The following is a 72,089-nucleotide window of genomic DNA, read 5'->3' on the forward strand; positions in this document are numbered from 1 at the left end:
CACAAAATAATCCAAATAACTATATAAATGCTATGCTAAATAGATGCTAAAATACTCTTTCCTGATCATTTTCAATACTCGCAATTCCAACTCATGACTCACTACAGTGATTTTGATGGAACAAGATGGTTTGATACTGCCAAGGGCGTGGTAGCTCGTACCAAGGGCGTGGTGAGCTGGTAACTGCTTACGTCACGTACCACTGCAAACATCCAATAGGAAAAATCAAAAAATTAAGGCGCAAATTAATCAGCCGCAAACAAAGTTGACGGTCGCGTTGAGCCTTTTGACAAGAGAAAAGGCTTCAATAGTTAACCAAAGCTAACTGTGGTTACATACATCTTCCTAAACTCTATTTTAAACGTTTAAGAGCTATAAAAGTGAAGCAGAACAAAAAACGATGAGGTGACTAGGCTGTAATAGGCGGAAATTAGCCTAATCTGTGTGCAAACCTTACCTTCATGGTTCACAGGCTTCCTTCTGCACCGAAGCATTAGCTATGGATTTTTAACAAAACAAGCCTACTCAAATGTACCTAACTATTAAAATCAGGTAAAATCTAACCTAACTATTTTAATTCGTTATTGTAAAAAAAAAAAAAAAAGTTATGCAAAGATAGGCTTACTTGGCGCCAGTAGACAGACCTTTTTTCTCCCATAAATAAAACCTGTTAGCCCACTTGGGGTATTTCAACTTTGAGTCAGTAAAATAATAATAAAAACAATTTAATGCTGGTATCCAAAACATTTAATTCAGTACAAGTAGAATTATAAATTGGATACAGTTTAAAACTTCAATGCACATGTATAATAAGCCTAGTAATAATAACTCTAGTACTATCGATCATAACATACTTCTACAGAGACTGGAAAACTGGGTCGGGCTTTCTGGGATGGTACTCAAATGGTTCAGGTCATACTTACAAGGGAGAGGCTATTATGTGAGTCTTGGAGAGTATAAGGGTGCTTTCACACCTGCCTAATTTAGTTCGGTTGAATCGTACCAGAGTTCGTTTCCCCGTTTAGCTGCGGTTCAATTGGGCTGGTGAGAAAGCAGTAATCACACTCGGGTGCACACCAAAAGAGGACCAAACAAGCGTACCTAGACCTGCTTGAAGAGGTGGTCTCGGTACGCTTTCAAACGAACTCTGGTGCGGTTCACTTGTGGTGAGAATGTAATCCGACCTCGAACAGAACCAACTGCAAAAAGTACTGATCATTTTTGGACTAAACCAGTGTTTTCTAGCTTTTCCTATTATGTTGGAATTTTCCCGCACGTAAATTCTGACCAATCGAAGAGCAGTTTAGGAAATACGTCATGGCCAATGAGTGATGTAGATGTTGTCATGTGACTGTATTTTGGTTCGTTTCAACTGGTACGGACCAAAGCAATCAGTGTGGTGTGAAAAGGAACCAAAAGAGCTCAAAATGCTACAATGTATAATTGTTTGCCCTTGGTTCGGACCAAATGAATTGAACTAGAGATGTGAAAGCACCCTAAGTCTAAGTGGACGTCCATGACATGTGGAGTCCCACAAGGGTTAATTCTTGCAGCGCTCTTTTTTAGCCTGTATATGCTTCCACTAAGTCAAATAATGAGAAAGAACCAAATTGCCTATCACAGCTATGCTGATGATACCCAGATTTACCTAGCATTATCTCCAAATTACTACAGCCAAATTGACTCCCTCTGCCAATGCATTGATAAAATTAATAGTTGGACGTGCCAGAGCTTTCTTCAGTTAAACAAGGAATAAACTGAAGTCATTGCATTTGGAAACAAACATGAAGTTTTCAAGGTGAATGCCTACCTTGACTCTAGGGGTCAAACAACTAAAAATCAAGGTAATCTTGGTGTGATTCTGGCAACCTGGTCTCACAGAATTCCGTGAAATGTCCACGGGTCCTTAACTCAAAATCCGTGAAGCCATCACGGAATTGCCCCAAATTCCGTGACCCGGCCACGGATATTTCTCCAACGCAAGTCAATGACACTGACCTCCCGTGATCCACACACGGATACCCGTTTCAATGAAGGAGTACAGAACTCGCTGAACGGACGTGCTTTCTCATTTGGAAACGCAACATTTGACGTATTTGTTTCTTTTCCAATATCAAATGCCATAATGACATTAACCAGACAGCTGTTGTAGTTATTGCATTGTCCTGTCATCATAAAAATTACGTTTGTTTCAGTTACAAAAGTCCCGTGATGGCACGGACCTCCACAACCTGACCTCACTCACTTGTTTAGGAACTTACAAGCTTTTCGTCGACACTGTTGCAATGGAATGTAATTAACTTGGCATTTTTTCTCGTCCTGTCATCATAAAATCCAGTTTGATGGCGTTTTACACACATTTTGGCTATAGTCAGAACTAAAATCTGTGATAGGAGCACGGAGTGAGTCTGTGCTTAGATCACGGATAACTCTAACGCAAGTCAATGACACTCATCTTCCGTGGTCCGTACACGGATCGTTTCAGTGATGGAGTACAGACCTCACTCAATGGACGTGCTATCTCATCTGGAAACGCAACATTTGAAGTATTTATTTTTTTCAACACCAAATACCATGACCAACCTGACTGTTATTGTAACTATTGCATTGTCCTGCCATCATACAGATTCACTTTGATTCTGTTAGCCTAACTAAAATCTGTGATACGAGCACGGAGTGAGTCTGTGCTGAGATCACGGATAACTCTAACGCAAGTCAATGACACTCATCTTCCGTGGTCCACACACGGAAACCCAGTCTCACGGCAGTTCGTGATTTTGTCACGTAATTTAATCTATTTATTCGTGGCAGGCACACGTTTATTTCCTTATTTTCATGATTGCAGCACGTTTTTTTAAACTAATGCATTTCAACTGGAGGCATCTTTCGTGCATCAGCACAATATTTTCTGATTAATTATTATTATTATTATTAAATTTTTCACAGGACAACAGAAGAAACTCACTGAAACTTGAAAAAAAATCGGAGCTTAACTTACTGTACAAAACTGAGCAACATACTGTATTGCTGGTGACAAAAACACATTAAAACTTTTTTAGCTGTAAAATGCGCAATGGTTCTTTTTTTTACTTTTCATTGATTTTTATTTTTTTCATAGGCCTAGATTTATTTATTTTTTATTACAGAATTCAATATCAAGTCCTTGACACATAACTGTAACACATTTTCACATTAAGAAACAATTTAGTTTAAAAAAAAAGAACAAAAAATATCTAAAAATAAATAAATTATTTATTAGCGATAGGCCTACAGATTTTTTTTTTTTTTTTATTTTTTTTTTTTTTACTTTAGACTCTAAAGTTAAAAGTTTTTATTAAGGCTATTGTAAAGGCTTCTTAAAATGATGTCACTGATGAGCCTCTGATCGCTGTCAGATTCTGTGATATGAATGTCCGCTAATGGGTTTAGAATGAGCCCCGCTCGGCCCGTGTTCTGGCTTACTGTAATATTTCACCTGTAATAAGACCGAAATAATATAATTAAAATAAAGAAACATGATAATATGATAACATCTAAATAAATGTTGATAGATTTAGCGTTATAGTTTTAAAAATATTAATAAACAGCAAATCAACACAGAAAGACCTAAATAATAATAATACATAATTAATAAACAGCGCCGCCCCTCCCACTACGCGCATCACGCGCTGTGCGTCAACCCCAAAGCGTCAAAAACTGATTTGTGGTCAAGCGCCTCTAGCGTCACTGACATGAGATGTTTATTATGGAAAGCCAAATGGGTCAGAATACGCGTGCTTTTCAACGCCGTATTCATTTTAAAACGCCGTTTTCATAACGCCGCCAGGCGTTAAATAAGCGCCGTTACGCCTTAAGTTAACGCAAGACGCCACCACGCGTTAAAATAACGCCACACGCCGATAGACGTTAAGTTAACGCGACACGCCACTTAAGATGCAGATTTATTTACTCATCTACATGGACACACCTCTCATGGCTACAAGGACTCTACGGCAAGTCAGAGCATCCAGTTTGCAAGAGCGCGAAGATGGCTAGCCCTTACAATTCTACATATAGCTTTTGTCTCATAAAGTTATCACCCCAGGCATGAATAAGTGCAAATTTGGAAAAGATTTTATTCAACAGTTAAATTAATAAGAAAGTAATATTATTATTGTATTATTATATTATATTTTGAGTAGGCTATCATTTCAATTTAATAAATAGTTGGCGATAGTTTCACAAAAATAGAAAATCTGTTTATTTACATTTACATTTACTCAACCTAATGTTGTTTCAAACCTTATGCCTGTATTGCGTTTGAGGAAGATATTTTGAAGAATGCTGATAACCAAACTGTTTTAGTCTGTAAATATATTACGATTCCGATGCAGCTTCTGAAACAAAAGTAGAGCATATGTAATTCTAAATTAAATATCATTTTTCTTATATATATATATATATATATATATATATATATATATATATATATATATATATATATATATATATATATATATATTTATAAACATAAACTGAAATGATAATCATAGCTGAATTTAAGCAGAACTGCAGAGCTGACCCCCACTAAAAATAGACTTATGGGAGTCCCCCCTGATATTTTGTATTAGCATCAACAACAAAGGCAAATCTGAATAATAATAATAATAATAATAATAATGCAATTAGGATAGTAAATAAGATTAAACAGATGGAGTATGGGGATTGAATGAAGGCAGTAAATGTTTATTGGTTCACCTCAGATCGTGAAAGCAGACTGCAGTATTGTCATTCATCATAACAAACAGTGTAGAGATGACTCCCTCGGAAGAAATCCTGCAGGCGCCCCTGAACATATGGACTTAAATTTCAGGAACACTTAATTTGCTCTATTTCTTAAAAACAAATTCAAACAAAGTCACAGCTGATCGCGGTGCATCTCCAAACAAACACACAGCTGTTTCTGAACAACGATTATGAATGAATCTGCATTTTAGAACAAATCTAGCGAGTCAATGATTTACCCATCACCCATTCATAAAGAGAGTCATTTGCTTTGTGATTCATTGGTAAGGCAGTGACATGCTGCCACCTACTGTCGGTTTCAGTTTCATTTGAAAGTATAAATGAGTCATTTAAATCGTTTAATATTTCCATTTTCAAAACTTTATATTTTAAACATTAATTTCATTACATCGTTCTTATGAAATACATTAACGCCACCTCCAAGTCTTCTCAAAAAGTCTGCATAATCCTTAATGCAACAGCAGAGTTCTGTGTCTTGCAAAGCTGAAATGTTGATGCTGATTTCATTTGACTGGTAACTTATTCTTCTGGATTGTATTTTACTAATTTAATAAAAATTAGATGGAAAATGGGATCAAAAAGCTAAAAAAAAAAAAAAAATCAAATATTGCCCTATTAATTTATGTTCTTAAACAAAGAAATATCAAAAAAAGAAAAGCATAGAGGCCTTGATACTGTAACGTTACCTTTTAAAAAACTAATTGCAAACGTTTATGCAAAGTGTATTATGTACAAATAATGCAATACTGTACCACTAAATAAGAAAGGTTTTGAGGGCAAAGCTAATCAGGCCAATGGGAGACAATTAATAATCAGTCTCATTTTATATTAAATCATTCTTTCATTTCACTAATCAATCTTTTTTATTTTTTTTATTAAACACAAAGGGGTCATTAATGATGCTTACATTATAGCATGTGCAAATTCACAAACAAAGTATATATAATTTGGCCAAAATTACAGGTACCTATATTAATATTCAAGAATGAACAAATGTACTGTTATTATAGATTACAAAGGTATTTATAATTAAATACATCCAAAAGGTCAGGACTTGCCATACATTTTCTCATTTATTTAACCATTGTAATAATTTCCAAATTTGGACTTATTTGTGTCATTCGATAACTATATTCCCTATATCCATATTTGTAATTGCTTTATTGTAAAATAAATCAGGTAACTACTTTTGAGTATGATTTCAGTTTATCATATGTTATTATGTTTTTAAAAAGGAAGAAAAAGTACCCTCAGAAGATATTTTAGAGCCTAATTGAGTTAAATCTGAAAAAGAAAACAAAATGTAGCTTTAAATATTAATATTTAATTTAGAATTACACATGCTATACTTTTGTTACAGAAACTGCATCTGAATCATTGGGTTGAGTAAATGTAAATAAACAGAATTTCTACTTTTGTGAAACTATCACCAACTATTTATTAAATTGAAATGATAGCCTACTCAAAATATAATATAATAATAAAATAATAATATTACTTTCGTATTAATTTAACTGTTGAATAAAATATTTTCCAAATTTGCACTCATTCGTGTTTTAACTTTATGAGACAAAAGCTATATGTATAATTGTAAGGGCTATCCTTGCCATCTTCGCGCTCTTGCAAACTGGATGCTCTGACTTGCCGTAGAGTCCTTGTAGCCATGAGAGGTGTATCCATGTAGATGAGTAAATAAATCTGCATCTTAAGTGGCCTGTCGCGTTAACTTAACGTCTGTCGGCGTGTGGCGTTATTTTAACGCGTGGTGGCGTCTGGCGTTTACTTATCGCGTAACGGCGCTTATTTAACACCTGGCGGCGTTATGAAAACGGCGTTTTAAAATTAATACGGCGTTGAAAAGCACACGTTTTCTGGTCCACTTGGCTTTCCATAGTTTATCGCTTTGAAATCACGTTCAAGAAGTCTCATTCAGCACACATCGCGATACTTTCCATCAGTTTGCAAGAGCCGCAGGTTGGGTGAGTTATACAGTCTATGGTGAGTAGTGGTAAATATGCTCTTTTAATGCCTGTCCTAAAACGTATTCTGTCTTCTTTATTAATCAGATGAGCGCCTTATGTTTACTCTCTGTATTACATCGGTCATCCGAGGCTGTCTTTGAGTTTCATTGTGTTTAACTAAATGAACACTGCTGCTAACTGGTTAAACTCTATCGGTCACGTGACGTGACGTGACGTGCCACAGACCTGGGATCCGTTTTATATTAATTTCAGGTTCAAAGATGTAAGTTGTATTTGTAGTAAAATCATGGTAACCATGACACCTACAAAAGTAGGTAAAACCCAGTAAACAAGACAATTACCATGTTTTTTTTTTTTTTTTTTTTTTTACCACAGTAACTGTAGCTTTACTGTAGTATAGTAATGGCACATTAATCACCAAATTAACTATAGTTGTACCACTGTAATGGTAGTGTTTTAATGTGCTTTTATATGACTTATTTCACAGTAATCACATTTACTGTACCATGCTTGTAATACCTTTTTAATGTAAAAAAAAAAAAAAAAAAACATTTTTCCCATCTTGCAGTTCAATTCATATTTGTTTATATCTTAAATATTTTGCTCACAGATCACTATTAACATTCTGTATATAATTCTGTTTTATTTTCTTTCCCCTTGTATTAATCTTTTAGCTGAAAAGACGTAAAGTAAGCAGTCACCCCAGTGGTGTTTGTGGAGAGGTATTCCTTCAGAAATGGAGAAGACAGAAAGCTGCAGAGGCAGGTTGGTCTGTGATAGTTTGTCCCTTTTATCAAACATTCCTGTTGTTATCATTTGCACAGCATTTTGTTGTTTCTTAAACTGTTGTACGGTCCAAATACCCACACTTGCCATCTTTGCACATTTCCTTTATTTGGCCCAAGTGAGCATGAAGATCACAATGTGTGTCGATCTTAACATGACAAAGTTCGTTTCAACTTTGTATTTTAAAAGAAACTTCTAAATGTCTTTTCAATAGTCCCTAATAATACATTTTAATGCGCTTTTCTAGAACCCAAAGCGCTAAAATTAGCGCCCTATTAACCCTATTAAAGATGACAATTTATTTTGTGGTGCTTCTAATTAAGTGATAAAAAGAAGTTACAAATGATGTACAAAATAAATATACTTTTCTGTGCACCAAGAAAACATGCAACACTTTGTTTTACTACTAAATTAGTCTCAATTTCTAATTATTATAATTAATATTTCACAAACATTGGAAAGTTGCGTGACCTCTTGTTAAACCCCTGCAAAAAGTCTCACATTAATTCCAAAACATGATGCATGATGGGATACACTAAGCGTTGTATAGCGCTCCGGAGCAGTATTGGAGAGGTTTAGTGTGTGTTAAGGACACCGTGCTTTGGCATTATTAAGACCGGGGACAGTCTCATAGTCACGTACACACACTCTCAAGTGAATAAGACCTCAAGTGTGGGTATCTGGAAAGGGGAAAAGTCTTTAAAATGATCCCTAAATACAGTCCCACATCAAAGTCTTAATAATTCACTAATGCTTTCATGGTCTAAAAAATAATGTATGTAAGTAATGTATAAGTTAAAGTATATAGTAATGTATAAGTTGCATGTAATGAAATAATATTTCCTTTCTTTCTGTCTTACAGGATTGTTTGCAGATAATGCTGTTCTTCTTTTTCAGAAGTTTTTGGGGAGCCAACCCTCACAAACCTTCCTAAAAACTAAAAGAGCTATTACTGAGTCTCAGCGACTCTTGCCACGATCAGCTCTTCCCAGGTACATTTGTTTACTCATCAAATGCTCTGGTCTGAATCTTACTTTAAATTAACTTAATTATATGTTTAATGAGAAATATTGCTCATTGCACACAGAGTAAGATTATCTTGTTTCACAGAAGAGAAGGAAGACCAAGGAAATGATTTGCTCAGGATGAGAAATGAAGATGGTCATCTTGTGCTCAAGCAAACAGAAGTCCTCTGGTATGTGTGTGTTGAAGCAATGCTGTGTTACAGGACTTTATGATGATCTCTCACAGGACTGGTCATGTCAGCCGTAATTATTCTTTCCAATGTTTTTATATTTATTTTATTTTATTTGATACAGCTATAATAATTATAGCATGTTAGCAAAGTTTGACTGGAACATTTTTAATCTAAAGTTTTAAAAAAAACACCACCTGTTATTCTTAAAAGCATACAAGTGTCATAAAAGTGGTTTAATTGATATAAACACCAATTGACATTATCTCACTGTTTTGTGAATGTTGTGTTATAAATTGTGAATTGATAGTTGATTGGTTTGAGCAAAGCCTTACACTGCACAGACTAAAACACATTTGTGAGAGAAGTCATTAGCTCTGGAGAAAGACTCTAGAGGAAGAAAACACATTTACTGCAACAAAAGATGAATTCTAGAGTCTCTGAGAAGTACACATGCTAATGGAGTCTCATGGGCAAGTCCTTTGCCTCTGTAACTTTTTCTAAATTCTTGCATAATGAAATTGTTTATTGCAGTATTTTAACAATTTTACTTTGTACAGATGATCTCATCAACCAAATGAGGGGTTTTGACCAAGTGATGCTCTTGAAAGGAGTGAAAGAAGAGGATGTGGTAAATTGTCTTCAGAGAAAAAGCTTCTCAAAAGATCTTAAAACAGCTTGAAGAATGGTAAGTGTACAGTACTACAAGGGTCATAGTTACTCATAAGATGAGCTCTATGTCCAGTAAACAACTTCATCTGGATTGTTTGTTTCACTTTGACCAGGTCTGGGATCTTAGGACTGGGAGATCTCACTTGCACCCAGTTAACCTCCATAGAGAACATTTATCAGAAGCGCTGTCTGGGTAGGGCAAGAAACATCATCAAGGATGCCTCTCACCCTAACCATGGACTTTTCACCCTCCTTCCATCCGGCAGGCGTTACAGGAGCCTACGCTCTCGAACTAGTACCTGCTCTTTTACTGCACTGGTCACAGTACTTTACATACATGTATTGCACTACTCATATTTTGCACAGACTGCACATGGTTAAATCCATTACACTATAAACTGTCTAAAGCTGTTACTGTACAAGCACAGTAAACTATTTCTACAATAAATATAATTGCACTACTATTATTTTGCATATAATAAAAAAGTTAAACTATACTTTTGCACACTCATTCAACTGTATTTATTACCACTGTTCTCAAGTTCCTGCTATTCATAATGTATATATAATTCTTCTTTGCTCTGTTCATAATGTACATACAATCCCTACATTAAATTCATATTTATATTCTGTATATACTCTGATCAATATTGTATATAGCAACTCCACTGTAAATTCTGTATATCATAGCTTTACTTACTCTGCACTTTTATGTATATAAAACACTATATTCTTGCACTTCTGGTTAGATGCTAACTGCATTTCATTAGCTCTGTACTTGTACTCTGCATAATGACAATAAAGTTGAATCTAATCTAATCTAATCTAATCTTCTGGCTGAGAACAAGCTACACCACATCAGTGTTGGATATCAACCACAAACTGTTTCCAGACACGACAGAAGATCACGATGAAACCAGTTTAGATGTGATGATGGGAATCATTATTTTCTGAAACAGTATCCAATGTCTTATATGTATCACATGATCTGTATCACAGTTGACTGAATGGGACTGTGACTTATAAGGACATTTCATCACTCATCTGTATTTTTGATGATGAATAATTATTTTCCTTGAATCTTATTTGTCTTGATGCTACTTTATCATCTTTATAGTCTATGCTTCAATAAAATGAATATGATGAATATTGTGTTCTGAAGATTCTTGGTAAATACATCATTTTACTAGGTAGGCTCATATGTGTTTATTTTAGACTTGGAAAAACTACATAATCATTATTGGGATTATTTTTTACTTAAGACATAAAAATATTTGATCAGATTAATGACATCTGGGACATCAGTACACCAGAAAGTTATTATTGTTTATATTTAGTAACAAATGCCAATTGTTTTGTGAAAGAAAGGGAGTTACGAGATTAATTATTTTGCATTACAAGATGGTGCCATGGGCTTTATAGTTACAAACACTTGAGGGATAACTGAGAATGTAGCAGGAGTGATCAACGTGGATCTTGTACTGCATTAAAACCAAGAGCACACACATTACCGATGTCCAGCACATGAGGAGCAAGAGACAGGGGTGAGAGGACATTTTTACACTGATTTTTGCTAATTAGTTATTAGTAATATATATATATATATATATATATATATATATATATATATATATAAATATATATATGAATGAATTTGTCCTTGTGTAATAGTGAAGTATCACAATGTGTATACATTGTCCTTGATTACTGCTTAACAGTGGGGAATAGATAATGGCATGTTGTTGCAGGTTCATCCATTATATTTATTGATGTTTACTTCAAAAATCAAATAAATAATCTATTATTTTTATTATCAAAACATTTCTTTATAATTTTTCCATGTTTCATCAGATGGCCTCACAATGTCCTGTCAAAAGGTATAATAGCAATGATGTAAGAATTAGAAAACAGAGGACTGTGAAAACTGTCAGATATAAATGTGACTCAGCTCAGTTTGTTGTCCATGATGAGGAGAATACATATATGACCCCCAGGGGCCCAGTAGCACCCCCCGGAAGAGCCAAAAACTGTACATTTCAAAAGGCTGTAAATCAGAGTCCAATTAACATATCAAAGCGAAAATCAGCATGATTACTACTTATGCTATGCTGATAAAATAATGTTGGGCACAGTTTTCAGAAATGAATGGAAAGGTGGCATAAAGGCATTTTACATATTGCATACTCTAAAATACTAAATTTCACCATGCCTCTCAAATATATCATAGTGGTTTACACAGTGAACATATTTATATGTCTAGTTTACCATTCAATATATTATTTATTTCATTTCGTTAATAAAACTTTTTAAACTACATTAACCATAAGCCTCCATCGTTCTATCTATGGAAAGGGAATACTAGGCGCTGTTTTTTGTAGTTCATTGAAGTTATTCTTAGGGTTAGTGTTAGGATCTCGGTAAAAAGGTGATTTTTCTCAACATAGAAACACCCAATGTTGACTTAATATATTTACTAATGTGATAATAGCAGCAAAACATACTTTTGTAACATGATCCGCTGTTTAATATGGGTTAAAAGATAATCCAACCACAGACAGTCCTGCGATGACAAGGGACATTCACAGCCAATGACATCAAAGCTGAGCAGCGTCATCACACTTCCTTAACCATTTATTGTCATTCATGAACGCTGTTTTCCGTTTTTCGGCTAAAGGGATAGATTGGTTAACAATAAATTAAATTTGCCACCTATTAGATAGTGTTTTATTAACGTCAACACCTTCTTCCAACAATAATGCAAATACAGAAATTATTGTTATTCAGCTTGACAACAATTTGGCAATATCGATGTGTACATGTGTGTGTACAACACGTGATGTGAACTGCACAGTCACAGTTGTATCTTATCTAACCAATAGATTCATTTCATTCAATTTAAAAGATAAATTTTTTCCTGACCAAAGACAAGAGCATTTACTAATAAAAAGTAAAGAGTGAAATTATTAAGTTATTAAATTATTTAAATTTGTTTCTGTGATTTGCCTTGCTTTACCAATTAATCTCTAGGAATAAAAACTGAAATAAAGCATAATGAACATACATAATTTTGTAAGAGTTTTCCAGTATTTATAGATATGTAAAACTCATTTAAAGACAAAGTGCGCATATTACTGCACTGTCACCAAGCTCGTTTTAAAGAATAAAACTATGAAGAAAAAAAAGGCAGTTATGTTGTAAACGTTAACATTTTTCAGTGTGCAAATTCTTTTATTAAAAAAACAAAACATTATAAATATGGTATATATCTTTCAGAGAACACCGTAAAACTATACATTTTCTTAAAAGATTCTATTGACCAAAAAGTGATACAACACTTAATGTTTCAAACTCACAAAATAACATCATGAAGACATGCATGTCAAGTGTGCAATATCATCTATAAAATTCAATCAGCAGAGCATCACGTAAACACTGATTGTCCGAACAATGGAAGAAAGATAAAGTGTTCAGGAAAACAAACACCTGCTACATAAAAATGCAGAAATATAACTTTAACAATAACATCATTCACTTCATGACTGGAACTAGGGGATTGCTGTGCATGAATATGTCCTTTACTAAAACTCCTGATGAGAACTGAAGCTTTTTTATGATAAAAGCACCAGAAGTAAAGTTTACTGTATGAAGCTTGACAAAGAGAACACAATGCTTTATCAATATTATAAATGCTATTTTTTAACTATTGTTGTCATCACTGGTTCTGTATACAGTACAGTATATGGGTTGCTGGAAGGTCACAATGTATTCATTATAAGGTTAATTAAAACAAAGTTACATCTTCTGCAGAAATCAAACCACTGCAAAGTCTTGAGTCACTGATCCAGGAACCATTTCTCTGTGTGTGTGTGTGTGTGTGTGTGTGTGGGTGGGTGGGGGGGGGGGGGAGTTAAAGAGGTGAGTCCTTGTGCATGACGGAGAACTACAGTGTTATCTGGAAACAATCCTGTAAGACAGAAAGGATAGAAATATTATGTAATTAAATGCAACATTACTGTGTTTTTTTTAGACCATGAAAGCATAATCTGCAAAGATGCTGTATAATTAAATGTTAAATGCATCCATTATTAAAAGCAAGTCATTAATAGCAATATCTAGTCATGGAGATCACGTATAGTGGGAACATGAACTGATGGGGCTTATTTGAAGTAATTTAATGAGAAGCCAATGAACAATATAAACTTTCTGACTGTGTGGGGCAACTGATTTTCCAATATTGTGATAGTGTCAGATTAGATTGTCCAGGGGCTTGTACAATATCATACAAGTGTTAAATTGAATTAGTGAATTATTAAGACTTTGACGTGTGACTGTATTTAGGGATCATTTTAAAGACTTTTCCCCTTTCCAGTTACCCACACTTGAGGTCTTATTCACTTGAGAGTGTGTGTACGTGACTATGAGACTGTCCCCGGTCTTAATAATGCCAAAGCACGGTGTCCTTAACACACACTAAACCTCTCCAATACTGCTCCGGAGCGCTATACAACGCTTAGTGTATCCCATCATGCATCATGTTTTGGAATTAATGTGAGACTTTTTGCAGGGGTTTAACAAGAGGTCACGCAACTTTCCAATGTTTGTGAAATATTAATTATAATAATTAGAAATTGAGACTAATTTAGTAGTAAAACAAAGTGTTGCATGTTTCTTGGTGCACAGAAAAGTATATTTATTTTGTACATCATTTGTAACTTCTTTTTATCACTTAATTAGAAGCACCACAAAATAAATTGTCATCTTTAATAGGGTTAATAGGGCGCTAATTTTAGCGCTTTGGGTTCTAGAAAAGCGCATTAAAATGTATTATTAGGGACTATTGAAAAGACATTTAGAAGTTTCTTTTAAAATACAAAGTTGAAACGAACTTTGTCATGTTAAGATCGACACACATTGTGATCTTCATGCTCACTTGGGCCAAATAAAGGAAATGTGCAAAGATGGCAAGTGTGGGTATTTGGACCGTACAACAGTTTAAGAAACAACAAAATGCTGTGCAAATGATAACAACAGGAATGTTTGATAAAAGGGACAAACTATCACAGACCAACCTGCCTCTGCAGCTTTCTGTCTTCTCCATTTCTGAAGGAATACCTCTCCACAAACACCACTGGGGTGACTGCTTACTTTACGTCTTTTCAGCTAAAAGATTAATACAAGGGGAAAGAAAATAAAACAGAATTATATACAGAATGTTAATAGTGATCTGTGAGCAAAATATTTAAGATATAAACAAATATGAATTGAACTGCAAGATGGGAAAAATGTTTTTTTTTTTTTTTTTTTTTTTTTTACATTAAAAAGGTATTACAAGCATGGTACAGTAAATGTGATTACTGTGAAATAAGTCATATAAAAGCACATTAAAACACTACCATTACAGTGGTACAACTATAGTTAATTTGGTGATTAATGTGCTATTACTATACTACAGTAAAGCTACAGTTACTGTGGTAAAAAAACAAAACAAAAAAAAAAACATGGTAAATGTCTTGTTTACTGGGTTTTACCTACTTTTGTAGGTGTCATGGTTACCATGATTTTACTACAAATACAACTTACATCTTTGAACCTGAAATGAATATAAAACGGATCCCAGGTCTGTGGCACGTCACGTCACGTCACGTGACCGATAGAGTTTAACCAGTTAGCAGCTGTGTTCATTTAGATAAACTCAATGAAACTCAAAGACAGCCTCGGATGACCAATGTAATACAGAGAGTAAACATAAGGCGCTCATCTGATTAATAAAGAAGACAGAATACGTTTTAGGACAGGCATTAAAAGAGCATATTTACTACTACTCACCATAGACTGTATAACTCACCCAACCTGCGGCTCTTGCAAACTGATGGAAAGTATCGCGATGTGTGCTGAATGAGACTTCTTGAACGTGATTTCAAAGCGATAAACATCTCATGTCAGTGACGCTAGAGGCGCTTGACCACGCTTCAGTTTTTGACGCTTTGGGGTTGACGCACAGCGCGTGATGCGCGTAGTGGGAGGGGCGGCGCTGTTTATTAATTATGTATTATTATTATTTAGGTCTTTCTGTGTTGATTTGCTGTTTATTAATATTTTTAAAACTATAACGCTAAATCTATCAACATTTATTTAGATGTTATCATGTATTCATTCATTTCTTTATTTTAATTATATTATTTCGGTCTTATTACAGGTGAAATATTACAGTAAGCCAGAACACGGGCCGAGCGGGGCTCATTCTAAACCCATTAGCGGACATTCATATCACAGAATCTGACAGCGATCAGAGGCTCATCAGCGACATCATTTTTAAGAAGCCTTTACAATAGCCTTAATAAAAACTTTTAACTTTAGAGTCTAAAGTAAAAAAAAAAAAAAAAAAAAAAAATCTGTAGGCCTATCGCTAATAAATAATTTATTTATTTTTAGATATCTCTTGTTCTTTTTATTTAAACTAAATTGTTTCTTAATATGAAAATGTGTTACAGTTATGTGTCAAGGACTTGATATTGAATTCTGTAATTAAAAAAAATTAAATCTAGGCCTATGAAAAAAATAAAAATCAATGAAAAAGTAAAAAAAGAACCATTGCGTATTTTACAGCTAAAAAAGTTTTAATGTGTTTTTGTCACCAGCAATACAGTATGTTGCTCAGTTTTGTACAGTAAGTTAAGCTCCGATTTTTTTTCAAGTTTCAGTGAGTTTTTTCTGTTGTCCTGTGAAAAATTAAATAATAATAATAATAATTAATCAGAAAATATTGTGCTGATGCACGAAAGATGCCTCCATTTGAAATGCATTAGTTTAAAAAAAACGTGCTGCAATCATGAAAATAAGGAAATAAACGTGTGCCTGCCACGAATAAATAGATTAAATTACGTGACAAAATCACGAACTGCCGTGAGACTGGGTTTCCGTGTGTGGACCACGGAAGATGAGTGTCATTGACTTGCGTTAGAGTTATCCGTGATCTCAGCACAGACTCACTCCGTGCTCGTATCACAGATTTTAGTTAGGCTAACAGAATCAAAGTGAATCTGTATGATGGCAGGACAATGCAATAGTTACAATAACAGTCAGGTTGGTCATGGTATTTGGTGTTGAAAAAAATAAATACTTCAAATGTTGCGTTTCCAGATGAGATAGCACGTCCATTGAGTGAGGTCTGTACTCCATCACTGAAACGATCCGTGTGTGGACCACGGAAGATGAGTGTCATTGACTTGCGTTAGAGTTATCCGTGATCTAAGCACAGACTCACTCCGTGCTCCTATCACAGATTTTAGTTCTGACTATAGCCAAAATGTGTGTAAAACGCCATCAAACTGGATTTTATGATGACAAGACGAGAAAAAATGCCAAGTTAATTACATGCCATTGCAACAGTGTCGACGAAAAGCTTGTAAGTTCCTAAACAAGTGAGTGAGGTCAGGTTGTGGAGGTCACACGGGACTTTTGTAACTGAAACAAACGTAATTTTTATGATGACAGGACAATGCAATAACTACAACAGCTGTCTGGTTAATGTCATTATGGCATTTGATATTGGAAAATAAACAAATACTTCAAATGTTGCGTTTCCAAATGAGAAAGCACGTCCGTTCAGCGAGTTCTGTACTCCGTCATTGAAACGGGTTTCCGTGTGTGGATCACGGGAGGTCAGTGTCATTGACTTGCGTTGGAGAAATATCCGTGGCCGGGTCACGGAATTTGGGGCAATTCCGTGATGGCTTCACGGATTTTGAGTTAAGGACCCGTGGACATTTCACGGAATTCTGTGAGACCAGGTTGGATTCTGGAGACTGGTCTGAGTTTCAGTAGTCATGTCAAAGCAGTAACTAAATCAGCATACTATCTTCTCAAAAACATTGCAAGAATTAGAGGTTTTGTTTCCAGCCAAGACTTGGAGAAACTTGTTCATGCCTTTATCACCAGCAGGGTGGACTATTGTAATGGGCTCCTCACCGGCCTTCCCAAAAAGACCATTAGACAGCTGCAGCTCATGCAGAACGCTGCTGCCAGGATTCTGACTAGAACCAGGATATCTGAGCATATCACACCAGTCCTCAGGTCCTTACACTGGATTCCAGTTACATTTCGGATTGATTTTAAAGTACTTTTACTCGTATATTAGTCACTAAATGACCTAGGACCGAAATATATTGCAGATACGCTCACTAAATATATACCTAACAGAGCACTCAGATCACTAGGATCGAGTCAGTTAGAAATACCAAGGGTTCACACAAAACAAGGGGAGTCCGCCTTTAGTTACTATGCTGCCCGCAGTTGGAATCAGCTTCCAGAAGAGATCAGATGTGCTAAAACACTAGTCACATTAAAATCTAGACTTAAAACTCACCTGTTTAGCTGTGCATTTTTGAATGAGCACTGTGCACTGTTTTTTTATGTAAAATCATTTTCTAACTGTTTTTAAATTAATTTTAGTTAGATTTTTTTCGTCATTTTAAAAGTTTTAAAATTGCTTGTCTTTATTTTTGTTTTTATTTTTCTTCATGATTATTTTACTTTATTTTATGTAAAGCACTTTGAATTACCATTGTGTACGAAATGTGCTATATAAATAAACTTGCCTTGCCTTGCCTTGCCTAGTAAAAGTAGACATTTAAAATACATTTTGTCCAGTGTTCTTTCATTTTGGGTCCTCATACATTGAGTGACAGAACACTACTCTTTGTCATATATTTACATATTTGGTATTGCTGGATTCAGCACAACGCCACCTTTTCAACAATCCATCATATGTGTTTCTATGATAATCCCAGGCAAAGCAAGCACAAAGTAAATGAAAACATTCTGCATAGATATTACATTTGTGCATGTCCGCTTATTTTAGATATGTGTTTACATGTCTCTATTTATTTCATACATCAGTATATTCACATCCAGTCTTTTCTAGTAGTTAAATCAACTTCCTGACTACAAACATGTCAAGTTTCAAAGCTCTCAGAGCTTGTGTGATTGATCTGCATTAGTTTATATGCCTTAACTCCCATACGGACAGGCTATATTTTAGTCCTTTATTGGTTTTGGGGTGTATAACAATATCTGTTAATTTAACAATCTTAGCTGTAAAATATTTTTAGCCAAGAATCCATTTCATATATGAGACCTTAGAGGTGAGGAAAAACATTGTTGGCTTTAGTTCTACCTCCGGTAGGCGTATCTCAAAAACTAAAGCACTTTTTGACCATTTGTCACTAGCCTATAAGGAAACATTAAAAAGCATTTAAAGAAAAGGAAATAATCCATGTCATGGGACCTTTAATGGCGAATAGTATTTTTGTAGTGTCCATACCTGGCCAGTGTTCACCTGAACAGCTGACAGTGATTGGCCTGTGTAGAGTGAAAGTCTGTGTGGTGAATTAACGGCAGTTCAAATACCAGATCATGACACTCACCGATACATGCACACAAAAATTAAATGGTTCAACTATTATATTAATACTCAATAAACATGCTAATATATACACAGAGAAAGACACACATGCACAGACATTAGGGGTTGCTCCGACAAATTGTTAAGTCAACTAGTCGACTTCAATGGTCTGCCATGACGCTTTAAGCTTGACTAGTCGGCAGTCCTACAGAGGGCGCAAATCTTTGAAGGATTTCCACATTTACGCTGCATGTTTTAAACCTGAAAAAGCCTGGTTTATTTCAGTTTTATCTTTGAACTATTGTACCTGTTTGTGCAAAATGGTTATTATATATTACAATACAGTGTTACAGTCAACAATGAAAACATTACATCTTATTGATTGATTGATTGATTGATTGTGGCAAGTCCTGTGAAAAGTTTGCCACTGGCCGTACCGCACCAGTAGAAAATGTCTTTAGCATTAAGCCCTGTTAATATGATCAAAATCAGTGTCTTAGAACTTGTACACAGATCTGTAGAACACATAGGTTACATAATGATATGTTCAAGTTAAAAACTTTAAATATGTGCTTGAAAAGAAAACAGGATGACTTTGAATAGCATAACTGTAAAATTGTGAGGAAGAGCTGAGCAGGTCTTGCACATGTATTTCCTGGTCTGAGAGTGACTTCCTGCTTAAACAGGAAATAATGGATACCAAAAAAAGGTATAAATATATATGTATGTGTAAGGAGAGTGTATGTGTGTGAGAGTAGAAATGTATGTATGTGAAAGGAGAATGTAAGTGTGTGAAAGCAAGTATATATGTATGTGTAAGGAGAGTGTATATGTGTGAGAGTAGAAATGTATGTATGTGAAAGGAGAATGTAAGTGTGTGTGTGTGAGAGTAGAAATGTATGTATGTGAAAGGAGAATGTATGTGTATGAGAGTAGAAATGTATGTATGTGAATGGAGAATGTATGTGTGTGAGAGTAGAAATGTTATGTTTGTGAATGGAGAATGTATCTGTGTGAGAGTAGAAATGTATGTATGTAAATGGAGAATGTATGTGTATGAGAGTAGAAATGTATGTATGTGAATGGATAATGTATGTGTGAGAGTAGAAATGCATGTATGTGAATGGAGAATGTATGTGTGTGAGAGTATAAATGTTATGTACGTGAATGGAGAATGTATCTGTGTGAGAGTAGAAATGTATGTATGTAAATGGAGAATGTATGTGTGTGAGAGTAGAAATGTATGTATGTGAATGGATAATGTATGTTTGAGAGTAGAAATGCATATGTGAATGGAGAATGTATGTGTGTGAGAGTGCCAGAATGATTTATGGCTTGTATGGCCCCCCATAGAAATCAGTTTGGAGAAGATCAACAGCAGTTCAAACTTTGAAAAGACAATACAGAAAAGCCAAACCGATTTATTCTCAAACCTTATAACCAATAACTTAAAAAAACACTTGTACTCTTTTTGCCACTGTTGAGTGACTGACAAACCCCCTGAGTCAGATTCCCAGTGAAATGCTCTCAGACAGCAAATGCAATGAGTTTGCTTCCTTCTTTTCTTAGAAGATCATCAGGAAGGCAATTGGCACACCCTCAAGCAATGCAGAGGTCAGACAGATTTGGCCACAATATCAAATAGATACTTTGTCTACTTTTGAAGCAACTGATAGCAAAACTTTGGAAGTAATAGAGCAGCACCTAAAATCGTGAACCTGCTATCTTGATACACTTCCCACATCTTTTTTCAAAAGTGTGCTTAACTGTTTAGAAGCAGATCTTTTAGAAGTTGTGAATGCCCCACTTCTTTCTGGGACATTTCTTAATTAGAAAGTGAGTGCTGGAGACGATTGCATACAGATTTATCTGATCCATTCCTGAATAATATGTTCATGATCATAGTGGATGCTTATTCCAAATGGTTAGAAGTTTTTCGCTTGTCACAAATTACCTCTCAAGCTACAATTACAAGACTGAAGAGATTGTTTTCAGCATATGGATTACCTGAACAAATAGTGACAGACAATGCAGCTACTTTTACTTCTGATGAATTTCAAAGATTTGTGAAGCAGAATGGCATTTTGCATACTACTGCTGCACCCAGACACCCAGCAACAAATGGGTTGGCTGAGAGATACGTCCAAACATTTAAGGTGGGCATGAAACAAACGGAGGAATGAACAAATGTGCATTGATGATAAAATATCTTTATTTGTGTTGTGCTATAGTACCACCCCAAATTGTACCACAGGTAAGTCACCGTCTGACCTATGTCCTATTTCTGAAGAGACATATTCGCACCAGGTTGGATTTCCTAAAACCAAACATTCATGAAGCTGTTTGCAGGAAACAATACTTGCAGAAAAATCTGCATGATTATCAGGCACGGGAAAGATCTTTTGCTATGGATGATTCTGTTTTATTTCAGAGTACAGAGGGAGGAGATCCAGTTACCTGGAGTGGTTGTGCAGCAGACTGGGCCTGTATCTTATAAGGTGTGTGATCCATCATCGTCCACGGTTTATAGACGATATGGTGATCAACTGAGACACGCCATTCATCCTCTGAGACTTATTATGAACAACTGAGGTCAAACAGTTCTGTAGAGACTCAAAAGCCTGAAGATGAGACATCTGAAACAAGCAGTGCAGATTTGAGGTTAGCTGAATCACCAACAGCTGTATGTGAGTCTGTGTTACCAGTTGAACCACTTGAATCCCGGCTTGCAAGCCCAGTGGGTAGTGATGGCCGATTCGTGAACGAATCGTTCAATTTAACCGGTTCTTCTTAGTGAACCGGTTGAACCAGTTCACCAAATCGAACTGAATCGTTTGAAACGGTTCACGTCTCCAATAAGCATAAATCCACAAATTACTTAAGCTGTTAACTTTTTTAACGTGACTGACACTCCCTCTGAGTCAGAATAAACCAATATCCCGGGGTAATCCATTTACTCAAACAGTACACTGACTGAAATGCTGTGAAGACCGAACTGAAGATGAACACCGAGCCGAGCCAGATAATGAACAAATACGCCCACTGCTGGAGCAGTTCTCGTTCTCGAGTCAAGAACAGGTTGCTTCGGTTTTCGGATCACCAGTACACTCAACCGAGAATCGTTTCTGTCGGACGCGTCCGATTTGAGAACCGATGAGCTGATTCTTGTTCTCGAGTCAAGAACCGGTTGCTTCGGTTTTCGGATCACCAGTACACTCAACCGAGAATCGTTTCTGTCGGACGCGTCCGAATTGAGAACCGATGAACTGATGATATTGCGCATGCGTGTAATTTTGTAAGTATTTTGTTAAACATCGGAAAGTGTGATAAAATAACTATATTTTATTTTGATTTTTTTTATTATTATTTTTTTTAGATTAATGTTTCCAATCTGTATATTGTATATAATGTATAGGCCAAATGGGTTTTCAGGGAATTTGGACAATAATTAAGACTCTAAAGACTCTTATGTTTAATAGGAATAAGGGATGATTTATGAGATATCTGTACTGTATTTATAGTTAATGATGACATTCACAAATAGAGTTTGTAGTAAACAGAACATGAATACGAGTAGAGCAGCTGATGACACTGAACTGCAGCACGTGCCGGTTAGAGCGATTCTCGAGTCAAGAACCGGTTGCATCGGTTTTTGGATCATCAGTACACTCAACCGAGAATCGTTTCTGTCGGACGCGTCCGAATTGAGAACCGATGAACTGATGATACTGCGCATGCGCGATTCAGCGTGAAGCCAACTGACTCACAGCATGTCTGAACCGAAGGGATTCTTTTGGTGATTGATTCTGATTCTGTACTAGTAATATTATGAGCGCGGGTATTTCGAGGGCTTGGATGAAGGGCAATCTGGCGAAACGTAAGTTCATTTAATAACAAATACATAGCAATGGATTATGTTTAGTAAGTGGATCATGGTTTCTGCGCTGATGACACCTAATTTATTTACTTTATATCTTGAAGACTTAAATTCTCATATGCACATTATTGCTGTTACTGTATTTAGGTGTTGTTGCAAAACTCAAACGTAAACTTTTCATGATTATGAGGTTTTAACTGACTAAAGTTATGATTACTGACTTTATATATTTGAATGTTTGATAGACGTGACGCCATTACGTCATCGCCAATGACGTCATTACGTCGAGCGTGAAATAACCGATGAACCGGTTTTTTCAACCGGTTTATTGAATCGAACCGTCCGAAAGAACCGGTTCGCGGAAAAAAATCGAACTTCCCATTACTACCAGTGGGTCTGTGACATTCTAAATGGACTATTAGTATGTAGTATGGTGACCCATATTCAGAATTTGTGCTCTGCATTTATCCCATCCAAAGTGCACACACACACACACACAGTGTGAACACACACCTGGAGCAGTGGGCAGCCATTTATGCTGCGGTGCATGGGGAGCAGTTGGGGTTTCGATGCCTTGCTCAAGGGCACTGATTGAGAGTCCGACTCTCTAACCATTAGGCCATGACTTCCCTTAAATTATTAATTATTATAAAATTATTAAATTACCACAATGATTTAGAGACCAAGTAGGAATTCATTCATGTATGGTGTTATGCTGTGTTAATGTTAAAGGGGGAGGTGATGTGGTGTATTGGGATCATGTGTATTTGTAATTACGTGGTTGATGTCTGGCATCTTATTGGTTCCCGACTTTTGGGAACAAGTATTTAAGTCATGTGATGTGTTGATGTGATGACGTATGTGTTTATCTGAGTAAAGTATGTTGATGACATTTGCTGGTGTTTTGTCTCGTTAATACATAACAAACATCCTTCACGAATACATATGTCTTGACGTTTTTGTTCTATAACCTAATGTATACAAACATCAGACGTCAATTTTATTCATGAAGAATGTCGTAATGGTACACTGCCGTATGTAAACATAATCAGACATAATATTTGTTCGTGAGGATAATGCATTGCTACGTTGTGTGCGACATCAGTCTTATGTCATGATGTGTCATACTCCTTCAGTGCATGCCTTTTTTGCTTGTTTTGCTTAACTTTAGCTAAAGCCTCCAGTTGCTAGCGGTAATCCTGTTCATAGTTATTAACGATAGAAACGTAATATTTTATAGCCCATAATCAACAAACAGAACTAACAAATATTGCTATCAGTGTGACTGCATCATATAATAATTATTAATAATATCCCAGACAGCACATGTACGTCTGGCCGACGTCGGCCCAATATCGAAACGTCGGCCTCTATACCTAAAACATCTATAAAACATCGGCCTGGCGGAGGCCGATATCATTTGGTCAGTGCTCTGTTCTCCAGCTCATCAGTCGTCGGCCCTGAGTTGGTTCACGACCGCGGGCCGATGCCGCGCTTATCTGTGTGCGCGTGCCCAGTATTCGTCTCTTTTAGCCACCCAGAGAGAGAGAAGAGGATAATCCCAGCGACATCTGTGGCTCTGAGGTAACGTTACGATTTCACTTCAGCTCAATTAGACAAAAAATACTACTTTGTTAATTCTGTGACACTGAAAAGGTACTGCGTTTATACAGTCTATGGGCAGCTAAAGAGTCTGGCTCATTTTCAGCGATTTTTTAACATTAATGTTAACGCCTTAATGCGTTTTCAGAAGTTTCTCGGAGGGAAAATGTAAAAGCGGATTATTAAAGAGAAGTCCTGACTGCTTTTTCACCGTATTTTTCACTCTTTTACAGGCTTCCAGAAATAATCCGGTGAAATAATATGGTGAGCTATTGTTGCTGTTGCTTCTGAACTACAAAATGATTTTTAAATGTATTATTGAATGAGACTGTACATTATAAATGTAATGCTTTAACTCTAGATGTTTGTTTGTGTGAATGCTGTGTGTGCGGTGAGTCCTGCGCGAGCGGGGAGCAGAGTTGCCATGGAAACGGGGCGTCAACACAAAAACCGTTAACGTTACTGGCAAACAGTAATCTCCGTCTCTCGCTGCGGTTTACACTGTTTTAGGTAAGTTTAGTGTCTAAAATCACACAAATATTACATACAAATGTTCCTGACGCGTTTCTTACTTGTTATTGACATGTTTCAATTAAATTTATTTTATAGAAACGGTTTAGTGTCTTCGGAAAAGTCCGTTATCATTTTAGCAGTTTTCAGGTAACGTTAGGCTAACTCTATAGACTGAGCTCTTGTTGATGAAACTCTGGGCTTTTAATCAAATCTTCGATTTGATTAAAACAAAATGATTTTTAAATTAATTATTGAATGATTATTGAACGAGACTGTACATTATAAATGTAATGTTTTAACTCTAGATGTTTGTTTGTGTAAATGCTGTGTGTGCGGTGAGTTCTGCGCGAGTGGGGAGCAGAGTTGCCATGGAAACGGGGCGTCAACACAAAAACCGTTACTGGCAAACAGTAATCTCCTTCTCTCGCTGCGGTTTACACTGTTTTAGGTAAGTTTAGTCGCTAAAATCACACAAATATTACTTACAAATGTTCCTGACACGTTTCTTGCTTGTTATTGACATGTTTCAATTAAATTTATTTTATAGAAACGGTTTAGCGGTTCCGTTAGCATTTTAGCAGTTTTCAGGTAGGCTAACTCTATAGATTGAGCTCTTGTTGATGAAACTCTGGGCTTTTAATCAAATCTTCGTGTGTGTATGAGATATTTTGATGGCTCTGTGAATGTTTTGCTGGTGATTTGTCAGTATGTTATTGGAAAAGGCTGATTTACTGAATCGATGACGTCACTTACAGTGAGAGTGTAATCGGCTGATATCAAGTTCACATTAGTTTTGATATTTCATGATAAACAGATATTAATACAAATTGTTCTGTGATTACAGGAGGACAGAAAGAAACTCTACAGAACAGAAGTGAAGCTCCAAGATTTCAACATTTATGAAGGGAGATACTGACTTAGAAATACAGGTGAACTGAAGAAGCTCATGAAATACATGAATATGCCTTTTTCAGAATACATTTCACCAATTTTAAGAAGTCCCTGACATCATGACGTAAGTCACACTCAAGCTAAAACTAAAAATATAGATTGTGTTATTTTAAGATTATATTTTTAGTAGTAGAATATGTATATTACATATTATTATAATTGTTATATATTATTCTGTCTTTTATCTCCATTTCACCTCTACTCTAGCTTGTTTCCTTCTAATGAACCTGGAACTGCAGAGTAAATATTGTTGACTCTGTGTCAGATTGCTTGTTTTGTTCCTGGACTCTTCAGTGATGACGATCAGAGTCTGAGTGAACCTGCTGTCAGACAGTGAGTACCGTGGGGTTTCAGTCAGGGCCTTCAGTAAACAACTGTTAGATACCTGTACACATCTTACACATCTCTGTTACAGCTAACGCAGCCATATGTGTAAAGGTGCGGTCACACTAGCCTTTGAACGTGCAAAATTATTTTGGACGCCACTGCGAATATGGGCGGGAGCAAGATATAACGGTTTCCCCTCATCACAACATGGGTTAATCTGTGCTTTTACTGTGTCTTTGGCGATAGTGTCGAAAGCGTCTTATTATATTGCACTCTGTCTCTCTCTCTCTCTATAAATATACACACTAAACAATAAAAAAATATAGAACGTGTCCTCATTCAAATGTGCCATCTGTTCCTGTTTCCATTGACACTGCGAACCATGCAGCTTCTTTTTAAATTATCTTTTAAATATGTATTATATAAAATAGGATGCTGCACTACGGCTAAAATTAGCACTTCATTTTTTAATTTCTGTACAGAGAGCTCACGCAGTGACGTATTGATCATCTACTGGTCCCACGACTTCACGTGATGCGAATTCGCAGGTCAAAGTTCACCAAACTTGAACTTTCGAACGCAGCGAAATGCGAAAATTTTCGCATGAGCCTGGGTTTCCGGTCTGACGCATTCGCATGTGTATGAATGGAAGTCAGTGGAACGAAAAGTGCAGTGTGACCGCCCCTTAATGCACATATTATGCCCCACACAGGCTCTCAACAACAATGACGGGGCTGATCAACAACTTCAGCAGTAGGCTAGATTAGTGTGGGTTAAAGGGATAGTTCACCCCAAAATGAAAATTTGCTGTTAATTTACTTTCCCTCAGGTCTTCCAAGGTGTGGGTGACTTTTTGGTAACAATTTATAATAAAGTTCAGTTGTAAGTCACTTTTAAGTGAGTAGTTAATGATGAACTAATCATTTACAAAACATTCATAAGCGCCTAATAAGTGATATACTAATAATTTGTGTACTTTTTGTAAATTCATTTTAAAAGTCATTTACAAGTAATTAGATTAAGATTAACTAATTATTTACAAAACATGACTGTGTTCATAGAAATAAATGATGTTAATATTTTTATCTATGTTCTGTAGATTAAGTTATAAATAATTTACAAGTGACATGAATATACATTCACTAATGATTAAGTAATATGCTATGATTTACACATCTTTCATAAGCAATCTTAAAAAAAATAACATCATGAAAAAAATCAAACAGATCCTTAATGGTTAATAGTTAGTAGTTAATATATTATGAATCACTTATAAATCATTGAAATGTCAACATTGTACTATTATCTCACTGAACATTATAAATCATTTACAAAGCTTTCTGCACCCCCCAATCTAAGGTGTAAACTACTCATCAGTTGTAAATGTTTTACAAACTTTGTGGTTTCCAGTTGTGTGTGCGTGTATATATATATATACATACATAAACACATATATATATATATATATACACACACACACACACACACACCAACACACACAAAATCAACCAACCTGTAACCGGAAAGTTTACATTTACAACTGATGAGTAGTTTACACTTTAGATTGTGGGTGCAGAAAGCTTTGTAAGTTATTTATAACTTAATCTACAGAACATAGATAAAAATATTAACATCACTTATTAATCATTTATGAACACATAGTCATGTTTTGTAAATGTTTAGTTTACCATTAGCTAATTACTTTTATTACATGGCTCTGTGGGTACTTGATTCTGATTGGTCAGTTGTGACATTCCGATGCATGTATCCCTGGATAAAAACCTGTAAAATGTACTAACACAGGCTCATCCGGGTAACAGTAGTTGGTGCTGTACTCTTGCTTTAACTATTTTTTTTTATTGGTGGAAGCTGTGCATTTGTTTAGCTAATAAATTATAAAAACTGTGTACAACAGTTGTGTACAATTGTTTAATTATGTCATCCTGGTTAGGGTTGGCCTGATTGACGATGCCATCGTCCATCGCCGATGGCTGATAGACATCACGATGCTGCGCCGGCAAACAGCGTCATCAGCTCCAGTATCTCGCCCGTGCATCTGTTGTCATGCGACAAAGAAGTCACGTTCTATAGAGAGTTTCTACAGACAGTTGTGAACGTGCTGACAGCTGGTTGCCCAGGCTATGGATTAAAGGTAATACTGTTGTAAGTAGTGTTCATTTTCTCCTAAATACCGATCATTTCGCTTCATTAGACCTCAATGTATCACCAGTAGCCACCGGTATTGATTTGGTCTTGTATTATCAACTACATTATTATCAACTAGAGATCAACCGATAGTGGATTTTTCCAATACTGATAGCTAGTTTGGACCACACTGGCCGATACCGATTTATAGAGGGCGTGCTGTCATTGAATGTCAAAATTTGATTGGCTGATGATTCTGTCACTAATGCTTGTAACAAATCAGATGTGACTTCTTTCATCAAAAGGGTAGAACCATCTGTAGTGCTGGCCATAGACTTTTTGTAATGTAGGATATTCCAGGTCAACCTCAACTAAAATAATCACAAGCAATGTGTGAACATTACACAAATGTAAATGATAACTAAATAGTCTGTAAAAGCATTTTTCACACAATTTTGTTTTTTATAGGGCCAGCAGAGCCCTGCTCACCCTGACGGCCCACCGCTGCTGTCAGACAACATCTCAAAGATGCTATAAACTGCAGGACTAGTAAGTACAAACTTGAACATGCACAACTGTTTCATAAGTTTGGGAAGGTATGGTTTTTTTTGTGTTTTTGAAAGTCTTTTATGGCAACCACAGTTTAATATATGAAATGAAAACAGTTCACTACAATTTAAAATAAGTTTTCTATTTGAATATATTTAGAGAAGTCATTTATTCCTGTGATGGTAAAGCTGTATTTTCAGCATCATTACTCCTGTCTTCAGTGTCACATGATCTACAGAAATCATTCTTATATTCTGATTTGCTTCTGAAGAAACATTTCTGACTATTATCAGTGTTGAAAACCGCTGTGTTCCTTCATTTTTTCAGGATTCTTTGATGAATAAAGTTTTAAAACAGTACAGTGTTTGAAACAGAAATGTCTGTTTTAACTTTTGATAATTGATAAGACAGTGATAATAATTGAAAATGTTTATTGAGCAGCAAATCAGAATGATTTCTGAAGGATCATGTGACACTGTAGACTGGAGTAATAAAAATTAGCTTAGATCACAGAAATAAATTACATTTCACAATATATTCACGTAGAAACTGTTGTGTTAAATTGTAATATTTCACAATATTACAGTTGTTTTACTTGCTTTTGATCAAATAAAGGCAGCCTTGGTGAGCAGAAGAAATTTTTCTCCAAGATGTAAAAAAAAAAAATCGTACTGACCCCAAACTTTTTAACGGTAGTATAAATTATAAATTACAAATATAATGTTCCACCTACTGAAATGTATATTCCATTCTAAAGAGATGCCTGTTCCACAAATAATACATTTACAGGGATCACGTGAAACACTTCATCAATAAACTGATTTTTGAGAGCATTAGTGGCAGTGTGTCGATTTTTGTTTATTGATTGGTGAATTGGAAGTGGATGTGTGTTTATAACCTACTTGTGATTAAATCAGATATATATATATATATATAGCAAAATAAGCTCAAATTGAGGCAGCAGCATCTATGGTGCATGGCCTGTAGTGAGGTCACTAAATTCTAATACCAAGAATTTATCAAAGTCCACTAAAGGAAGTAAAACCTATTGGTATTTTACTTTGAAAATAGCCTTCCAAATAATATTTGGGGCTCGGACACACTTTTTTTTTTTTGTTGTTTAAATTAAATTAAAATACATAGTTTAGTATTCACACAACACATCTAATAACCATGCACTCCAGTTATATGTGATTAAATAAATAATATTTTGTCTGAAATAATATGAACAGCAGCAGCTATTCTAAACTTTCTCCTTTTTATTTCCTGTTTCTATCTCAGGATCGCCATCCCAAGGTTTCTAGAGATTACAGCAGCTCCAGACTGAATCCAAACTCACTTTTGAAGACTTCAGATGACACCAACGCTCACAAAGACTACAGACGACAACTGTACATGAACACACAAAACAATTATTATCCTTATTTTGCCTATAAGGGTAAATTTGATGATTTTCAAACTGCTTTATTGTAACGTCTCTTATATCTGTAAATGAACAATATTTACTCTCTGAGTTATGTGGACCTACATGTCCCCTTTTATTTGTAAGCATCACTTTAAAAATGTTGAAAGATAATGTTAATGTTAACTGAATACAAAACTAGACTTGTTTAGTAAGATTTTATCAGAAAATATTTTTGAACTTTTATCATGCAATTTAAAACATTTTAATTGCTTAATTAGGAAACACTTTAGAATAAGGTTCCATTAGTTAATGTTAGTTAATGTATTAATTAACATGAACAAACAATGAATAATACATTTATTACTGTATTTATTCATCTTCGTTAATGTTAGTTAATGAAAATACAGTTATTCATTGTTAGTTCATGGTAATTCACAGTGCATTAACTAATGTTAACAAGCACAACTTTTGATTTAAATAATGCATTAGTAAATGTTGAAATTAACATGAACTAAGACTTATAAATGCTGTAGAAGGATTGTTCTTGCTTAGTTCATGTTAACGAAAGTAGTTAACTAACATTAACTAATGGAACCTTATTCTAAAGTGTTACCCTTAATTATTGTTAACCTGGTTTTATTTTGTGTTTATGTAACTTTTTAAAAAGTTCTTGGCATAAAGTTTGCATGCGATGCTGACAGCACTGAACACATGACTTTTTATTATGAACTAGATGGTCTTCCCAGTGAGTCTCAGTCATCTCTGGCTTTTTAAACTGTAACCTTGAAACATGCATTTCCTGTAAACCTACTTTGAAATAAGTATTGTCAAAAGGTGCTATACTCATACAACATTTAACCATGCAAGTACTGTAGTAATGGTTATTTTTGTTTTTACTATGGTTTTACTGCAAAAGCTGTAGTAAAATCATGGTTAATGTTCAAAAGACTACAAATAATCCCGAATTATCCACTTTTGATCAAAGCATCTGGTAAATGTTATTGTATTTGTACATGTAATATGAAATAAATGAAAATATTAATAAAGTTGCGTCTGTTCTTGAGAGTGGTGTGTATTGTTTTATTATAAACCAGCGGCGGTAGCCGCGGGTGGTCCGTAACGATGAGCAAAACGCCGGTGAACCGCGTCTACGCAGAGCGGCCGGGATGTATCGTCCCAGCATCGGCCGGAGAGCATTTCCGATCAGAGGCCGACGTCGCCGAGACATCTTGCCTATTAGCAAACGCTCCCTGAGCGATATCGTCCCGATGGAATTTTGTAGGTCGGCTCGACATCGGCACAACGTATGTGTGCTGTCTGGGTATTAATAATGTTCATCGTCTGGCTGACTACGTCTTGTATTAATTTTTCAAAAAATCCTGTCATACCTGCACAAACTGACAGTCACCACTTATATGCTACTACTAAATATTGTAGAAACATAATTTTCTGTAAAGTTGCTTTGTAAGGATTTGTATTATAAAAACGCTATACAAATAAAACTTGAATATTTTCAGCACAGGAACCCATGAGTTTTTGCAAATGATCGGACTACAGAGAATAAAACTCAAATTCAGATAGGTTACCCTTGCGGTGTCCACAGTTTTGGAACTGTCTCCGTTTTACAGCACGTTCAAAACAACCCGCAAATACACTGGAAAAGCCCGACCAATTTAGCCAGCTGGCTATCATTTAATTGCGACTGTTTTCACCAGCAGAGGGCACTGAGAGATTATTACTTGGTTGCAACTTGCAAGTCGCCATGCAGTGTATCTCGCAAGTCGCTATGCAGTGTATAAAAAGACATGTAGGTTGAGGGATTGTTTTGCACACAATATAGTCCTAATAATCATACCTGAAACTCCGCGTCACAACTCCGAAGTCTGTGATATGAATGATTTAAAAGTGGCTTAGCCACGGGTGTGCATCTAAAAATAGATGCAGAAATATTTTTTTTTAGTCTCAATAAAAAATCTTTACTAAACTTGGGCTAATGTTGTTAACTTAGAAAAAAATATATATTTTTTTAAATCAACCCTTTCACGCATAAATTACAAATATTTTAACTGAACCCTTTATTGTTTCCATTCCGACGCGTCATGATTGTCACGTGCCACTAACAGTGTATCGGTATTCGTTTTATTTAATTTTTCTTTTTTTATTATTAAAATATATACACAAGCTTGCTTACCATGTCAACTATCTGATATTCCGATTCTTTGTTTAAAAACCTTTATAAATTATCTTGATCTATAACGAGATGAGCGCTGCAGTTCAGAGTCCTGTCAGCCGGATTTAACGTACAGCACTTGAATTCCCCAGTTTCTCCCCAAATACATGAAAGTAAGTGGCTGTTGAACTGGACGAAGAATAGAGTAAACTTTATTGTTCTGCTATGTCTGTCTGATATATTAATAAAACACATCGGCAAATTACATTTGATTAGATAGTTTTTGCTGCTTCCATAGACATCAGTGTGTATTTTACAAACTACCAAGGTATTGTTTTACTAGTGATTATGTATATTTAAATGTATGAAACCTAAAATAAACATTATGTGGTTGAAAACACTGCATATTAATTGTGATATATGACAAGCGCTGAGCGCGTCCGTCTCTGGCTCAGTGCCAGGCAACGCGCGAAAGCTGTTTGAATCTGGCAGTTCTGTGATGCCACTGAACATTCTAAATCAAACTCTCAGGGGCACAGAAATAAGAAACCAATATATGGTGCAATAATGCTTAAAAGATAATTTACATTTTTAATCAGGGGCGTAGCCATCTTTTCAGAAGTGAGGGGGACAGAAATTATATATATATATATATATATATATATATATATATATATATATATATATAACATTTCTGCAGGCCCGTCGTCAAGGGGGGGGCATCGGGGGGCTGTCCCCCCCCCAAATTACTTTTTGTGCCCCCCTAAACGTAACGCACAGAACAATTAACCAAACTTGCATTACTGTGCATTCACACCGCCGGCGTCGAGAGCGTCAAAGTGGCCGGAAGTCATTCATTTTCAATGTAAACCAGCGTCGAGAAGCGGCGCGGCGCGACTTGGCCTTTGAGAGCGTCGAGCAGAGTTGAAATCAAGGCAACTTTATGGTAATGAGCTATGACGCGGTTGGGCAGCAACCAATCGGAACGTAGAAGTCAACCGCTTGAGAGGATTCCAGAGGACGCAGCTCCGATCAAATTAGTTCCCAAGCAAAATAGAGGACAGGTTGATTATTGCTGTTTCGCGTTTGCAGTAATCTATGATGTGTCCCTGTTTGCGTACAGGGAGATAAAAAAATAATTAAAAGTGATACGTGGACCAAGGTGTCTGAGATTATACATTTTAAGTAAAGGATCTTAATATTTAGTCCACAACAACATTTAATGAGATTAATTTATAACGTTAACCTCCCTGTGGTTAGTCTGCATAAAATCAACAAGTCTGTTTGCTTTGCGGGCACTTTAAATACATAATAAGCATTCGATCTACGTCACAGCGTTTGTGCGCTCACGAATCTTTCTGCAGCGTCGTGAGCAGCGCAGCAAGTACCGGTGTAAACGCACAGTTAGACGTTTGATATTGAATGTTATTAATTTAGATCATTGTATTAATAACGGTGTTTCAGCAGAACTTTACTCACAGGAACAGTAATCACTACAACGGTAACACTAGAAATGCATAACACCTTCAGAAATGATTCAGATTCATTATTCAACGCATTATTACACAGAACATAATTTTAAATATAATTATATTCATAAATGACTGTTAAAACATCCCAAAACAGCACCCAAACCTTGCAAAGACCTACCTCATTAATTATTCAAATACAACAGCCAATGGCAAGTCTCCAGCAGCAGACCTTTCAATATGTTATTTTTGTGTTAGTAGTTTTATTAATTCAAATTACAATATGCAGTTTGTGTGTAAGTATATGTATATATAAATCATGCAATTCATTTAGTTAAGCATACAGTATTGCATTGTTTATACGCAATTCCTTTGCGCAGCTGAGCTGCGCGTTGCATGCGATCTCAGAATAAATTTTTGGCGGTTTTGGAAATGTTAAGAGACAATAAACAGAGACGTTGAGATCAAACGGTGAAGTATTTTATTTGAATAATTGAACAAAACAAGACTATTGTGGTCTATTTTAGTTATAGCCTAATATGGGTTTATATTATGGTCTGTCTCAGATCATTAAAAAAAAGTGTGCCCCCCCCCCCATGAAAATTAAATGCCCCCCCATTTGGTTTGTTCTGGCGACGGCCCTGCATTTCTGTAATCTATATAGCCTATACCAATCAACAGTTTTTGAACTGTAAGATTTTTTTTTTAAAGAAGTCTCTTCTGCTCACGAAGCCTGCATTTATTTGATCCAAAGTACAGCAAAAACAGTAATATTGTGAAATATATTTATTTTTAAAATAATTTTTTTTCCCTATTTGAATATATTTTCAAATGTAATTTATTTGTGTGATCAAAGTTGTATTTTCTGCATTTTTACTCCAGTCTTCAGTGTCACATTTTTTTTAAACAGTTTTTTTTTTTTCAGTATTCTTTGATAAATATAAGGATCCAAAGATCAGCATTTATGTGAAATAAAAAGCTTTTGCAACATAATACACTATATCATTCAAAAGCTTAGAGTCAATATATAATTTTTGTTTTTTGGAAAAAAGTGATGATAAAGTAAAACAAATTCAAAAGATTTCTATTTCAAATTAAATACTGTTCTTCTGAACTTTCTATTGATCAAAGAAACCTGAAAAAAAAAAATCTACTCCGCTGGTTTCAACATTATCATAATGTGTTTTTTTTTTTTTTTTTTTGTTTTTGAGAAGCAAATCAGAATATCAGAATTATTTCTGAAGGATCGTGTGACTGGAGTAATGATACTAAAAATTCAGCTTTGAAATCTCAATAAATTATATTTTGAAATATATCCAAATAGAAAACAGTTAATTTAAATAGGTTAGTACAAATATTTTTGCTTTACTTTGGATCAAATAAATGCAGGCTTGGTGAACAGAAGAGACTTATTTAAAAAATATTAACAAGCTTACTGTTCAAAAACTTTTGACTGGTAGTGGATACTACACAGGCAACTTTAATTTTTCTCAAATTTCTAGCTTTTAAATGGCTTAGAAATCTATAACTGCTGGACAATAACAAATAATAATGATTTTTTTATATGCTACAAACAATGTTTTTTTTTATCACATAATAAGGCAGAATAGTTTCTATTCTGTAATAAATGCTATGTCAATTGGTACTGCATTGTTCAGCCTTTATTTATCACCTGCTGGAGATTACTTAAAAACCTTATATTATTGCAATCGTATGTTTAATGTCTTCGTGTTTGCAAAAGTTTCTGGGCTTTTTTCTGTGTCAAAACTGTTTTCATAAAGCGATAGCTGGACGCTTTTGCCCATATTTGGATCTTCCTGAAATGACTTTCTGTGCAGAGTGCCCCCCCGGCTTCGAGTATGAATGAAACACACACTACAGGAGTGTTTGCGCTCTGTGATGTCCATCTCGCTGTATTCTGGGTCCGAATTAAATATCAAACCATATGCAGACTATCCCGTCTCTTTGAGTTTAAATCTATATTTATTCACACCAGCTCTTGAAAACCTCTGAGAAAAACTTGACCGAAAAAGTGCAGGGGACGAATTTCCATGATATTAAAAGTGCGGGGGACACGTCCCCGTGTCTCCCGCGTAATCTACGCCCCTGTTTTTAATTATTTTTGTTAAAATATATCTGCCGACATTTGGATTGCTAATCAATCAGCAAACAGCAGCTGACTGTGAGTCTATGATATAAACAGAATTTTTTTGATTGCACATTTCTAGCTAGCAATTTGTCGCAGAGCTCCTTTCTTAATTTTTTTTTGCAAAAAAGCTTGGCTTGATGAACAGCCGGACACAAGGCCTAACGTTAAACCTGATGAGGATGTTTCTCCCTCCCCGGGCCCAACATCAACAGTGTTGCCAGATTGGAAATGTCCAAGTATCATACCAGAAGTTCAAAATTATCGTATTTGGAAGAAAATTATTACATTTAACAATTAACTACATTTTGATACGACCTGCAAATTACCACTAGGAGTATGGTTGGACAGAAGCAGTGCGACAAAAATACTGTCCCATAATTTTTCACAGTAATCTGACAATAAATGGGGCACACCCAGATTTCCATATGCACACCCAGAGTCTCTTTTCTGGCTACGCTACTGTAATAAACTAATCAATTACACTTACATTTGCAGAAAGCACATACTTTGTAGTCAATATGAGCCTAAAATGCAAAATAATAACCCTGATTAGGGATAGAAAAGATCCATTTCCAGAAGCATATTTTTATAAACAAAATTTGAAAAAAAAGTTGAGGTATATAGCTAGGTATATAGCCTAGCTATATAGCCTACAAACAAGTAGTAGCTAGCTATATAGCCTACACACAAGTAGTAGATAATACTTGACCTTTGGCCCCTCCCCCACACCACCTTGACATTTTGTCCTTGACCCCTCCCCCACTTGTCCTTGACCTTTTGACCATGACCCCTCCCCCACCTGACCTTGACCTGTGACCTTTTAATGGTCACAGGTGTTGCTATGCCATTTGTTTGTAATAAATCAGGGTTACACATCATCAGCAGTAAATGACACCATCCATTAATAATCCGCAGCTGTGACTTGTCATCTGTTTCGTAATATATCACGTTGTAAGGATTATCCTAATGATAAGTGTGACGGTCACCTGTTTGAAAAATAGACACCGGACCTCCGATACGTGACCATCCGGCGACACGTGTCCTTTAGGTGAAAGATAAATCCTGTGTGTGTGCGACCATCCGGTGACCGGTGAACTTAAGGCAAAAGATTTTATGGTCTGTCACATGTGGGGCGGGGTTTCCCCAGCAGCAGCATCGCATTCGAGATTATGTAAAAGCTGACTTTGGCGCCGAGAAAGCCGTACAACTGTAAATTGTGCCTGGCAAGGTTTCTCGGTGAAAATACAGACAGCATGCATGAAAATGAATCAAGATCAAAGATAATGTGACTTCATGTCATAATAGGAGTGTGCCTACCCTCAAATATAATCTGTTGAATGTATATAAATCGTTTCACAGTGATATAAAAAAGGTTTTAAATAAAAATTCCAAGAATGAAATGGAAATAAAACAAACAGTAAATAAGTTGTATAATAAAGGTTTTAAATAAAAATCCTAATAATTATATGGAGATAAAACAATAAATAAAGTTTTAAAATAAAAAACCCTAATAATTAAATGGTGATAAAACAAACAATAAAGAAGTTGTATAATAAAAGTAAAAAATAAAATCCCAATAATTAAATCGAAGTAAAACAATAAATAAAGAAACTGTTTAATAAACATTTTTAAATTAAAATCCTAATAATTCATTGGAAATAAAAAAGATCAATAAAGAAGCTATATAATACAATTTTTAAAATAAAATCCTAATAATTTAAATCGAAATCAAAACAATCGATAAAGAAGTTGTATAACAAAGGTTTTAAAATAAAATCATAATAATTAAATGGAAATAAAAACAACCAATATAGAAGCTGTATAATGATATGTTTTAAATAAAAAATCTAATAATAAAAGTTCACTCTTAGTACTAGATTAATATTGTACAGTTGAAACCTCTAAAACATGGTCCTCTCTTTCTCCCCTCTTCTAGAGTCTCTCTAAGTGTGTGTGTGTCTGTCTGTGTGTGTGTGTTAGATACATCAGCTCCTGACAATTTTGTGAGATTCAACCCCCATCACTTTACAATCTACCTTTGTGTTAAAACGTGAACTATCCATATGACATGACCATTTCGCGTTTTTCCGGGTTATTGTCAGTGATTCGTCAATGTTATCCATATAGCACTCTCTATGCAAGGACGCATCTGTTAACAACGTGATGCGGGTATTACGTTGCATTCATGTCTCTCTCTCTGCACCCCTCTCTCTCTACCGCTCATGCATGTGTACCTTACACATTAATTCCTCTCCAAGTCTTATTTTCTTATTTTAAATGAAAATAAACCAATTATACATTCACACACAATATAAAACAAAAAATGTACAATAATTTTACTCATCACTAAAAATATACATTTTACCAGGATCGGGGAAAAAAATATAAATAATTGAGCAGAACGAAGGATATGGGCTATTGAGCAACCCGGACATGTCATTGACAATTCAATTCACATTAATTGTTGCAACACATTTTCTACATTATATTTAAACCTTTTATATTCATATTCACATCATATTAATGATTATTGTATCACCCCCTGAACCTACCAACATAGTAAACATTCTGAAGATCATGTAGTATAACTGATCTTTTTCAAAAGCTGTGTAATTATTTTTTACTGTACACCTGCAGTACCACCACACAATAAAATACTGCATGTACGTACATTTTTAATCATGGAAGGTGCTATACCAACCCATAGTTTGGTTACTTGTTGGGTTATTTTTAACCCAACATTTTTTAGTGAGCACACTTTTGACGGATTTGATAGACGGACTATGTCATCTTGTTGTAACATGGTTGCGATTAAGAACCATAACAGGTTATAGATATATGCTGTGTCCCAAACCTAAGTGCATGAACTCTGAAGTGCATATTTGAAGTGCGAATGTGTCACAGGGGCGCGACGAAGGGTGTCCCAAACTGAAGTGTGTGGACTCCGAAGTGCGGATGTGAAGTGCGATTGGGTCACAGTGTCACGATGTAAGCTGTCCCAAAGTCAGAATGCACACTTCGAAGGGCGCATTTGAAGTGCAAATGCATCACCGTGGTGCAACAAAGGCTGACGAATTTCGAAAATGACTTTAAATGCGCCCACGTAGCAGTGCTTCTGTGTCCAAATGCTCTATCAGTTACCAAGAGAAAACAACAAAAGGTGCTAATATAAACTCACAATGTGATAGAATACTAGGGATAAAAAGTTATAATCTTAACCTTTAACACCATACCGAAGTCCCAGATAGCCAGATAATGAAAATATAAATATAAAAAATATATATAAAAATTATTTGTGTTTGGGATGCTTTGAGCACGGAGGCTGTAGTGTATACCGCATGTTTGAAAGTGTTTAGCTTAAATGATTAATATGAATAAACAGTGCTCATAAACGGCTGCTGAGGTCGAGGCTCAAGTGAAGCGTGTTGAGGCTTGGACCCGGAAACAGCGCTTCTTACGGAAGTCGACCGGAAGCTGATGTCGGCCGCGTGCCGCCATCTTGTAGCAGAACTTCACTTGCATTAGCATCCCATTGACTGCCATTCATTTTGGCGTCACTTTGACAGCGAATAACTTTACATCTGAGGCGTTTAAAGACTCCATTTGTCCATTAATTATTTCTAAAGAAACATGAAAATGTATAAAGACATTACCTTGTATCTTACTTTATGTTCCCGTAGAAGCAGTTTTTGTAAAAAAATAGGTTAACGATTGCATCATAAACAGCGACTCTCTGTCACACAGTAGAGAAATTACCGAATGGACAGGAGGAGAAGCTCACAGGCAATCTTTTTCTGTCTATGAGGCTATCGGGGGGGGACGTGGAGGTATAAAAAGTCAAGGGAGATAATTAATCAGAATACTTACTCCTGCTCACTCATGCCAAAGAACTCCCCGCTCAAGATCGCCATCTCTGCAAGATTAACGATGGCAGTTTGCACGCACAGCTACTAGAAGATTTACATCTGTCTGACGTCATCAAGCTTAGTTTGAGTCTGCGCGTCAGAAACGGAAGTACTAAAAATAGCTAAAAATGGGCTTCACTTGTCTCAATTGAGTCCCAATGGGGTCGCTGTGTCCATTTCTTTTACTGTCTATGTTTGCACCCTACCATATCCCAGAATCACTTGCATGCATATGGCGACAGGGGCAGGTGAGAGTTCTGTGGAGGACTTCACATTGATATGTAAGTAGGTTATTGTATATTCATTCACTCAAATACCTAGCGAAAGTGTTAAAAGCCCACAAACAATAAGACAGTCGCTATACAAGACAATGGTCTTTCTCGTTGTTGTGTTTTTGAAATGCTGTCATGCAAGATATGTCTAAAAATGTTTTAAGCAAACTTAAGCACTGCAGTATTTTGTATGCATGGCCTGCTTTGTCATATTTTCTATTGTTAAGATTACAAACCTGTCTTTATATTTTTCATAGGTGTTTCCATTTTCTCTTGTTTTATTACTATTCTATTGTTAACAGGCATGGTTTATTTGCTAAGTGTCCTGGGACAGGAGAGGGAGCGAGTGGAGCTTTTCAGAGAGGACATCAAACTACAGAGAATGAGAGAAGAGCGCAAGTTTTCTCTTCTTAAGATAATGCTTAACACATACATTCTACATTAGGCAAGAGATAACAGTAGGAAAAAATGGGTATATTACAGTTTTTCAATATCTTTTTTTAAATGTCATATTGTCAATGGAAAAACCTAATTTCTCTAGTTTATTTTTGTGATGCAAGTTAAAAATTAAATACATTAATTTTATACATTTTTCTTTTTAGTGTGTAATTTATTCATAAATAAACCGGAGTACTTTCTATACATTTTGTATTTTTGTTTTTCATATTCATGTGTAAATAAAAGAGAAGTACTCCTGTACATTGTAATTTTATTTTAATGCAGCTTTTTTTTTTTCGCAGCTTTTTTTTTTCACAAAACATTCTTTTATGTGTCTATTTTTTTGTCCTGTAAATATATTTTTTTACACATTAAAACAAATTTATTCTACACATAACTGAAAGTACGTTTTACAACCATTTACTGCATAGCTTAGGTTTAACGTCAGAAAAACAACATCAGTTTGACACATCATTGCTGACACATTCAGCTCTATCCTGCACAGGGGTCTGCTCTGATTTAGAGAAAGAAGGAAAAGAGAAATTGTTTAGAGCTATGACAATGTAATTAGTCCAAATATTGAGATACTTTAGTAAACTATAATAACTACTAATACCATATTGGGGAAAAACTAGTAGTTGTCATATTTAAAACATTTGCTAAAGGGACAGTTAACCCCCCCCAAAAAAAATTGCAAATCTGGAACAACTTAAGTGTGAGTAAATGCTGAACTGTCCTTTAAGTAAAAGTATTATCTTGCATACTCTAATATACTTAAGCTATTGAGAGTAAAACTGTTGGGTAGTTTAATCTACAACAATGCATCATGTTGTAAAAGACCATATTTTTGTAGGGCTGCTGTCCTGTGAAAAAAAAAAAATAGTACTTTATACGAGTATACTTAACGAATGTACTTTCTTACAGTTTTAAAAATTAAAGTAACAACATTTATTGTGAGAATATTAATACATTATTGCTAACTATAAGAAAGACTGCACCTGCAGGACTCTGACCGGTCAAACAGAGCACTGTTCAGCTGTCACAGATGCCACTGAACATTAAGTACTATGCTAAAAAAATGATAATCAGTTTATTCCGTTTTATTTTCATGGTTAACTGCCTTAAAAAATCTGGGTTGCAAACCTGTTTACATATGATCACCTTGGTCAAGACAATAAACTACATAAAATAGCACCTTGTAAGACATCAGTCAGCATTTTAACTAATATGTGTGTGTTCGTGTATTTTGTAGTTTTTCATATGTATCATTGCATTATTCAAGTAAGCTCCAAGTCAGTACCTGCATTTAAAGTTGTAATCAAACAAAGGACGCAGCAAACCAGTGTAACTTACCTGGCCTCGGTCTTGGCTAAGCCTGAGGTACATCACCTTCTCCACTTTGACATAAAACAAAAGCAAAAACGAGAAGTTCTGTCTCCACCTCTCCTGGCAGGATTGTCCTCTCGCGCCGTTGCTATGCGACAGAGCGGTAGTTGGAAACACCAGGTGGTCGAATTAGGATATAATGCGAAGGCAGAGCGTTCCATTCTAAGTGTACTGTGAAGTGGACTTCACAGGGTATTTCGCCATCTTAAGTGAGATTCCAATCCGAAGGGAGCGAACATGTTCAGTTCGAAGGGCACTGCGCATGGCACAGGGAATAAGGGAACATCGATATATTGATATGATGATGACGTTTTATCCACCGCGGCCTCGGGGTATGAGGACTTTGCTGCCGACACTAGCCCTCTCCCTCCTAGCGGACAGGAGAGGCGTGTTTCCCCCTCCTACAGCGAGCTGTTGGACATGGTTTCTTGCGCGGTGGGTAAATTGGGACTGGATTGGGAGGTTGAGAAGGCCGAGGCCCAACCTTTCTCTAAAGTGAACGACCGTTTTCTAACCAGTCGGACACCTGCACAGCCCCGAAGGCCTTTACCTTTTTTCCCGTGCCTCCACCAAGAGGTTTCGAGGTCCTGGAAACAGCCGTTCTTGACACGGATTACTAACGCTGCGGCTGCGGATTTCGCCACCATTTCCGATATGGCGAACCATGGCTATGCAGCAATGCCTCCGGTGGAAGAGACTCTCGCCGAACACCTCGCGCCTAATTCGGCTGCGGCATGGAAGTCTCGCCCCCTTCTTCCATCTAAGGCGTGTCGAGTCACGTCCAGCCTAGTTGGGAAATCCTACATGGCCGCTGGCCAGGTGGCTGCTTCGCTCCACTCTATGGTGGTCCTTCAGGCCTACCAAGCGGAGCTATTAAAGGAACTAGACGAAGGGGAGGGTATCACACCCGAGGCAGTGAAAGAGTTACGGCGAGCAACGGATTTGGCGCTACGTGCTACCAAACATACTGCTCAAGCAGTGGGCCATTCCATGGCCGGTGTGATTACAGTTGAGCGACACCTATGGCTTAATCTCACCGAAATCAAGGAAAAGGACAAATCTTTTCTCATGGATGCCCCTGTTTCCAAGGACGGTTTGTTCAGAGAGGCTGTCACTTCGGTGGTGGAAAGATTCAGGGCAGCGAAACAGCAATCAGCCGATTTCCGCCAGCTGATTCCCTGCAGACCCAGGGAGGTTGAACGCCGGCAAGCGCCCACGCGTTCTTGCTCAACCTCCTCTCACTGCCAGCGAGTAGCCTCTCGGGAGCCTCTCCTTCACCTATGGCGCCCCCTCGCAAGGATTGGGGCCCTAAGGTTTTTCCACCGTCTCACCAACGTCAGCGCAAGAGGCTAAACCTGAGTTCGACGGCTAATGCCTCGCGTTCTCGGGCACCGAATAGCAGCTCCTGATGTTCTCGCTGCTTGCCAGGGACTGTGCCCTCCACTAGAGAGCGCTGTTGGACCGCTTTCGCGCATCCAACACTCTCACTGCAGTCCCCATGCTCAAACACTGACTGTATCGCCGCAAACAGCGCCTCGAGCAGCATTGGATCGAGCTGTAATGCCAAACGTTCCCTCAGACACTCTGCACAATCCAGCTTTCAGAATTTGAGGGGCAATTCAAGGGTCCTGCACAGACGACCCGTTTATGACGGCTCCCACAGCCGCCGCTTTTTTGCTAGCGGCAGAGCCCGATGTTCAATCTGTTGGCCTAATTCCTGCCGTGGACACGTTTCAGGATTATACACAACGAGACGCAACGACTCTTACGCATACACTTCCCCAGTGCACGAATGCCACAAGCTTTTCGTGCCAGGACATTTTAACATGTATGACAGCGTTGCAGGAAGTGGATAATTTGAGACCACTAATATTGTTTCGGACAGCGTGGGAACGCTTGCCCAACATTTCTCAATGGGTGTTACGCACAATTTGTCACGGATACACCATTTAGTTTTGAAGAGGCCCGCCTCCTTTCCGCAGAATTCTTTCCACAGTGGTGAAACCGATGGAAATAGCGGTGCTGCGACAGGAGATGTCAACTCTGCTGAGCAAAGGGGCTATAGAGGAAGTACACCCCTCTCAGATGGAGTCAGGGTTTTACAGCTGTTATTTTGTGGTCCCAGAAAAAGACGGCGGATTGCGACCCATTCTGGATTCACGCCGTCTGAATCTTGCACTCAGGCCGAGCAAATTCAAGATGTTGACGGTAAAGTCTATTTTGTCTCAGATTCAACCAAACGACTGGTTTGTCACGATCGATCTGAAGGATGCATACTTTCATATTCAGATCATCAAGAGACACAGGAAGTTCCTCAGATTCGCTTTAGAGGGCAAAGTGTATCAGTACCGCGTTCTTCCCTTTGGCTTAGCTCTGGCTCGGGATCTTGTGCTGAATCATTTAAACAGCCTGGGCTTACGCACAAATTTCCAGAAAAGTGTTTTAATTCCCTCTCAACGGATAACCTTTCTGGGAATAGACTTGGACTCTCACGCGATGACAGCAAAGCTTTCTCTCTCGCGCGCACAGTCGATTGCGTCATGCATGCGGCGCTTCAAAGCGGGTCGCACAGTGACAGTGAGATTGTGCCTCAGACAGGTCTAATGGCAGCGGCATTCCCCTTAATTCGTCTAGGATTACTTCACATGCGCCCTTTTCATTGGTTGACGAAAAGACAAAATATTTCACCCCGTTGTCTTCCGCATCGGATGATTTCGGTGACACAGAGGTGTGTGATGTCGTTAAAACTATGGATGTCAACCGAATTTCTCCTAACTGAGGTTCGGCTGGGGATTTGTACTTTCCGAGAGACTGTCACGACAGATGCGTCTTTGACCGGTTGGGGAGCTGTTTGTCAAGGGCGCTCAGCCCATGGAGTGTGGACAGCGGTACAGCGCAGTTGGCACATAAACAGGTTGGAATTACTGGCAGTTTTTCTGGCTCTCCAGTATTTCTCGAATCTGCTGATCGGCCGTCATGTGCTACTCAGATAAGACAACACATCGGTTGTGTCATACCTGAATCATCAGGGAGGATTACGCTCTCGCCCCCTGTGAGGCTCGCGAGACATGTTCTTCTTTGGTCTCAGAACAAATTTCTGTCGATCCGAGCTGTTTATGTCCCCAGACGTTTGAACTTCGGAGCGGATTTGCTATCCAGACAGACTCTGGAGCAAGGGGAATGGAGATTACACCCCCAAACAGTGAATCTCTTATGGCAGATTTTCGAGAAGCTAGAGTGGATTTACTCACGTCGAACATGACTATGCATTGCCTGCTATAGTTCTCCCTATGCCCCCCATCGCCCCTGGGCTTGGATGTGTTAGCTCACAGTTGGCCCAGGACAAGTTTGTATGCTTTTCCCCCGATTCGTTTGATCCCAGCGGTATTATCCAGAATACGGCTGGACAGAGTGGAACAGCTGCTGCTGGTGGCTCCGCGGTGACACACACAGCCGTGGTTTGCGGACCTGATCAGTCTGTTATCGGGCTCTCCATGAGAGATTCCCCTCAGACAGGATTTATTATCGCAAGCACAGGGACTGATTTGGCACCCGAGGCCAGATCTATGGAAACTGTGGGCGTGGCCTCTGAGTGGAGTGAGTTAGTATGTCCCAGTCTTTCGTTGAAACTACTGAGACTATACTGAATTCTAGAGCAGCTTCTATGAGATGCTTATATGCTTTCAAGTGGAGACTGTTCACGACCTGGTGTGAAATTCGTAATATGGATCCAGTTTACTGCCCAGTGGCTTCAGTACTGGAGTTCCTTCAGGACCGTTTTTTCGGATGGAGTGACACCAGCCACTCTAAAGGTTTACGTGGCAGCCATTTCAGCTTACCACGGATATATAGACGGTGCCTCAGTGGGCCGTCATCCACTGGTTTCTTGTTTCATACAGGGTGCGCGACGGCTAAGGCCTTTCCGTCCAGTGCGAGTTCCTTCATGGGATTTATCCATTGTGTTGCAGGGTTTATCAGGGCATCGTTTGAGCCCTTGGAAACTGTACCGGATAAAATCATGACTCTGAAGACGCTTCTTCTTATGGCTTTTTCCTCCCTCAAGAGAGTTGGGGATTTTTACATGCTCTCTCTGTCTCACCCTCACCTCTGTGAAGGTGTTGTTGCGACCGAGGCCTAATTATGTCCCTAAGGTCGCATCTAATCTCTTTCGCTTTCAGCAAGTGGTACTGGAGGCTTTATCCCCTGCTGAGGCAGGGTCAGGAGATCTAAGTCTTTGCCCTGTGAGAGCTTTAAAGACTTATGTGGATCGTACAGCCCCATGGCGTGAATCTGACCAGCTGTTTGTTTGTTTTGGACATAAGAGTAAGGGCCATGCTGTTACAAAGCAGCGCATGTCCCATTGGCTGCTGGAGGAAATATCTTTAGCTTATGAGGCGCGCAGACTCACTTCGCCCTTAGGAGTTAAAGCTCATTCCACGAGAGCAGTGTGGTCTGTGTGGGTCCCAGTGCCCCAGTGTAGTGATGGGGACACTATACTGTCAACAAGCATCATCCTTCGGATGAGCCATTAAACCGAGGTCCTGACTTTCTGTGGTCAGTAGAGTAGAGGTGTGACCTCGGCATCCTGGCTGAATTCGCCCATTGGCCTCCGACCATCATGGCCTCCTAGCAATCCCTATATCTGCTGATTGTCTCCTCTCCACCAGTAAGCTGGTGTGTGGTGGGCTTTCTGGTGCAATATGGCTGCCATCGCGTCATCCAGGTGGATGCTGCACACTGGTGGTGGATGAGTAGATACCCCCTGACTATGTAAAGCGCTTTGAGTGCGCTATATAAATGTAATTAATTATTAATTAAATTACATTTATTAATTTACTTAATTTTTCACAACTGCACATTTTTGTTTAGCCTACATATTAGTTTTAGCCAGTTACATAGGTGTCATGCATGAAGTTTATAGTTATTTTAAATAATTATGATAGAGTTACAGGTTTAGGTTAGTGGGGTGCCTTTAAGCGGTGAAAACTTCAAGCATCAGAGACGACAGTGATACTCAAACAGCCCACAGCGTTATCTTTTAAATAAATATTGTATTGCATGTTACTGAGGCAAAATCTGTAACAGTGTTCATAAATATGTTGAAATAAAAATAAACATACAAAACTTTATGACCATGAGAACAATATAGCCTAATACCACATAGACAAATGTTCTAACTCTTTCGCCCTAAAATTGTGAGATTTCTTGACTTTATCACTGTTTAATGGACGCTAGATCTCATCACGCCGTAGTGAACTGTAAAGCACAAACTTTCTCATAGCATTACACTAAGAAACAAGTACTGTCCAATCGTATGATTCCATGATTTTGCTCATTCTTTCTATTTAAATTTGTTTAACAGACTTTCGCCATCCTTATCTTATTTTCACCAAACTGCTCACCGCATGTTTTTTTTTTAAAGAAGAACAGGTTATTAAGACATGACAAAGCACAGTTGCAGTTGTAGTGCAGTTTTGTGGAACAGACCTTAAACATAATGAATGACTAAAACAGTCAAAATTATCCCGCATCTCACTTAAATGAACAACTTATCAACACCAGTTTATTTATTGAAGTACTGTTAAGAGACGCATACAATGGAAATAGCGAATCCATGACATCCATGACTTGTAATGTGTCATTTTATAAGTAATAGTTGTACAGAGACTCACTTTTCATGTTGAAGCCTAGTGTCTCGCCGCCAATCATTAATTCACGTAAACACACAATGCATGTTTAAAGACTGTAAAAAGACAACCTAACAAGAAGAATGTATACAGTAGTATAAAAAAAGCTATTTTTGAGTTGCATCAAAACTTTCACAATAGTTTAGAAGAGCAGATTTCGGTATACTGAAACATATTTCTGATGAGTAGACATAGTTCCTGTATAAAAGACTATATCTATAACCTTTTTAGGGGAATGTAGTGTAGTGTTATGGTTCTTAATCGCAATCACGTTACAACAAGATGACATAGTACGTCTATCAAATCCGTCAAAAGTGTACAAACAGAAAAATGTACCACTCGGTAGATGCTAATACTTATGACCGATGGGGTGTACAAATAGACCTATGCTTTAATGTCAAGCAGGAATGTTGAATGAAACGAATACGACGAGTAAAATGTGAACATTTTCATCAGCTGAACAAGAGGTCTAAACCTAGTGCTGTGAGGGAAAGAAAGAAAGAAATTTGTAAAGCAACTTTTATAATACAACACCCAAATGGTCACGATCAGGAATTTCCACATTCATATGCTGATTTTCTTAGTGATTTGGTTACACAGGGATTCTGTGTGCACAATATTACTTTATTTTTTTTGAATGTCAAAGTTAAACAACGTAAAATCTGAATTTCTAGTTTTGACTGCAATGATGAGATGTGTTTCACTTGAAAGTGTTAAACTGCACTGAAAAAAAAAATATGCTACTTACTTAAAAATGTAGTGCATCATTTTTGCATTCCTTTCCTTAAGTAAATGTAACATGGAATTTTAAGCAGTGTTACCTTAAAATCTTTAGTCGACAATACTTACAGTACAGACCAAAAGTTTGGACACACCTTCTCATTCAAAGAGTTTTCTTTATTTTCATGACTATGAAAATTGTAGATTCACATTGAAGGCATCAAAACTATGAATTAACACATGTGGAATTATATATGGAATTATATACATAACAAAAAAGTGTGAAACAGCTGAAAATGTCATATTCTAGGTTCTTCAAAGTAGCCACCTTTTGCTTTGATTACTGCTTTGCACACTCTTGGCATTCTCTTGATGAGCTTCAAGAGGTAGTCACCTGAAATGGTCTTCCAACAGTCTTGAAGGAGTTCCCCGAGAGATGCTTAGCACTTGTTGGCCCTTTTGCCTTCTGTCATGCGGTACAGCTCACCCCTAAACCATCTTGATTGGGTTCAGGTCCGGTGACTGTGGAGAATAAAATAAACTATGAATACTATGAAAATAAAGAAAACTCTTTGAATCAGAAGGTGTGTCAAACTTTTGGTCTGTACTGTACATATTTGAGTATCCCAATTAACAAATGTATTAGTTGGTGTAACAATATTTTGAGTAGATTTTACTAATACATTTATTTATAAATTTAACTAAAACTAATAAATTTAAGTTATTTCTACAATAAAATGTAAACTCATTTAGATTGATCATTTTAAGTTTAAGTTTTAAGCTACTGCTCAATACTTAAATTAGTTATATATAACAATGTGTTGAAGTCATGACAGACAACTGGTGAATATTAAATGAAAAATATTTTTTTAAAAATCTTTTAAACATTTTTTAAACAATTTTAAAAATGAGAATACAGATACAGTAAAAATACTGAACAGTAAGTATCAACATGCTTTTTATATTTCCAGTGTTACAACAATTAACCATTTTCTCACATTTATAAACAAAACCTCAAAACTACACACCAGCTTGTGCAAACTTCAAACTTCCATGTCAAAATCAAACTGTTGCAGGGGATGTTGGAGAAGGGAATTATTCATCAGAGTTGTAGCCTTTGGGTGGCTCCGATTGTCCTGGTGCAAAAGAAGATGGGAGCTTGGAGGTTCTGTGTGGACTACCGTAGACTGAACCAAGTAATCAAGAGGTATGCCTTTCCGCCTCCGTGGATTGAAGACACTCTCACCAGACTGACTCGAGCTGCATGGTATGCTACTGTAGTGTTTTGAGTTTGACCATTCCAGCAAACTTTACATTTTCCAAGAAATTACATTTTATTTTTATTTTAATTTTTCAACATACATGTCATTATTAACAAACTTGTAGGACTATATGGAAACTGTGTATTTTTATTTTGGTTTAAAAATATTGTATAGTATTTTATGTTGTATGATATCATTTCCTTTAATTGAATTGCCCAATCGCGTCCCGCTCTCGTCAGAACAGACTGAATGAGAAAAGCAAGCTGCAGACTGACTATAAAGTGAAGCTGAGAGAACTGGGGCTGACAGAAATTGACATTGAGTCTTGTGAAGTCAGTGAGTATTGGAAAAGAGAACTAGTTGACCTCATAGGATGGTATGAAAGCACCTTTTCTCATGACAAGTTAGATTGTCATGAAGTAAAGAATACGGTTCATCGGATAAGACTCAAGGATGAAAAGCCTTTCTGCTTGCCTTACAGAAGAGTTCCACCCAACCATTACCAGAAATTAAGACAAACATTGAATGAAATGGAGGAGCGTGGTATTATTCGAAAGTCAAACAGTGAATGGGCCTGACCTTTAGTCTTAGTCTGGAAACCCTCTGGAGAGCTAAGGATTTGCACAGACTTTAGGTGGCTCAACCAAAGAACAGAGAAGGATGCATATCCTTTACCCCATCGGGCTGACGCCCTTGCATCATTAGGAGTAAATTGTTATTTTAGCACCACGGATCTAACATCGGGCTTCTATAACATTCCAATTCATGAGGATGACCGTAAATATACGGCATGCACGACTCCAGTAGGGCTCTATGAATATAACCGTATGGCCCAGGGTTTATGTAACAGCCCAGCGACATTCTCACGGATGATGACATCGATTTTTGGAGACCAGAACTATCTGTCGCTTCTCTGCTACCTAGACGACTTTCTTGTCTTTGGCAAAACCGAGAAAGAAGCACTCAATCGCCTTGAGATGGTGTTTTCTCGGCTTAGAGAGCATAACCTAAAGCTGGCACAAAAGAAGTGCTATTTATTAAGAAAAACTGTCAAGTTTCTAGGACATATTGTAACTGAGAGTGGCATAGCAACTGATCCAACTAAAGTGTCTGCAATCAGTAACATAAAATCCACAGATCTGATGGAAGCAGATGGAAAGACTCCATCGCCAACCAAAATTAAGTCTTTTCTTGGGATGGCAAATTATTATTCCCATTTCATTGAAGGACTCTCTACTTTAGCAAGACCATTGTTTAAACTGACGGCTGGACAGAAAGTCAGGAGGAAATATGGACAAAAGACCCGCTACGTTCCAAACTTTAGGCATCTAAGTCCTGAAGACTGGACTGAAGAGTGTGAGACAGCTGTAGATAAGATAAAACATGCGCTTTCTCACACTATTGTCCTTGCAAATCCTGACTTCAAAAAACCTTTCCTGCTGTCCACAGATGCCTCTATGGATGGTTTTGGTGCAGTCTTGAGTCAGATTCCAGAAGGTGAAACAAAACCTAGACCAGTTGCTTTTGCAAGCAAGACCCTGTCAAAAGCCCAGACCCATTATCCCGCTCATAGGTTAGAATTTTGCGCATTAAAGTGGGCAGTTTGTGATAAATTTGCCCATTGGCTGAAGGGGACAAAATTCACAGTGCTAACTGATAAAAATCCCCTGACGTATATATTGTCAAAGCCAAAGTTAGATGCCTGTGAGCAAAGGTGGGTATCTAAACTTGCCCCTTTTGATTTTGACTTGAGATACATACCTGATACCAAGAATGTTCCTGCTGACCCGTTGAGCCGCCGACCTTTTGCCAGAACATTAGAGGTCTGTGATGCTTTAGAAACTAAAGCTGAACATGTGACCTCTGAGACCGTCCAAGATACTTTCCGGTTGTCAGTTAATGTGCACCATCGAATGGGTGAAAGCAGCATTGATTCCCAAGTTGAAAAACTGAAGATGGTTAGTAGTGAAGGGGTAAAAGCTGTTTTTGAGTCCTGTCTAAACTGGGAAGACGGCAGTCCAGTTCACAGTGTCCATCTTGCCCAGAACAGCCAATTTTGTCCTTGGAGGTGTCAGCACTCTTCCAGTTTTCTCTATAGAGGAGATATGCATTAAGCAGAAAGCAGATCCCACCGTATCCCGTGTTGTGTTCTTTGTTGACAGAGAGAGGGACAAAGAAACTGCTCCAGTAATGCGACTTCTGAAGCACTGGGAAAAAACTTGAAGTAAAGGATGGAGTGCTTTATCGCAGGTCCAAAGACCGGGTTGGTAAAGTCAGGCACCAGCTAGTTCTTCCACACTCATTAAGAACTGTTGCTCTCAGAGGGACTCATGATGATGCAGGCCATCAAAGACAAAGGAGAACCCTTCACCTTGTACGCCAGAGGTTTTTCTGGTCTGGTATGGACACAGATGTCAAAAAGTATGTCTAACACTGTAAAAGATGTGTGGTTGGGAAGACTCAGGAACCTGAGGCCAGAGCTCCACTGGAGTCTATCAGAACAAGTGCACCACTTGAGCTTGTATGTATAGATTTCTGGTCTGCAGAGGGAACGCATGGAGAGAGTGTTGATGTCTTGGTCATAACAGACCATTTCACAAAACTAGGCCATGTGTTTCCTTGTCCAAACCAAACAGCCAAAGTGGTGGCTTAAAAATTGTGGAACAACTTTTTCTGTGTGTATGGCTTTCCACAGAGAATACAGGTGCAAATTTCGAGAGCAAATTGATTGTGGAGCTGTTGCTAGTGTCTGGTGTTGATAAGTCCCATACCACACCGTACCATCCTATGGGCAATGGGCAGACTGAAAGATTTAATCGCACCCTCGGCAGCATGATCCGCTCTTTGCCTCCTCGAGCGAAAGAGAGATGGCCACAAATGATTCAGAAACTAACGTTCTCCTATAATTGTACAACCCATAAAACAACAGGGTTTGCACCGTTCTACTTAATGTTTGGAAGAATTCCAAGATTACCTGTAGATGTTATGTTTGGGAGTGCTCTCAGAAACGAGGATGTTCAGACTTATGATGAGTATGTAAAATCTCTCCAGAAAGATCTCAAGGAAGCCATGCATATTGCTAAGGGCAATGCTACGGATGCACAGAGGAGACAGACATAAGGGTATAATAAAAGATCTAAGGGTGCCCCTCTGGAGGTTGGAGATCATGTTCTCTTGGCAAATAAAAAGGAAAGAGGAAAGGGGAAGTTGGCAGATGTGTGGAATTCAGCAGTTCATGTAGTGACATGGAAAGATCCATCATTGCCCATCTACAGAGTTGAAAATCCCACAACAAAGAACATCAAAGTGGTCCATCGTAACTTTCTCCTCCCAGTAAATTTCCTTCCATTGGAAGAGCCGGACACTGAATCGACAGTCCTGTCTGTACTGTCGGAAGAGAATCAAACAGAAGGCCGAAGCCAAACATCTTTGCTCAGTACAGAAAGAGAATCAAAGAATAGTAGAACTGCTGTGTGGATTTTACAGGGTGTAGACCCCAAAGCATTTCAGAGTACTGGGGAGTGTATTGTAAAGGATAAGTCCAAGGAACCTGTCACAGAGTTGGAACATTCAGACTGTGTGAGTCAAACAAGAGAGAAGAGTCTTTCTACCAGAAACAAGTGCAAACAGATTGGGAGTTCTAGTGATGAATATGAAGCAAGAGGAATGAACTCTGACAGCGAGCAGTCTGATGATGACAATAGTATACATGAATTGGAACCAGATCAATTGTGCATCAGTAACGGGGAAAGGACCCAGGAATATGTGAGCAACCAGAGTGTTCAAACTGAATCAATTGTAATGTCAAATGATGCCAGTTCAATGAGCAGATCAGTCAGAAGCTCTAAACATCAAGGCTCAATTTGCAATAGTGTACATTCACAGAAAAAGACCCAAAGAACAGGGACTGTAGCAGACACTGCCTTGAAACCGAATGAAGGAACACTGAGAACCAGGGCAGGAAGGCTAGTGAGACCTGTAAGACGCCTGCTTGAGTGCATGAGTATGATGTTGACTGAATCAGGGCAAAAATATTCTCTGGCAGATTTACTCCAAATTCTATCAAATTTATAGAGGGTTAAACTGATGTTTCAAGTTGAGTTTCAAAAGCTGACTGAAATTTAGACCCCAATGATCTTTAATAGGATATGAGAAGTACTCAATAAGGGGGTGAATGGTAATATGTATAAGGGCATATTTCTACCAGGCAGAGTGTCTTTGCTATTCGTTTGAATGACTTGAGTCATGGTACCCCCTGTTGGAGGAAAATGCCTCGCCTACAGTCATAAAGTTTGCTGAAATTTAGGAGGGGAGAGTGTAGTGTTTTTAGTTTGACCATTCCAGCAAACTTTACATTTTCCAAGAAATTACATTTTATTTTTATTTTCATTTTTCACCATACATGTCATTATTAACAAACTTGTAGCACTATATGTAAACTGTGTATTTTTAGTTTGGTTTAAAAATATTGTATATTATTTTATGTTGTATGATGTCATTTCCTTTAATTGAATTGCCCAATCGCGTCCCGCTCTCGTCAGAACAGCTTTGGACTTGAGCGAGACAGGTACGTTGCAAATGTGCTCCGTGACAAGGAGTTAAAATATATCAGATTGAGTTAAAATTGTGGTTGATATCAGTGGATGACATGTTTAGATGCTGGATTGAGTCAAATAGTCTGTTCGTTTGGCGTTATTTTTCAGTATATTGTGAGTTTTGTGTTAATGAGCTGTTAATGAGTTGGTTCAAGTTACCGCCCGCGCCATTTTTATTGGGGGTATTTTTCTGATAATTTTGGTTCTAAAATGAAATAATAAAAGTGGATTATGTTCTTAAAATGACATGCAGTTAAACTTTTCTAAAGTATATTGTCATTTTATGTTTTCAGTTGTGCATTTGTAGTTATGTATCATCTTTGAGTCAATAATCAGCTGGAGTTACTGTATTAATGGGGACAGAGGTTCACTTTTCTCTCTCTTCTCGCAACTCTCGCAGAACAAAGAACAAGAGAGTGTTTTTGTGTGCCATTAATCCCTGTCCTGTCTTTTAATAAACTGCAGGTATGTAATTGTTACAAAATAACCACTATACGATCACGTCATTGTAATGTTAGATTGAAATATTTTTTTCTTCTTTTTGCAAAGTATGAAATTGTATTTGTGTAGAAATATATTAATATTGAATATTATATTATATTGAGAACATATTTACCTTACTGACTTTGTCTAAGGTTGTATTGTATATGATGTCTAATACATGTGTTGAATGTAAATAAGTGAAACAAGACACTGTATGTAGTAAGTTTTTGTTATAAATGGTCAGAACAGCTTTGGACTTGAGCGAGACAGAACAAAGAACAAGAGAGTGTTTTTGTGTGCCGTTAATCCCTGTCCTGTCTTTTAATAAACTGCAGACGTAGTCCACTGAAGCCAGGGGTGTCGTGTGGTTCTTTGTGGTGAGAGACGAAGTCCGCTACTGGCAGGAGTAGGTGGAGGAGGGAGATCGAGACAAGACAGTGTTTACTACCCCCTTCGGGCTCATTGAATGGGACCGGATGCTGTTCTGCCTTTGTAATGCTCCAGCCATCTTCCAACAACTGATGCAGCGGTGTCTGGGTGGCCAGTTGGTGGACACTATGTTGGTATATCTGGATGATGTTATTGTTTACTCCCCTGACTATCCCATCTTCAGCATCTAGAGCAAGTGTTTCAGGCAATGGAGAGGTACGGACTAAAGCTGCAACTAGATAAATGCCAACTGTTTCGAAAATAAGTGAAATTTCTGGGCCATTGCGTAGGTGCCTCTGGAGTCTCTGTGGATCCCGAAAAGTGTCCGTTGTCCAAGGATGGGGTGCGTCAAGACAGTGCATCAAGTGAGATCCTTCTTGGGCTGCGTGGGGTATTAACGGCGTTTCATTAAAGACTTCTCGAAGATCTCTATACCACTGAACTGTTGCAGACTCCGATCCTGGCACATGCCGACTTTACCCAGCCCTTTGTCCTGTATACTGATGCCAGTAACCTCGGCCTGGGAGCGGTACTGGCTCAGTGGCAGCAAGAGTGGAGCAAGTTATCGCCTATGCAAGCCGAAGTCTTCACCCCGCTGAATGAAACGATTCCAACTATAGCTCATTTAAACTCGAACTGCTGGCCAAGAAGTGGGCCATGAGTGAAAAATTTAGGGATTACCTGTGGGGAGCCAAGGTACTCGTAGTAACCAATAATAACCCGTTGGTCCACTTTAGGACAGCTAAGTTGGGGGCAGTCGAACAACGGTGGGTAGCGCAATTGGCTAACTATGACTACCAACTTCAGTATCGAGCGGGCCGGGAACACACTAATGCTGATGTTCTGTCCAGGCTCCCTGAGGCCTAGGCCCGAGGTCCTCCAGTGGTGCCTGCGGAGGAGCATAGAAGGGGTTCATGGTGGGGATCGTGGAGGCACCTGGGCTCCAGCAAGAGGAAGCCCCTGTTAGTTGGGGCTGGGACCCGCAGTGATGGAAGGAACGGCAGGAAGTAGATGCAGGTTTGGTTGCGATACAGTTCAGGTTGGCACGAGGGTTATGGCTGGAGGTGGTGGGACATTGAGCCTAGACACGGGTGGTGAGAAAACTCCTTGGGCATTTGGAGAGTCTCTATCTGAAAGATTAGGTGGTCTGTCGGTCTGTCTGAGGCCCAGTGTTGGGGCGAAACTGTGTGCCAGGTGGTGGTACCTGAGGGTCAGATTCAGGCCCTGTTACAAGCTTACCATGCCCAGTTAGGACATCAAGGGCAGGAGAGGACGGTGTCCTTGCTACGGCGACATTTCCATTGGCGAGGGATTTTCACAGGGTCTGTGAAATCGTTCATCCAGAAATATCCGTGTTGCAGACTCTTTAAGACTAGAAAGGAGGTGCGAGCCCCACTGGTCCCCATATGGGCCAAGGCCCCGTTACACATCATGGCCATGGACTACTTGACATTGGGTAGACCAACAGAACATTCTAGTGGTAACCAACCTGTTCACAAAATATGCCTGGGCCATTCCAACTCTGGACCAGACTGCGATTACCACTGCAAATGCTCTGTGGAAGACAGTATTCCAGCCATTTGGGTGTCCAGAGATTCTTCATTCAGATCAAGGGCCAAACTTCGAATCCAAGGTTTTCCAAGAGTTGTGTCAGCTCTATGGGTGTAAGAACACTCACAAATAAAGAAGTGAAGTCTGCACACTGAAAACTACTGCTCCAGAAGAATTTAATCAAGCAACGTTTCGACCTTCAGGTCTTCATCAGGCACAATATCGATGTAAGGTGAAGTCAACTTTAAATAGACACAGGTGATCACCTTAATTAGGCACATCCAAGAATTCAAGTGATGTCTATTATGTGACAAATACAAATCATGTAACAGATACAAGCTAAAAAGATCCCAGATAGCAAAATTTCTCTGGCCCACCTCTGGGCCATATCCTTGCTCTGGTTCTGGCCCAGTTCTGGCTGGGTCCCCGGCCCAAAACTGGCCCATTTACTGAAAGCATACATAAACAGTTTCCTCTGGCCCAGAAGCGGCCCACACCCTGTAAAAAGACTTAGTGTTTTTATCTGGCCCAGGTCTGGCCCAAATACACTAAGACACTTCTGGCTGAGAGTCGGCTTGGTCCCCGGGCCAGATGTGGCCCAGAAACTGCCAAACATACTTAAATTTATCAGGAAAACACAAATACAACCATTTACATTTTTTAAGGGATTTTATTAAAATAACGAACAAATACATATTTTAGAACATATACATGAACAAATGCAGAAACCCTTTCATGCCCACCCACCCCTCAACACAGACAGAGACACAAGTGCACTTTAGACAGCTGCCTTCTCCAAAAGCCGTCTCTTGCGCCCGCCCTCTCGATCGGCTGCTAGCTGGAGCCACCTTCTTATGGTCCCTTCAACCTCCATTTCAGCGGCATTAGCAGTTATGGGGTTTCTCCGAACTGCACCTTTTGAAATAAAGAAATACATGTTGTAAGGTCTCTATGAAATTTAAAATCCCTAGGAACAATTTCTCAATACTTTGGTTATCATTGCTCTTTTATACATAGATCTTTTATATGACTGGATGAGATTTTTTTTCTCTTTCACTCAAATGTAATCACTTCCAAACATACGTAAATACGTAAATACAGACCAGAAGACCAAATTCAAAGACCATAATATAAAACTGAATAAAACATTAATTTGCTATTTCTACAAGTATACCATTCAGAAATATATTCCAAATCTAAAATTACAAAAGAATTAAAGCCTTTCAATTTCATTACCATTTATACAAGCTTAGTAATAATATTGTACTGTAATATATGTTAACATGGACCATGTAACATACACCTACTGCAGTAAATTCTAATCAGTAGGGAGTTTCATTCTTGTTTTATAAATACATTTTATAAAATAAAAAATTGTGTTATGCTTCTCATTGCTCTGAGTAATGCACTTTTCATTATATTGACTTCCATTAACATGCACACAAATGTGGGAAACGGTAAATGCAAGCACAACATCATTTTGTTGCATTCTAAATTTACTTAATTTATATTATATATTTTACATTATTAATATAATATTAAGATTGATAAAATAATTTCCTATTAATATTAAGCATAATTTTGATATTTTGATCAGTATAATAATAATAATAATAATAATAACAATAATAATAAAGTAAAATGACAAAACTAATATTTATGGTAGTAATGGCAATTATTTATTTTAAAATTAATTAATATTTATATTATTTTAATTTATTTTATATATTATTTTGCATTATTAATAATTAATATAATATTCAGATTGATTAAATCATCTACTATTTATATGAAATATAATCTTTATATTTGTATTATTATTATTATTATTATTATTATTATTATTATTATTACAACAGTAAAACTACAAAGCTAATATTTATGGCAGTAATGAAAATTCTTTACTTATGTTTAATTTTAAAAATACTTAATATTGTACATTATAATTCATAATTAATATAATATTACAATTTATTAAATAAGCGACTAATAATATTAAATATCATTTTAATAGTTTAATCAGTACGATGTTGATGATGATAATAATAATACAGTAAAACTATGGTAGTAATGACAATTCTTTATTATTTGTTTAGTTTTAGAATTAATTAATAATTATATTGCTTCAATTTATTTTATACATTATTTTACATTATTATTTATAACATTCAGAGTGATTAAATAATCTATTAATATGAAATATAATTATTATTATTTTATTATTACAGTAAAAATACAAAACTAATATTTATGACAGTAATTAAGTTTACTGCTTATTAATAATATATTATTTTAAATTATTGTAAATAATTGTTATAATATTCAGATTGATTAAATACAAATTATTATAGAAAAAAAATTATAATAACAACTGCAAATGTGTTAGCAAGTAAACTGCATTTACTCGTACCCACTACAGAAATAGCTAACTTTGTATGTAAACATATATAGGCCTGGTTTCACAGACAGGGCTTAGACTAAGCCAGGATTAGTCCATAGTTCAATTAGGACATCTAAGTAATTTTTTTTATAAATGTGACTTAATAAAAAAATAATTGTTATGCAAGACAAAACAATTGTTATGAGACAAAACAAAGGCACTGATATATTTAAAGATCAGTCAGTACAAGTTTCTTTCAGTTGAAATAGCTCAGAATTACATTTTAGTCCGGGACTAGGCTTAAGACTTGTCTGTGAAATCGGGTATACTGTCTCCTTACCAATCACAACCTCTCTGAGTTGAAGAGTGGCCACTGAAGTCTTTCCATTGACTCCTCTCCAATTAAGGTTCTTCGCCAGAGAGTTGGCAATCAACCTCTTTAATATGCGCCAGGTGCAGTCGCGCACATCTGCCCCACCAATGAGCCCCAACCAGTTTATCTGAAATAGAATTAAAAAAAGAAAAAAATTCTCAATAAAACATTTTTGTATATCCATTGTTTAAATATGTATATTTCAACAATTAATTAAAGTACAAAAAATATATAATTAAAGAAAGGTTGTTATAAAAACGGTCAGGAAATTATCCAAAGATATTTGAAATTGGACAAAGATGTTTGTTTTGCTGTTTCCACCCCCTTTCTATTACTACAAGTGCCATTCCTGAAGGCACAGAGGTGCTGACATTGATCAAGTCCTGTGTCAACATGTGTACACATCGATGGTCTTCTGATTGTCACCTTTTGCACAGTGGGTGAAGCTGTAATCTGCTGAATAGTCACTTTGAATGTCTCACATTTGGTTTTTATACACATGGCCAAAGAAGGGATAAAAGAAGATTGTAACTGTTGCTCTGTCACTTTCCTCTGCTGCCTCCTTTCTTTGCTGGAGCTCTTCTTGGGGCTCTGCTTTCTCTCCCTCTTTTTCTCTAACTAGTGATTCAAGGTTAATAGTGAAGTTGCAATACAATATACTCCCTCAATGCTCTCCCACATATTTAGCTATTCTAACGGCACTTATTTCCAATGTTGGTATAAGTGGCAGTGCGTGGTAATAGACGAGAAATGCACAGTTTTATACCATTGTGCTGATAATGCTTCTTAGTCCTTTGGCTATCCTACAGCCTGAACCACTGTAGAGAAACCACCCTTACAGCCTGGGTCCTGGAGGGTTTAGCTCCAACCCTTATCAAACACATCTGAACACACTTATCAGTGTCTTCAGGATTACTGGAAGGCTATAGGCATGTGATATATACTAGGGTTGGAGCTAAACTCTGCAGGGATATCGGCGCTCCAGGAGCAAGTTTGCCCATACCTGGTATGGTAATATACATGGTCAATTGCATAACAATTTGGCACCCAAGAATTACGACAAGATTGATTCCAGAGAGCGTATCATTACAGCCCTAATTTATGTACCAGTTAAAACAAAACAAAAGATCAGTAACCGTGTAATTGTGCAAACAATTGTAAAAAAAGAAAAAAAAAAAAAGAAAGCATCTTACCAGTTTTTGCTTGTAATCTGGGCTCTGCTGAATCCTTTGCTCAAGGCTGAGCAGTCGTGGAAGGTCTTGCAGGGGCAGCAAACCTTCCTCAATGTCCAAAAGCTGTCCCTGGTCTTCCCGCAGCTGCAACAATCTGAGGATGGTGGTTTGCTGGTCCAGCACCATCTCTAATTTTGTTAAAACCTCCCTCAGCAGGGCTAAGTTAAAGACATTTACAATATTTTACAATTATAATACACACTACAAAACTGTACAATGTCATCCTCAGTCTTATTTAAAAAACGATAAACTTAAAAGTAAGATGACTGAGTGGAAATCACTGTAGGACCAACCTGGTTCGGATGATTGCTGGGGGGCAATTCGGAACGTCTGACAACTCCGCAGCGCTATAAAAGAATTTGTGAATTGAGGAAAAAGTCTTACAAATGAAATACTTACAAAAGAAAGTCAAATAAAAAGCGAAGGAATACACTCACGTGGGACATCGTCCATCGGCTGCCAATTTTGCAACATCTCTGTATATGACCCTTGTGGTGGTGGTGGTGGTGGTGCTGCTGCTGCTGGCAATGTGGTGATGGGAACAGGGGTGAAAGTGGTGTTTGGGATGACTACAGGGAGGTTTACAGTGGGGGCAGGTGGAAGAAGTTGCTTGGGGGGTGGGCCAGACTCCTCCTCTGAATCCAGTAAGCAACCTCCAGGTGGGCCAATTCGAACACTCTTCCTATTTTAAACAAAAAAATAATTAATCAAAATGAAATGTAAACTTCTAAATCGCCTTCTTAACTTCTTGCTAATTCTAAAAAATAAATCTGGAAAACAGGTCTTTAAATACAGCCTGAACGCATCAAGAAATAGCACCAGTGACATGCTGAACAAATATCTGTACATTTTACGCCTTGGTGGTTTCTGTCCAGACATTTCTGCGTCTGACTGGAGGTCTGACCAGGTCTCTGCCTCTTTAGCCTTCCTTCTGCCCTCTTCATAGCTGTCTGCAAAATTCAGTTGAATTTAACGTTTTCAAAATTTCTTCGGGATCACTCAATTAGATAAAACTTAGTACTTCAGTAGGCTAATCTTATGAATTACACATACAACATATCAACACAGTGCTGAGCCTAATAATGGTCTGTTAGGCTGCTGAGTGGACAATATAATCTAATAATGGACTACAGAATTCTATGATCCCACATTAAATAACAATTAACTTATGATCAAGAATAAATGAAGTTACAATAATGTGGAAGAAAAAGTGAAACCTAGCATGAAAATGTAAAATTTACCTGTTGAAAACATTGTTCGGACTTCCCAACTTCCCCAGTCACAGTTAGGAGGTGTCTTGTTTTTAATGGCCAGGTGAAGGGCCATACCCCTCAGTGAATTAGGCCAATAGCACTGGCCATTCTCCACCCAAATGGCTGGAACCAGCTCCACCTCATGTGACTCAACAAATTCGACAATTTTGAACATGTCTGTTTGGAAAAAAAAAAGAAACAAGTGTAGTATTTACAAGTATATACACAGGTGTCAACTTTTTTTTTGCACACATTCACTACATTGCCAAAAGTATTTGCTCACCCGCTTCCAGTGAACAGGTTTGACTACTTTAGTCATTTCCATTAATACAAATCTTAATGTTAAAGCTAATTTTATAGCAACAGTTTGGACAGGACCCTTTTCTATTATAATTTGACAATGCCTCTATGTATGAGGCAATCTTGGTGTTTGGTGATGAGTTTTTAGCTCAAGGTCTGCATTTAAAGTCACACCAGAAGTGTTCAGCTGCGATTAGGAGTTGGCTTTCTGCAGACCAGTCAAGTTCTTCCACAATGACTCAATCAATCATTTATTTTTTAAGATTTTTTTAAGCCTCATACACAGAGGCATTGTCATGTTATAATAGAAAAGGGTCATGTCCAAACTGTTACTATAAAATTAGAATATCATTATATGCTTTAACATTAAGATTTGTACTCAAGGATATTACTAAAGTAGTCAAACCTGTTCACTGGAAGAGGGTGAGCGAATACTTTTGGCAATATAGTGTATGTGTTTTTTATTTTTCTGCCCTGACACCCAGATAGTTAATCAAAAATGAAAATTTTCTGTTACTTTTTTCTTGAGCAAAACATTAAAGACGATTTTTAGCTGAAGATTTTTGTGTTCCTTGGTTATTCACAGAATGCAAGTCAAAGAATAACATCCCTTTTAGAATCAAAATAAAAACTATACAGGCAAACCAAGATTAATACCCATGTGTACGTCGTTATGCAACAAATTAGTAAATTTACAGCAGAATTAAATTTTCGGGTGAAATGTCCCATTAAAGCACAACTCCATTTCCAGAATAAAAATAAGTCCACCACTGAAGTACACTATAAAGAGAAAAATACTGGAATGTTTTCCTAAATAAAATTAATTTCTTTGCAACTGAAAATGACTATGCTGCACAACATTGCCAACCAGACAGGTCTTAATATCATTACCACCAAGACCCAAGTTATGTGCATCAGTCCAATTGGATCACAGTTGATGGCAGCTTGTGAGGAATTCACCTACCTGGAAAGTTCATTTGGCACTGACAATGCAGTTGGCAAGATATTAATACACATCTTGGGAAGGCTCATAGCACCTTTGCTAGACTCTGGCCGACCTGTAAGTTATGTACTGTAGAGCTATACAGAAGAACAGTGTGGTGGTTGAGATCAAATGCAGACGGTTGAGATGGCTTGGGCATTTATTAAGAATGGACCAGCACCACATCCCGAATGTGGCACTTAAAATGGACAGCACCTGGTAAGAGAAGACAAGGAAGACCAAAGATCACCTAGAGGAGGACAGTGACATCAGAGCTGGAAGAAATGCATCTCACCTGGAGCGAGCCACAATATGAGGTCAGATGATAGTGGCCTTATGTCCCTATCCTTATGGGAATAAAGAGGATTAAGTAAGTAAGTAATGTTATTTGCTGTACCACACCACCTAAGATGCAGATGAGTTTGTTTCTTCATGGAAATAGATTTGGTAAAGTGTAGCTTCACATCACATGCTCATTAATGGATACTTTGTAGAGAAACAAAGGATAAAAACATCAAAATAATCCACACCACTCCAGTCCAGTCCACCAATTAATATTTTGTGAAGCTAAAAGCAGCACGTTAGTCTATCATCAAGACATTTTTAACTTAAAACTGTTACTTTTGGATGAAATACGAGTCTATAATGAAATGTCAGGAGATAAATCTGCACAAATCAAGCACTGTTTACACGCAGAAACAGTCTAAAACAGTGGACTTTATGACTTAAGCTGTTAGAAGCGTGCAACCTTTTTCTTCAAGACATTAACTGATGGACTGGATTGGTGTGGACTACTTGTGGATTGTGATGTTTTTATTAGCTGTTTGGACTCTCATTCTGACGGCACCCATTCACTGCAGGGCATCCATTGCTGAGACAATGATGCAGAGACACATTTCTCCAAATCCGTTCCCATGAAGAAACAAACTCGTTTACATTTTAGAAAGGGTGAGTACAATTTCAGAAAGCTGCTTAAAAAATATTGAACAAGTAAAACATGAAAGACATTAGAAGTAGATGTGATTATGAACAAAGCTTGATGAAAATTAAGTGAACTTTGTTCAGTTCAAATGAATTTTGCAAAGCCCTTTTAAGAAAAGGGGAGAGCACAGCTTAAAAAAAAAGCTGCACAATAAGAAACGGCTAAATGAAATCAGTGGCACAAGTGCAGCAATGGCACTGCAACAAATTTGTCTTGATTTGGCAACCTCACATACTTCTCAACATGGTCAAATAACTGAATGGTTTTCAGCCTCGATGAGATTTTTCCAACCAGGTAGATGCCCAAATCACTTGAACTCAGAGGATACTCAAAAAATGGTTCCATTAATTCATATTCTCTGAAGACAATATATATTTTGTCCTGACACTGAAGGATATTGTCAATCAAAGCAATGCAGCCACCAATCTTAACACATCTGTCTCCCTCGCTTGATGCATCTATTTTGGTACCACCTATGACAAGCTCCTGGAACTGAAGTACAGATATGTTCATCATAGAGGGTGGAAGTGGGCCAGAATCATGCTCCTTCTGCAACCTTCTCTTTCCATGTGAAGCTTCATCATTTCCTGTAAAAGGATCCATTTCAGAGATTCGCCGAATAACCTGGGCTAGTGGATGATGCGGGGTTCTTATCATCTTTTTCATCTTACCTAGATAATCCTCAAATGGAAATCCGGATATTAGGTCAAGATTTCCATGTATTCGAACATCCTCAGAAAGATGGGTTAATCCATGAAGATTGTAAGTGACAAATTCTGGACCATACAGTTTGCCAAAATGTGTCACAAATGACACAAGTAATGTGTGTGCAAAGTCATGAAGATCTGCAGACAATGAAGGACTTGCAAGGATGAAAATGGCAACTGATAACAACATGAAATTGTTGTAGACTGAACCCGACAGCACATTTTGGAGAACCACTGGCCCCGTGTACAACAAGAACTGTCGCAACTCTGTGGCTTTCCACCGGAGTCTTTCTAAAAGCCCTCTTGGTTTACGAGCGAAATCCGTAGGAATGAAACCTCTTAAGCCTACGAGTGCACTAGAGATAAGCTTCATCTGATGAGAAGACAAGCGGGATGGCAAAGGCCCTGATGCAATCCATAAATCCAACAGTCTCCGCACTACCCCAAGACAGACAAGGTGCATGTAATCATGAGGAAAGCATGACACCATGCCTATACCTACATCAGTTAATGGTGACTTTGTCACGTGATGGTCTTCATCATTCATCATTTTGAAAGACAGATCTGTCCGGAGTGCACTGTTGACTTCTGGAAAAGTCATTCTGTGTTTAAGATAAACACCTGTTTGAACACACTTGTCACATCCTGAGTAACCAGTATGACTTTTCGTTCCTTTAATGAAAGCTCTTGCTGGCGCATCACAGATGACAGAATTGACCTTCAAGAAGCACTGTTTCCCTTTGATGAAGAATCCTTTGCTTAGTTCTTGCAACTCACTGACAAGATCTTGTAAATATGCAACCAGACAACTTGGCTTTGAGACACCACAAAACAGAGCAATGACAACTGGCTTTTTCACAACACCCTGTAGCAAGCCAAGGATTGGCCAGAACTGTACTGAGGAACTCTTAAACAGAGGTAGTCCATCTACGTTCAGCTGCAATTTAAATTCATGCCTGTTTGGAATGTAAGACCAGATGCGATCCATGCTTTTTGCAAAAGCTTTCAAAATGCCGACATAGTGGTAGGTACCACCAGCAACAACTTGGATGCTGTAGGAGGTAGTGGTATGTAGAAGAGTTCTGGCATCCTTTGGTAGGAAAGGATGATGAACTCTCAAGATGGCCAGAAGTGCAGCCAAAGCTACTAAAGACACTCTGAAATGAACTGCCCAGTCGCACAAAGAGTCAGTTAGTGATGTACTGACATTTACTATGTCATCATCACTCTGCGAATCATCTTCACTGTCAAATTTATGTGATGCCTGACCCTGATCACCCTGATTCTGGTCCTCCTCTGTGATATTCACAGTGGCATTCTCTGCAGCTCCAGTGATCTGCATCTCATCAGGAAAGGAAGAAAATAAAGAACTCACCCTTTTCACTGCTCGTTTTCTAAGACTACGTCTATCCATGTTTTTACCTTTTTCTTTCTCCAACCTAAGGAAAAATACAAGTGAGAAATAAACATTAATCAACATTGGCATTAACTAAATCATACACTTGTTTTAAAAACACTCATTTATTCACTGTGTATTGTAAATATATTAAACCAGTGGTGCAACCAGTGTAAAGGTATATGCAAGCTCCATTATACTCAAATATTATGTGGAAGCTGATCATCAAGATACATCAAGATATTTACATTTATGCCTACATTTAATCATGACAGACACTTATCCAAACCAAGTTACAAATGAGCACAATAGAACCAAAACATGAACAAAATGTTAAGTAAGTGCTATGATATTTAAGTCAGGTAGCCTAGTTAATATTAAAAAAAAAAAAAGTATATATATATATATATATATATATATATATATATATATATATATATATATATATATATATATATATATATATACACACACACACACACACACATACATAAATACACACTGTATATGTTTTTAAAATGGCACAGATTTTTAAATACCTGAAAGTACACTCTTAATAGTCAGTGAAGCATTATAATGTGATATCTGGATAATCAAGTAATTTTAATAATGAAAGAACTTTAGTAATTATAATTAAAACTTGGAAACTGTATGAATGCAGAAATTTTAACTAAATTTAGAACTGATGGTGGTTCTTTGTTGATCATTCAGTGTTTCTGTAAAAAAGGGGGGGGGGGCTAGCAATAATACTGATAAGATGATAATAATAATAATAATAATAATAATAATAATAATAATACGAATTCTACTAATAAGAACAGTAATGGATTCATGAATATTAATCAGGTTGTCTGCATTCGGTCAAACTGATTTGCTCTGTAGGTGAGCACCAGCCAATGAGATTCCGCTTGCGCATTAGTTCCGCCCACTACTAAGGAACTCCGTTATTTCTACAGAAAAATACAACAAAGAATATCATTCTGCATGTAATTAGACTCTCTCGCTCGTCCTCTCTCTCAATCTCTCAATTTGCGCGTGTAAGAAAAAGCTACGGCGAGTGGTCCGTCTTCACACTAGAGCTCACCGTACGTCAAACACAGGTGCACTGCGCTTGAATTGAGCTGAACTGAGAAATTGCACAGATTTCTCGACGAGATAAAAATCAGAAGTACACAGTCAGAATGTTTATCGCAGAATTTACACTTTATCTTCAACTCACACGCTGGCGAGTAAATCTAATAATATATTAGTCAATGGCTAATATTAGATATCATTTAGTCGCCAGAGTCAAGATATAGTCGCATATGCTAGTGCTTTACTCGCAAAGGGATGTCCCTGAGAAGAATCAACAGCACATTACGCATAACAGTTCCAAATGATTGAATGCATACAAATATTTACGGCTCATCTGCTTGCCTGCATCACCAATGGAAATATAGCTACAAAATTTGCTTTTTTAATTTCCTTTTAATGCGTTCAAATGAAGTATTGTTGTTTTTTTATAGTGAACTTATTTAAATACTGTAACGGGTGCTGTAAACTTGCAGTTTATTCACATAATTTTGTTTTTATTCTTTTAACGCTCGTGCTGCAGTTCTATGCCCTCCACCGCTTCGCACCAAGTTAGCGTTGAAAACTATATGATGTACACTTATGCAGTCAAAGTTCATTAAACCACTCAAGTAAGTTAATATTAAACCATAAATACTTTAAGGCAACACATATGTTTATTGTTGGCTTAAATCTAACGTTAGTTAAATTATGCCTATATCTGGCCTGACTTTTTTTTTTTTTTTTTTTTTACATCCAACATAACGTTAGCTAAGCTAACGTTAATAACTGTACTAATAACTGTACTAGACGGAAGGAAAAATACAGAAAAATATACTTACTAAAGTGTGTATTTTATTTCTATGTCAAAAGATATTTAAGAATTCCTGCAACGCTAAAATGTGTTGACTAATTAACGTTACCCTAACAAATTGGAGAGTTCCGGTTTAGCTAACAATTTGTTGACAAATTTATTAACCGTTTTGATTGTGCTATATATATTACAAGACTATAGAATACCCTTAATAGTCTTAAAGAGACTTTGGTATTTCACATCTTACAAAATTAAATAATGCTCCACTTACCAGTTCAGGCGTCGAAGTGAGGTCCCTTTTCCCGCTCTGTGGGATTAGAATTGATGACGAAAGTCGTCTTGTGGCCGTTTCAAAGCAAGTGAGCCGACTGTCGCTCCACAGAATCGGGCCGTGTGCTTGATAGATATCCGTCTGCCGCATAATATTTATAAATGGCGCCAAACAGCGTGACGGCTGGTCTGTCAGTTCCAGTCGGGCAGCGTATGTCCATCCACAAAGACAATGCAATGTGCATGTTTATGTACCCTTTTTTAATTGTTTTTGTTGTTTCTGTAAATATTATTCTGTTATTATAATATTTAATAATAATTATTATTATTTTATCATGATTTTATCATCATCATGAAAAATCAACTGGGTAAAAATGGACATTACAAGTATTATAGGCCAGTTTTTGTTGTTGATATCATCATCATTATCATCATCATTAATTTCCAAGTCATTGCACCAAACAGCTCAGTCACACTTCAGCCGTAATAGGGCCAGATACAATGCAATGTACCTAATACAACTACAAGACGCCAGTCTTGGTGCGACCACGTGAGACAGTATGTCAGCCGACCCGGACTCCAGCCGATTGTGCCGACACTCAGCCAGAATCGGGCCGACTATGCTTGCTATCTGGGATATTTTGAATTTCTATAAAAATGGCTTAATATCAAAATCCTCATTCAACCCTAAAGGTGACAAAGTATTTAAAGTATAAATCCAAAAACATTCCCTCTGTAATAGTTTCTTCTCTTAATCTCCACCTCTTTTAAGAAGACTCACACCACGCCATACCAACCTCAGGGAAACGGGGGGTGTGAGCGGTTTAACCAGACCTTGTTGGGCTTGTTGGGGACACTGGACATGGACCATCAGAGTAATTGGGTGGATAGTATTCCCGCTTTGCTACAGGCTTACAACAATAGTGTGCATAGCACCACTGGGTATGCTCTAAACTTACCTGATGTTCAGAAGACATGTACGTCTGCCCACGGATTTACTATTTGGAATGGCTGTGGCTGGAGAAGTTTCAAGTCTGACGGAATGGGTAGACAGACACCATCAGTGACTCCACTCAGCATATGAACAGGTCACTGACCGAATAAATGTAGCCACTATTAAAAATAAGTGGTTGTATGACTGGACAGCACGAGAGGCCCCCCTATTGCCCGGAGACAGAGTTTTGATACGGGGCAACTGGCATCAAGGGAAGGGCAAACAGTGTGATCGGTGGGAGGCCCTACCTTATGTGGAACAATGCCAGCAACATCCTGACCAGCCAGTCTATACCATCCACCCCAAGGGAAAGCCAGGTCCAGAGCGGGTTGTACACCGAAATGTAATTCGCCCCTGCCCGAACTATCCAAAGCCTGCGGTGGAGTTTTCAACAGTCCCTGAAGCTCCTAGGCCACCCTTAGTGAGTTGGGCAGTGGTTCCGAGGGGCCCAAACATCAAGCCAAAGGGGTGGAACCCGCCTCACCACCGAGGCATTCCCAACGGGACAACCGTTCCCCCGTGAGCTATGCTCAGACACCCAGATAAAATGAAGAAACGAGTAACTTGTGCGATGAGAGGGTGGCGATCGGTGATTGGAACAGGTAGCAGGAATGCGGCTTATAAAAGGACTTCGGGGTGAAGGAGCAGGAGAGTGGTTTTTGCAGGAGAGATTAGCGCGAGAGAGCGAGAGGTCGGGAAGAGAGGAAGTGTGACAGAAACAGATTTTCTACAGGCTGTGGATAGAAAGTAAAGTCTCTTCTGCAATAAAGGATGCACAGGGGCTGGAGAACAGATGTGCACATCTATACTTGGAACAAGTTAAGTACCACATTTACCTTCTATTTGGTTCTTTGAAGCTTGTTGTCCCCATATGGATGTGATGATTAGATGATCGCTGGCTGGAAGCTAAACACTAAAAAGGTGTAAACTCTCCATGTCAGCATGTTTGTGGTTGCCCATTACTCTCACTGTCTCTGAGTTACAACTCTCTCAAAGCTGGATATTCTGTTCTTGTCTTTCTGCATTCGTGTGACAATTGTTTTGCTTCTTATCCATATCATGATGTTTTAACCTATCGACACAAGGATAACTGTAGTGGTTCCCCTTCCTCGCTGCTTTATGTCTACGGCTATCTACCCTTTGTGCTGCTTCTGATTGGAAGGTGTTGGGGATGAAGATCTAGCTCTTGAATCCAGTGTTGTTCACTGACAACTATATTTCTGGCTGCCCATGAATCCTCCTTATCTACACGGATGAGGAACCAGGTCGGAGCCACGAGCAAAGGCCTTAATTCACTGTGAGTGTGTGGATTGTAGTGTTTATGGTGGAGATTTACGTGTGAAATTCTTAAAGTGTTTGGCTGAATGTATGAGTGTGGGGAGTGCAGAGTCCCGTCGGAGTTTGTGACTTCGACCCTATCTGCAGCCCATCCTGGGGGGGGCGGCAACAGGTTTTACTAACCAGTGTTTGAGTGTACTATACAGAGCTGTGAGTTATGTACCCCCTGCTTTCCTGACTGCCTGGAAGAGGAGACATACCCGTATACTCACCATTATCCGGCCTGGAGTTGCCCTGTTAATGACTTGACTGTTGAACATGCGAAGTCATCCCTCCTTCGCTGCTCTGGTCTGCCTGGAAGAGGAGCCACATCCGCATACGCACTTGTCCGACCTGGAGCTGCCCTGTTAATGACATGAGTTATTCCTCCCTTGTTTTCCTAACCTGTTTGGAAGAGAAGCTGTACTTGCATACTCACCATTATTTGGCATGGAGCCAATTGTTGGAAATGTGAAGTCATCCCTCTTTTGCTGTTCTGGTCTGCCTGGAAGAGGAGCCATACCCACATATGCACTTGTCCGGCCTGGAGCTGTCTTGTTAATAAATGTGCATGCAGCATTTTATTGTGTGGTGGTACTGTAGGTGTACAGTAAAAAATAATTATACAGCTTTTGAAAAAGATCAGTTATACTATATGATCTTCAGAATGTTTACTATGTTGGTAGGTTTAGGGGGTGTATGGGGCCAAGAGAGCTCAACACACTGCAACTTAAGAAAACACATGCAAATTGAAAAAACATTAGCAAATGAAGAAAACATCTTCATCAGTTTGACAACAGAAGTGTTGCAAATCATCACAACACATGCATATAACGAAACGTGCTGCAAATCACCACAACACATGCATATAACGAAAAGCACTGCAAATCCTCACAACTCATGCATATAACGAAACGCGCAGCAAATCCTCACAACACATGCATACAACGAAACGCGCTGCAAATACTTCACACAACACATGCTGCAAATCCTCACAGCACATGCACATTAAGAAACAATTAATGAAGCATTGCAAATGTATTTTCATTAACCTTGAAATTATATTTAGCTGAGGATATTAAAGTTAGCCATCTTAAGTAATGTTTTAAATTTAATCATGTACTTATTCAGCTTATTTAGGCTAATAATATCTAAAAATATAAAGGAATCATGGCGTTTAAAAAAATCACAATGAAGAAAAAAAAAACCTCACCTTTCAGTTCACCAACAACTCCACTGACCAGTAGCCACTGCACGATAAGCAAATCCCAGCCAGGTCCGACACTTATTGAGGTCTCCTTGAAAAATGTCCATTGTGTTCAGTGCTATTT

The 72,089-nt window shown here is 37.6% G+C and overlaps 1 protein-coding gene and 4 long non-coding RNA genes across 9 annotated transcripts; 2 read left to right on the top strand and 3 right to left on the bottom strand.

Moving 5' to 3' along the window:
• The first annotated feature begins 6,946 nt into the window (after positions 1–6,946).
• On the top strand, positions 6,947–9,917 carry LOC128013411 (uncharacterized). Its single transcript, XR_008183306.1, has 6 exons — positions 6,947–7,029; positions 7,442–7,532; positions 8,416–8,545; positions 8,664–8,748; positions 9,309–9,436; positions 9,534–9,917. It is a non-coding gene; the product is annotated as an uncharacterized LOC128013411 (long non-coding RNA).
• A 3,387-nt stretch (positions 9,918–13,304) lies between these two features.
• Positions 13,305–15,791, bottom strand: LOC128013428 (uncharacterized). Of its 2 annotated transcripts, none has more exons than XR_008183310.1 (3): positions 15,247–15,791; positions 14,490–14,580; positions 13,305–13,384 (listed from the first exon to the last, which is right to left on the bottom strand). It is a non-coding gene; the product is annotated as an uncharacterized LOC128013428 (long non-coding RNA). The 2 variants fall into 2 exon arrangements; XR_008183311.1 differs by lacking the exon at positions 15,247–15,791 and adding an exon at positions 15,001–15,103.
• A 5,226-nt stretch (positions 15,792–21,017) lies between these two features.
• On the bottom strand, positions 21,018–21,498 carry LOC128013175 (uncharacterized). Its single transcript, XR_008183259.1, has 2 exons — positions 21,281–21,498; positions 21,018–21,140 (listed from the first exon to the last, which is right to left on the bottom strand). It is a non-coding gene; the product is annotated as an uncharacterized LOC128013175 (long non-coding RNA).
• A 2,498-nt stretch (positions 21,499–23,996) lies between these two features.
• On the top strand, positions 23,997–31,255 carry LOC128013680 (uncharacterized). Of its 4 annotated transcripts, XR_008183373.1 has the most exons (11): positions 23,997–24,284; positions 24,536–24,566; positions 24,664–24,812; positions 24,912–24,962; positions 25,121–25,263; positions 25,363–25,403; positions 25,660–25,830; positions 25,974–26,099; positions 28,045–28,245; positions 28,707–28,787; positions 30,069–31,255. It is a non-coding gene; the product is annotated as an uncharacterized LOC128013680 (long non-coding RNA). The 4 variants fall into 4 exon arrangements; XR_008183374.1 differs by having other exon boundaries at positions 24,912–25,263; positions 28,045–28,256; XR_008183372.1 differs by having other exon boundaries at positions 24,912–25,263.
• A 26,185-nt stretch (positions 31,256–57,440) lies between these two features.
• LOC128013420 (uncharacterized) lies at positions 57,441–62,235 on the bottom strand. Its single transcript, XM_052596391.1, has 7 exons — positions 61,935–62,235; positions 61,541–61,643; positions 61,131–61,375; positions 60,987–61,040; positions 60,655–60,851; positions 59,429–59,588; positions 57,441–57,623 (listed from the first exon to the last, which is right to left on the bottom strand). Exons 1-7 carry the CDS (start codon positions 62,119–62,121, stop codon positions 57,487–57,489), a joined length of 1,083 nt encoding a protein of 360 aa, XP_052452351.1. The 5' UTR covers positions 62,122–62,235; the 3' UTR covers positions 57,441–57,486.
• Between the last annotated feature and the right edge of the window lie 9,854 nt (positions 62,236–72,089).

The sequence above is a fragment of the Carassius gibelio genome, chromosome B24 (assembly GCF_023724105.1).
Source record: "Carassius gibelio isolate Cgi1373 ecotype wild population from Czech Republic chromosome B24, carGib1.2-hapl.c, whole genome shotgun sequence".
NCBI classification, from domain to species: domain Eukaryota; kingdom Metazoa; phylum Chordata; class Actinopteri; order Cypriniformes; family Cyprinidae; genus Carassius; species Carassius gibelio.

Bases quoted from the DNA above. Each gene is read 5' to 3' on its own strand.
- LOC128013420 (XM_052596391.1), bottom strand. From the start codon at position 62,121: ATGTTCAAAATTGTCGAATTTGTTGAGTCACATGAGGTGGAGCTGGTT. The intron at 61,644-61,934 runs GTAAATTTTACA...TGAATTTTGCAG, and splicing joins CCGAACAATGTTTTCAACAG to ACAGCTATGAAGAGGGCAGA. The intron at 61,376-61,540 runs GTACAGATATTT...TGTTTAAAATAG, and splicing joins AAACCACCAAGGCGTAAAAT to GAAGAGTGTTCGAATTGGCC.